This window comes from Setaria italica, chromosome IX (assembly GCF_000263155.2).
Source record: "Setaria italica strain Yugu1 chromosome IX, Setaria_italica_v2.0, whole genome shotgun sequence".
Taxonomy (NCBI): Eukaryota; Viridiplantae; Streptophyta; class Magnoliopsida; order Poales; family Poaceae; genus Setaria; species Setaria italica.
Window position 1 is genome coordinate 43,374,134 of NC_028458.1, and position 68,959 is coordinate 43,443,092.

The 68,959-nt window shown below is 46.0% G+C and overlaps 7 protein-coding genes and 2 long non-coding RNA genes across 13 annotated transcripts; 1 reads left to right on the forward strand and 8 right to left on the reverse strand.

Annotated features, from left to right (window-relative positions):
* Nucleotides 1-9,333: 9,333 nt before the first annotated feature.
* Nucleotides 9,334-10,301, reverse strand: LOC101752985 (RING-H2 finger protein ATL74). The gene has a single exon (XM_004984039.3). It carries the CDS (start codon nt 10,208-10,210, stop codon nt 9,728-9,730), a length of 483 nt encoding a protein of 160 aa, XP_004984096.1. The 5' UTR covers nt 10,211-10,301; the 3' UTR covers nt 9,334-9,727.
* A 12,987-nt stretch (nt 10,302-23,288) lies between these two features.
* LOC101753385 (protein STRUBBELIG-RECEPTOR FAMILY 7-like) lies at nt 23,289-30,659 on the forward strand. 5 transcript variants are annotated; one of them, XR_002675815.1, is made up of 18 exons: nt 23,295-23,357; nt 23,456-23,548; nt 24,665-24,797; nt 24,868-24,939; nt 25,029-25,097; nt 25,188-25,259; nt 25,355-25,423; nt 25,515-25,586; nt 25,692-25,757; nt 25,839-25,904; nt 26,079-26,413; nt 26,510-26,796; nt 27,234-27,505; nt 27,572-27,707; nt 28,077-28,207; nt 28,310-28,466; nt 28,560-28,830; nt 30,641-30,659. XR_002675815.1 is itself a non-coding variant. In XM_022823086.1 (17 exons), the coding sequence occupies exons 2-17, from the start codon at nt 23,464-23,466 to the stop codon at nt 28,650-28,652; spliced, it is 2,115 nt and encodes a 704-aa protein (XP_022678821.1). In that variant the 5' UTR covers nt 23,289-23,357; nt 23,451-23,463; the 3' UTR covers nt 28,653-28,918. The 5 variants fall into 5 exon arrangements, 2 of the variants coding, with proteins under 2 accessions (XP_022678821.1, XP_022678820.1); XR_002675814.1 differs by lacking the exon at nt 30,641-30,659 and adding an exon at nt 28,920-29,046; XR_002675813.1 differs by lacking the exon at nt 30,641-30,659 and adding an exon at nt 28,907-29,026.
* Nucleotides 28,869-30,926, reverse strand: LOC101779085 (protein STRICTOSIDINE SYNTHASE-LIKE 10-like). Its single transcript, XM_012849110.2, has 2 exons — nt 30,746-30,926; nt 28,869-29,764 (listed from the first exon to the last, which is right to left on the reverse strand). Exons 1-2 carry the CDS (start codon nt 30,924-30,926, stop codon nt 28,869-28,871), a joined length of 1,077 nt encoding a protein of 358 aa, XP_012704564.1.
* A 5,179-nt stretch (nt 30,927-36,105) lies between these two features.
* Nucleotides 36,106-39,004, reverse strand: LOC101754074 (glucan endo-1,3-beta-glucosidase 5). Its single transcript, XM_004984040.4, has 2 exons — nt 36,518-39,004; nt 36,106-36,447 (listed from the first exon to the last, which is right to left on the reverse strand). Exon 1 carries the CDS (start codon nt 38,825-38,827, stop codon nt 37,328-37,330), a length of 1,500 nt encoding a protein of 499 aa, XP_004984097.1. The 5' UTR covers nt 38,828-39,004; the 3' UTR covers nt 36,106-36,447; nt 36,518-37,327.
* Nucleotides 39,005-44,105: 5,101 nt separating this feature from the next.
* On the reverse strand, nt 44,106-45,227 carry LOC111258411. Its single transcript, XR_002678987.1, has 3 exons — nt 44,974-45,227; nt 44,525-44,867; nt 44,106-44,440 (listed from the first exon to the last, which is right to left on the reverse strand). It is a non-coding gene; the product is annotated as an uncharacterized LOC111258411 (long non-coding RNA).
* Nucleotides 45,228-45,781: 554 nt separating this feature from the next.
* LOC111255900 lies at nt 45,782-46,877 on the reverse strand. Its single transcript, XR_002676045.1, has 2 exons — nt 46,634-46,877; nt 45,782-46,542 (listed from the first exon to the last, which is right to left on the reverse strand). It is a non-coding gene; the product is annotated as an uncharacterized LOC111255900 (long non-coding RNA).
* A 1,050-nt stretch (nt 46,878-47,927) lies between these two features.
* On the reverse strand, nt 47,928-51,163 carry LOC101754471 (pre-mRNA-processing factor 17). Its single transcript, XM_004984041.2, has 2 exons — nt 49,347-51,163; nt 47,928-48,371 (listed from the first exon to the last, which is right to left on the reverse strand). The coding sequence occupies exons 1-2, from the start codon at nt 51,056-51,058 to the stop codon at nt 48,365-48,367; spliced, it is 1,719 nt and encodes a 572-aa protein (XP_004984098.1). The 5' UTR covers nt 51,059-51,163; the 3' UTR covers nt 47,928-48,364.
* A 4,325-nt stretch (nt 51,164-55,488) lies between these two features.
* LOC101754870 (5-pentadecatrienyl resorcinol O-methyltransferase) lies at nt 55,489-57,146 on the reverse strand. The gene is made up of 2 exons (XM_004984042.3): nt 56,160-57,146; nt 55,489-56,033 (listed from the first exon to the last, which is right to left on the reverse strand). Exons 1-2 carry the CDS (start codon nt 56,994-56,996, stop codon nt 55,731-55,733), a joined length of 1,140 nt encoding a protein of 379 aa, XP_004984099.1. The 5' UTR covers nt 56,997-57,146; the 3' UTR covers nt 55,489-55,730.
* A 1,955-nt stretch (nt 57,147-59,101) lies between these two features.
* Nucleotides 59,102-62,766, reverse strand: LOC101755273 (vacuolar cation/proton exchanger 2). Its single transcript, XM_004984044.4, has 11 exons — nt 62,202-62,766; nt 61,956-62,026; nt 61,824-61,852; nt 61,528-61,724; nt 61,216-61,428; nt 60,687-60,812; nt 60,467-60,583; nt 60,329-60,382; nt 60,073-60,189; nt 59,856-59,949; nt 59,102-59,506 (listed from the first exon to the last, which is right to left on the reverse strand). Exons 1-11 carry the CDS (start codon nt 62,487-62,489, stop codon nt 59,496-59,498), a joined length of 1,317 nt encoding a protein of 438 aa, XP_004984101.1. The 5' UTR covers nt 62,490-62,766; the 3' UTR covers nt 59,102-59,495.
* Between the last annotated feature and the right edge of the window lie 6,193 nt (nt 62,767-68,959).

Consider the following 68,959-nt stretch of genomic DNA (forward strand, 5'->3'; position numbering starts at 1 on the left):
CGGGCATCGCGCCCGTTACTGGAGATGGGTTACTAATGACTCGTCAATGACGCCCGTCACCTTTGACCTAGCTTTGCGCCACGTACCCTAGGCAACATTATCGGTAACAGACTTACAATGACGCCCGCTACATATTAGATCAACGGTAACGGACTTGGAATGTAGCTCGTTACCTATATAGCAATATTGTAATGTACTTCATCAGAGCCCAATACAGACAACATTAATTGGTAACGAGCGATGAATGTAGCCTGTTACCTATATAGTGGTAACGGGCATGAATGTAGCCCATTACTTATATAGAGTTATTGGTATTGGGCTAGGAAGTTGCCTGCTACCGATGTCCTATATGCCCTCTAGGTAACAACAGCCTTGCTCCTTGTCTTGGTCGGGTAGGGGCGGGGTCGGGGGAGAAGGTGTCAGTCGGGGAGGAGTGCCGGTCGGGAAGTGCACCGGTCATGGAGGAGGTGTGGTAGGAGGCGTGGTACCGGGTACCTAGAGGGTCAGGGCTGCATCGGTGGGAGGAAGTGCGGTGAGAGGTGGAGGTTAGGGCTATCTCTTGGAAGACGAATGGATAACTATTTGGACTTTGAGCGTGTTACCAATAATATTACTAATGGACATCGGATGATCCGACGGTCACTTGGGGTAGGTATTGGATCATCCAGTACCCTCGGCCAACGCATATATGTTGGGATACGAGGTAGGCTACACTAGCGCAAATCAAAATTTCTACCGCGTAAAACCAGGAAGAACTGCCGTATAAGGATCACGGGATTACCACTCGACGCACTACTGGTGCGGAAGATGTAGATTTGCATCGATGCAGTGAAGACGATCAACGTAGTTGTACGTAGTCGATCAACGTAGTCGTACGTAGTCGATCACGTCAACGTCCAGCAGCTCCTTAGCAGCTCGTCCACGTGCAGCAAGATCGCCCTCGTGCCGCGGCTCGTCGTGGCTCGTCGGCGGCTCGTCATGGCTCGTCGGCGGCTCGTCCAAGTGCTGCAGGCGCAACACCTCCAAGGTATCTACACGTGCAGGGAGGAAGCGTCGCAAGCCGGACTGCTAGATCCGCGAGTTGCAACAGGCGAGGGCGTGGGAGGCGCGGCAGATGTGTTTCGCCAAAAAGGTGTAAACCCTAGGGCGCCCCCACCCCTCTATTTATAGAGGTTCCTAACGGGCCTCTGGGTCCGAGGCCCATTAGTACTTCTAAACCTAATCCAACTCGGATCAGATCCGAATTGGGCTTCCAGCCCCTTAAGTGTGTGACCCTATGGGTTCGGATACGTATAGACATGGCCCGAGTACTCCTACTCGGCCCAATAGTCGGTAGCGGCCTCTAGCAAGACGTGCCAACTCCTATACGCACACGAAGATCATATCAGACGAACCATCACAACATAATATACATGCTATTCCCTTTGCCTCACGATATTTGGTCTAGCTTCAAGCCGACCGCTCTTTCTCGATCCTGTGATTCGAAATCCCTTTGTAGGTTAACTCTTAACCGTACGTAGCATGGTCATGCATTTTCGGATCCGATCACTCGAGGGGCCCAGAGATATCACTCTCAATCAGAGAGGGGCAAATCCCATCTTGATTGATCATGTCTCATAGCATGCTTCTTGACAAACCCGAAAGCTACCTTTATAACTACCCTGTTACGGCATAGCGTTTGATAGCCCCTAAGTAGGTCAATCCACATCTAGAATACATGCGACAATCTCAGGTCTAAGGACAAAGCGTATATGTTGTTTAAAGAGAGAACTACTTCTCGTGTTGGGTCAGTCCTAGCACATGTCTCCACATGTGTCCACATTATTAGTTCAACATCTCCATGTCCATGACTTGTGAAACATAGTCATCAACTAATACATGTGCTAGTCTAATATTCATGTGTGTCCTCACATGAACTCCGACTAGGGACAACTTTAGAATAACCATACAAGTAAAGAGTTTCACATACAATTCACATAATTGTAAATCAATTCAAGTAGCCTTTAATGGATATTCAATGAACACAATATACAAATCATGGATACAAATGGAATATCATCATCTCTATGATTGCCTCTAGGGCATACCTCCAACAGTCTCCCACTTGCACTAGAGTCAATCTAGAAGGTACCTAATACCCACAGCTCTTACATGCGCATCATGCTTAGCCTGCGGGAGTGGTTTGGATCAGAAATGTTCAGATCCGTGTGTATTTTGCATATCTTGATCTCACCCCGGTTAACGAAGTCTCGAATGAGATGAAATCGCCGCATTACGTGTTTGTTATTCTGGTGGTTCCTTGGCTCCTTTGCTTGCGCAATTGCCCCATTATTCTCACAGTAGAGATTCAATGGGCTGGACGCATTCGGGAACACACCAAGCTCAATGAGGAAATTCCTTATCCAAACACCTTCCTTCGCGGCTTCCGAAGCCGCGATGTATTCGGCTTCTGTCGTAGAATCGGCCACCGTCTCCTGCTTGGAACTCTTCCAACTAACAGCACCACCATTTAGCGTGAACACAAATCCTGATTGTGACTTTGAATCATCTCTGTCGGTTTGGAAACTAGCATCGGTGTAACTTGTTACAACGAGCTCCTCCTCACCTCCATAGACGAGGAACATATCTTTAGTCCTTCTCAAGTACTTAAGAATATTTTTCACCGCTGTCCAATGACTCTTACCTGGATCAGATTGGTGTCTGCTTGTCATACTTAGCGCATATGAAACATCTGGGCGAGTACTTATCATTGCATACATGATAGATCCAATAGCCGAGGCATATGGCACTCTACTCATGCGATCCCGCTCATCAGCAGTCGAAGGACACTGAGTCTTGCTTAGATGTATGCCATGTGACATAGGCACGAACCCTTTCTTTGCCTCTTCCATGCTGAACCGCTTCAACACTTTGTCAATGTAAGTATCTTGGCTTAAACCTATAAGCCTTCTCGATCTATCTCTATAGATCTTAATGCCCAGAATATATGCCGTTTCCCCTAAGTCCTTCATTGAAAAACTATTTTTCAGTGAAGTCTTTACAGACTCAAGCATAGGAATGTTATTTCCAATCAATAATATGTCATCCACATATAAGATTAGAAATACTACAGAGCTCCCACTAACCTTCTTGTAAACACAAGACTCTTCTTCGTTCTTGGTGAAGTCAAACCCTTTGACCACTTCATCAAAATGAATGTTCCAACTCCTAGATGCTTTCTTCAATCCATAAATGGATCTCTGAAGCTTGCATACCTTTCCAGCATTTTTCGGATCGACAAAACCCTCGGGCTGTATCATATACACGTCCTCAGCTAGGTTTCCATTCAAGAAAGCTGTCTTGACATCCATCTGCCATATCTCATAATCGAAATATGCAGCTATAGCTAGAATAATCTGAATGGACTTAAGCATCACTACGGGCGAGAAGGTCTCGTCATAGTCAACTCCTTGAACTTGTCGAAAACCTTTTGTGACAAGTCGTGCTTTATAGATGTGAACATTTCCATCCATGTCCTTTTTCTTCTTATAGATCCACTTGCACTCTATGGCTTTAACACCATCAGGCGGGTCAACCAAGTTTCAAACTTGATTGTCTCCCATGGACTCTATTTCAGATTGCATGGCACTCTGCCATTTTTCGGAGTCTGGGTCCATCATTGCTTCTGCATATGTCGCAGGCTCATCATTGTGCAACAATAATATTTCCCGCATTTCGCGGAGCCTTGCTGACCTTCGTGGTTGTGGCGGTGCTTCTCTTGCCATGGGTATCTCAACTTGTTCTGCTACGTTAGCATCACTCATTGATTCTTGCCCGATCAGCTCATCTTGAACTTCTTCAAGATGCACTGTCTTTCCACTCTTTTCTCCTTTGAGAAACTCTTTCTCTAGGAAAACCCCGTTCCGAGCGACAAACACTTTGCCTTCTGATCGGTTGTAGAAATAATATCCCAAAGTTTCCTTTGGATATCCCACGAAAATTCACTTATCCGACTTGGGTGTGATCTTGTCCGACTGAAGTCGCTTGACAAACACTTCACATCCCCAAATCTTTAGAAAAGACAAACTAGGAACCTTTCCAGTCCATATCTCATATGGTGTCTTAACTATGGACTTAGATGGTACCTTATTAAGTGTGAAAGCTGCTGTTTCTAGAGCGTATCCCCAAAATGACAACGGTAGGTCCGACTGGCTCATCATTGATCGAACCATGTCTAACAAAGTTCGATTACGTCGCTCGGATACACCGTTTCTCTGAGGTGTTCTAGGTGGCGTAAGTTGTGGAACAATTCCGCAACTCTTTAGATGATTGCTAAACTCGTGGCTCAAATACTCGCCTCCACGATCAGATCGTAAGGCCTTAATTTTCTTGCCACGCTGATTTTCAACTTCATTTTGAAATTCCTTGAACTTTTCAAAGGTTTCAGACTTGTGCCTCATCAAGTAGACATAGCCATATCTACTAAAATCATCAGTGAAAGTTATGAAGTATTGGAATCCTCCTCTAGCCATCGTGCTCATTGGTCCGCATACATCACTATGTACGAGTTCCAACAAGTCTACTGCTCTCTCAGGAAATCCTGCGAAAGGGGTCTTGGTCATCTTGCCTAGCAAGCAAGCCTCACATGTCTCGTATGATTCAAAATCAAACGAAGTTAGAAGTCCATCAGAATGGAGCTTCTTCATGCGCTTTTCACTTATATGACCCAAACGACAATGCCACAAGTAGGTAGGACTCAAATCATTAGGCCGAGGCCTTTTAGCACTTACGTTACAGACAGGTGAACCATCAAGATTTAAAACAAATAATCCATTCACAATGGGTGCAAAAGCCATAAACATATCATTCTTAGAGATCACACAACCATTGTGTTCACTCGCAAATGAATAATCATCCTTCATCAAGCATGAAGGAGACAAAATGTTTCGACTTAAACTAGGAACGAAATAACAATTATTCAACTCCATAATAAATCCTGACGGGAGGTGGAGTTGCATCGTCCCGACGGTCAATGCAGCAACTCTTGCATTATTGCCCACGCAGAAATCAACTTCTCCTCTTTCCACGCTTCTACTTCTTATCATTCCCTGCATCGAATTGCAAATATGAGCAACCGATCCGGTATCAAATACCCAAGAATTAATAATTGTATCAGCGAGAAAAAATTGTCTATAACATTAATAACGAGCGTACCTGAGGTAGAAGTACTCTTACTTCCGCCATTCTTCAACGAAGCTAGGTACTGCTTGCAGTTTCTCTTCCAGTGACCAAGTTCATGACAGTAAAAGCACTCTTTGTCTGGAACAGGTCCAGGTCCAGCTTTAACCTTGGGTGTTGGGTTTGGCTTGGACGTTCCAGCCTTGCCCTTCTTCTTCCAAGAATTGCCCTTCTTCTTAGAGCTAGGCTTGTTCTGTATAGCCATCACATGGCTGGTACTAGCGCTTTTCTTAATGTCTACCTCTGCTGTCTTGAGCATACCACACAGTTCATTCAGACCCTTCTCCGTCCCATGCATATGGTAGTTCGAGATGAAGTTCCCATAGCTAGGTGGAAGAGATGAAAGAATGAAGTCAGTGGCCAACTCTTTGCCCATTGGGAAGCCCAGCTTCTCCAATCGCTGAGTGTAACCAACCATCTTGATTACATGTGGTCCTACTGCTGCGCCTTCTGCTAGCTTGCACTCCAGAAAGGCTTTGGACACATTGAACCTTTCAGTCCTAGCCTGTGTCTGGAACATGTCTTTGAGCGCCACGATCATATCGTGTGCCTCATGATTTGTTTCGAACTGCATCTGCAGCTCGGGTTCCATGCAAGCAAGCATAAGGCAGCTTACCTCAAGATTAGGATCAAATGCCTTCTTGTAAGCAGCCTTAACGACAGCTGATGCATCATCAGCAGGTACTGGTGGTAGTGGGGTGTCTAGAACATCTTCCTTTTTATCGGCCCTGAGAACAATTCTCAGGTTATGGATCCAATCCGAGTAGTTTGTTCCATTCAACTTGTCCTTCTCAAGGACCGAACGCAAAGCAAACGATGTGGTGGTGTTGCTAGGTGCCATTTAATCTACAACAAAAGTAATGCAAAATACACTAAGACAAACGTATCCATGATAGAGCAAATCACATTAAGCTATTTTAACAGAATCTACTCCCACTAAAATCAATATCCCTCTATTGAAACTTAGTGATTCAGGATCCACAACTAACAAGTCTACTAGTGAGCTTTAGCATCACCGCTAGCAAACAAGGTAGATCGGTAAGCAACTTTTGCTAATCATATCACATATGACTCCTGTTGTTGGGTGACATCTCTATGTCTCGGCGCCCAACCTTTATGCCCCAAGGTCCTTAACCGTTAAGATAACCTTGTTAAGCAAACCAACCCTTATGCGCGTAAGCGTCCGACACAAACCCGTCTAGTCAAGGAAAACTAGTGGTACCCTAATTTTATAGACCCACCACTAATTGTACAAGACATGGGACGGTGCAAGTTTTAGTTGGGAGGGCATACTAACTTAAACTTTGTGAGGGATCGTTCTACTTCTAACATCACAGCATGCAGAAAGTAAAACATAAACAGAATAGCATTCACACAGTTGTGACACAGTATGGCCCATTTTTTCTTATGGTGATCTCCATCTCCATAGGATCTGTTCACCATGGTGATCTCCATCTCCATGTTCCATGTGCGCCATCCTCCTGGTGATGAGTCCTCCAAGAACTAGAACATGCTATTACGCCTAATAGCTAGTAAGGAAGCTAGTAATGAAGATTACATAGTTGCTTGGATCATCACAGATTGGTACGCAGACCATTAAATACGTTAAGGTGACAACACATATGGCTCCTGCCGTGTTACCGTACGCGTGACACACAGGTCACGAATGAGTTACACACATGCATCACATACACAAAGGGGCCATACTGATCACAAGATATATACATACATCCTGCAAAATAGAGTTAGGCGTTCTAACGTTCCAAACTTCGGATGCCCGAAACTCCATCTTCCAAGCCGAATTTGGGAAATCTAATTTCACCGAAAAAGGCAAAGCAGTTGAATTTCATGTGTAACTTTTTCTGTAGATCAATTTTCATATAAAATTTGCCCTGATCCGAGATCGTACCGAAAAGTTACAGCTGATTTACCGAAGCATACACATACGGCAAAAATCCCGACCCCGGTAGTAGATCCCATCTACTTTTGCACATCTAATGCGCCTGGCGTATGACCCTGGATTTCGATTCAACCAATCATTTTGATCTTCGCTCACTGCAACTGGATTTACGTGTATCACTTAACTCCGATGGCGGAAACCGACCGGTAGGAGTATGTCGTTACACTACCATTGCAGCAAGAGCACGAAACCAGAACATAGATCAAACTGAAAACTCACATATCTCCATATGCACACATCCCGAATCCAAAACTAAACAGCTACAGCTCATGATACCACTGTTGGGATATGAGGTAGGCTACACTAGCGCAAATCAAAATTTCTACCGCATAAAACCAGGAAGAACTGCCGTATAAGGATCACGGGATTACCACTCGACGCACTACTGGTGCGGAAGATGTAGATTTGCGTCGATGCAGTGAAGACGATCAACGTAGTTGTACGTAGTCGATCAACGTAGTCGTACGTAGTCGATCACGTCAACGTCCAGCAGCTCCTTAGCAGCTCGTCCACGTGCAGCAAGATCGCCCTCGTGCCGCGGCTCGTCGTGGCTCGTCGGCGGCTCGTCATGGCTCGTCGGCGGCTCGTCCAAGTGCTGCAGGCGCAACACCTCCAAGGTATCTACACGTGCAGGGAGGAAGCGTCGCAAGCCGGACTGCTAGATCCGCGAGTTGCAACAGGCGAGGGCGTGGGAGGCGCGACAGATGTGTTTCGCCAAAAAGGTGTAAACCCTAGGGCGCCCCCACCCCTCTATTTATAGAGGTTCCTAACGGGCCTCTGGGTCCGAGGCCCATTAGTACTTCTAAACCTAATCCAACTCGGATCAGATCCGAATTGGGCTTCCAGCCCCTTAAGTGTGTGACCCTATGGGTTCGGATACGTATAGACATGGCCCGAGTACTCCTACTCGGCCCAATAGTCGGTAGCGGCCTCTAGCAAGACGTGCCAACTCCTATACGCACACGAAGATCATATCAGACGAACCATCACAACATAATATACATGCTATTCCCTTTGCCTCACGATATTTGGTCTAGCTTCAAGCCGACCGCTCTTTCTCGATCCTGTGATTCGAAATCCCTTTGTAGGTTAACTCTTAACCGTACGTAGCATGGTCATGCATTTTCGGATCCGATCACTCGAGGGGCCCAGAGATATCACTCTCAATCAGAGAGGGGCAAATCCCATCTTGATTGATCATGTCTCATAGCATGCTTCTTGACAAACCCGAAAGCTACCTTTATAACTACCCTGTTACGGCATAGCGTTTGATAGCCCCTAAGTAGGTCAATCCACATCTAGAATACATGCGACAATCTCAGGTCTAAGGACAAAGCGTATATGTTGTTTAAAGAGAGAACTACTTCTCGTGTTGGGTCAGTCCTAGCACATGTCTCCACATGTGTCCACATTATTAGTTCAACATCTCCATGTCCATGACTTGTGAAACATAGTCATCAACTAATACATGTGCTAGTCTAATATTCATGTGTGTCCTCACATGAACTCCGACTAGGGACAACTTTAGAATAACCATACAAGTAAAGAGTTTCACATACAATTCACATAATTGTAAATCAATTCAAGTAGCCTTTAATGGATATTCAATGAACACAATATACAAATCATGGATACAAATGGAATATCATCATCTCTATGATTGCCTCTAGGGCATACCTCCAACAATATAGCCATTGGACCTCTCTGCCCAAAATTCGTCCGATACTTCATCCGATGGTCATCGGATCATCTGGTGATTCATCCGAGGTACCATTGGGTCATCCGATGCTGAAAAGATTTCACTGATTCATCTGCCGCTCAAAAAAGTAGGTCATCGGAACATCCGATGGACCTGTTCATCTACAACCGCTACTATAATCATCGGATGATCCGATGCATTCTGTTAATACCCATCGGATCATCCGGTGCCCTAGGTTTTACTTATGTGCGTTGTACTAATTGCGCTGATGCTTGCTCCAGTGCACCATTGGATCATTTCGTGCTATGTATTTTTCTGAGTTGAACACCACCATTTGGACACATGAATACCGTCACTTGGATACTCTAGAATAATTCTAGATACTACCATGGTTTGGACACTCAAATACAATAATTTGGATCTTGGCATGGTTTGTTTTGTATTCTTGAGACTTATAAAAACCTATAAGGTACACTCTTGAGAAATTATTAGTCCCAATAAATATGGTATCACTCAATCATCAAAATCACAAACTACCACCTGTCGGACCACGTTTCTTACATTGTACCAGCACGCATTAAATGACCTTATAATCATCCTAACGAACTGCGCCTTTCAAAATGAGAAGGATCCTACAAAAGTTTACTTTCACAACCACCAACTAACAATACACATATACTAAAAAAACAAATAGACGTACACTAATCTGTAGGTGTTTTGTTTCTTCATCCCACCTGGCAATTAGCCTAGTATAATAATGTCCTTGGTAGAACAACTTTAATTAAATCCGAATGTGCAAACCACAAACAAATTTGCCGAAATCAATCCAAAAGCCTAGTCAGACTGCTTTGTTACTGCCTGGCGGACGGACTGCGCGTCCACACCACCCTCCCGTCGCCGAAGCCGCACGCAATCCTCGCCGGCCGCGCCCAAGCAGGCGCCGCCGCCGTCGCCAATGCCGCAGCGGGCCTCGCGGCAGCTTGTTGTCCGTCAGCGAGCAGCACGGGGCGGCGGCAGAGCGGGCACTCGGGGCGCAGCGGCAGCCACCTGCCAATGCAGTCCGCGTGGAACGCGTGGCCGCACGCCGGCAGCGCCCGCACCGCCGGCCCGTCGGGGCCGGAGCGCTCCTCCGCCGCTCCAGCCGGCAGCTCGGACAGGCACACCGCGCACTCGCGCGACCGGGCCGGCTGCAAAACCGCGTCCCCCGCCTCCGCCACAGTGGCGCCGCCCCTCCGCGCCTCGTCGTACGACGACGACGGCGACGTGAGGGCCAGAACGGCCGCCGCCGCGCAGGCGGCCACGGTCACGGCGCCCGCGGCGGTGACGACGGCCATTTCCGCCGGCGTCGGCGAATTGGATCCTTTGCTGCTCGCTTATGCTTTGCGTGCGTGCGGCGGCGTCGGTGCACGGACGCGATGCGTGCGCGTGTTGTATATAGCCGCGAGAGAGGAGGCGACGTGGGCGCATCAACGCCAGCTCGCTCGCCAAGGGTGAGGTGAGGGGGAGCACATCACACAACCGAAAGACTCCGACATGAAAGCGACTTCCTATCACGTCGCATCAACTCCAGCTCGCTCGCCAAGGGTGAGGTGAGGTGAGGGGGAGCACATCGCACAACCGAAAGACTCCGACATGAAAGCGACTTCCTATCTTTTTTTCTTCCGAACCACACTACATGTTTCTACTAATATAGAAGAAAAATACAATATGAAAGATCACAGTTAGGAAAAAAAATAAAACTCGGCCGGTTGGATTGGAATATCACCAGGGTCACACCCATTCAACTCACACGCAACACCCGACCTGTTGGATTAGGACATCAACGCGGCGGTACCACTCAACTCAGCACCTACAGATGGCCGATTGGATTGGAACATCAATAAGACCATACCACTCGACTCAAAGAAGCGTCACATTCCAAAGTGAACCACAAACCCCACCGGGGAAGACGACCGAGCACCGAGAACGGCCGCCGCTATGCGTGACCGACTGCCGCGAGGTCACAAAGAAACCACAAGTGTTGCGCCTCATCCAACAATGCCCAGCCGCCCATCGCAGGGGTGAACTCTTAGACGCAGGCAAGGACAAGGAGTGCAAAGGGAGAGGGAGAGAGAGAAGAAGAATCCACTCATCCCCCACACGAACCCGTTAATGCCGAACGACCAAGGGCACCATCATCATGTGGATGAACTGCCAGCAAAGTGGAGAGACCAAAACAGGAACCCAAAAGCGACGCCTTCAGGAAGGAAAAAGGACGCCAAAACGCGCCACTGCTGCCTGCACAAGAGATCCTGGGCAAGATTTTCACCCAGGTGATCTGCCATGGGGAATGGTGACACCTCAACAACGCCCTCAAGAGGGAACGCGGCGTTCGAAAACGTCGCCGTTGTCAGCCTAGCTAGAAGCCAGGCAAGGCTTTCACCAGAAAGTCTCCATCCCCTTGCCGCCGTAGTTCCATCGCCTTCCCAATCCACCAACACAGCCACCGTCATCGCCGCGCATCCATGGTTGTCACCATCCGTCATCGGTCACTAGAGATGACCTGCGAGTGTCCCCGCTCTCTCCAGATGCCACAATACACATCGCAGGCATCACCGCCGCGCACACCGCGGGCAACCATAGCCGCGCACACCGTGGGCGTCCCTACCGCAACGCTGCCGGAGCTGCAACCGCCTCTGGAAACGAAGGTGGCCATGCACGCGTACCACCCGTCGCCATGGCCGAACCACAGGCATCACGGCCTCACCACCAAGGGACAACCTGTACCTCTGCACCACTGCGCCTCTCGCACGCGCCGGTCGCCATCCGCTCCTTCTCGCATCCGCCTCCGGGCCTCCTTGTGCCAAGCCGCTGCTGCGCAGCCTGCCGCCGCTCAGCCACCTCCTCATCCGCGAGTGACAGCTACCGCGCCGCAGCTGCCTTCACGCCCACAGGCAGTTGATGCAGGCCCCCTCTTCTTTGAGCACATGCGCCACCGCTGCACCCCCAGATCTGGCCGCCTCCCACGCAGCTCCCTTCCTCCACACCTGCTTCCTTGCCTCTCCACTCCACCGGCCACCATTGGCCCGGATCTGGCCATCCCCGGCTAGCACCACACTAGATCTGTCGGCCGCCACTTCTAGCCGTTGCAGCCTCCACAGGGAAGATGCCTCTGCTGCCGCTATCCTCGAAGCTCGCCAGGCTTCCAGCCAGCTTCTCCAGCGGTAGCAAAGGTAGGTAAAGGTGTCTGGGAATGTGGCGGTAGCGGATGTGGTGGTCGCCACCCGAGCCGCCCGTCACGGACGACGTGTGGGCCTTCTTCCTGCCACTTCCTATCCTTTGAATCCTTCTTCTTTTTTCCTTTCTTTTTTCGGATGCTTAAAGAAAGGGATATATACGGGATTAAGCTAGCTTTGTGAACCTGATCTGGTTGTTGAAGCCGTTTGTTACATTTCATACATGAAAGATGTCCTTAATTTGGTTGCATATATAGAGAAAATTTCTTATTTGACACTAGAATCTGACTAAATTCCTTATTTGTTATATGACACCGGGTTCTATCTTTTATTCCTTATTTAACATTTTCATCACTTTTGTCACATAAGTCGAACAAAACAACCATCAAATCACCTCCAAATTTTGTGAAACTTTTTTTGATAATAGAACAAATGAAGATGAGTCCATTTTGCTTAAACACATACATTTACCTTTGCCATTTTCAAATTAAAATTCACCGAATCTGACTACTTTTGAAGCATATTTGAATTTTTATGGTGCCAAAATGCTTTGCAAAAATTATGGAAAGCAACTAATATTCCTTACATGAGATGTAGTAACTTATAAAATTATTTTCTACCATAAGTTACATAAAGAATTACAAGGTTTTTTTAAATTTTCCCAAACTTAACGTTCTTCATAATTCTCTATAAGTTTTGCTAGGAAATAATTTAATGAGTTCCAACATCTGATGTGAGTAATATTAGTTATTTTCTATAATTTTTAAAGTATTTTGATGCCATAAAAATTTCAGAGAACTTATAAAGGTAGCCTAAGTTGGTGGATTTTAATTTCAAAACCGTAAAGGTACATGTGTCCTTTTAAGAAATATGGGTTCATATTCATTTGTTGCATAACTGCAAAAGGTTTCATGATTTTTGGAGGTGATTTGTAGATCGTTTCACCTGACTTATCTAACACAACGGAAATGTCAAATAAGCAATGGAAGTTAGAAGTTGGTATCATATGAGGAAGGGAAAACTTTTTAGGGTCAAGAAAGGAATTAACTTAACTTCCAATGTCAAATAAGGAATTTTGTGCTGCTTGTGTCATGTGTGTTTCCTGCACCTGCCCAATCATTCAGATGTTATGGATCATCTGCTATAGGACCAAAGCATGTATTGGCGCATGCTGAATTTCAACGGCTGCAACAGTTTTGCCATTGATCGATGCCGAAAACTGAGTAACTATACCGCCAGGAAATGTAGAGCAAAAGCAGCTAACAGCCCGACGACGCTAACAAGAGGGAACCATGCATGCCGCCCTCCGTTATTAGGGAAAAAAAAAAGGATGACAGAAATTAGACCAAGTCCTCATAGCCAGCAGAGATTTATCGTTGATGTTTTACAGAACTACAACTTGCATTCCATCGTTAAGCACATTTCGCATTGGAGAATCCCTAGCTAGTTGGCCCAGCCGCGTACCTTCATGGTGCATCGACGATCATCCAAAATACAGATGGCAAGGGCCCACCTTCATATATAGCGGCATCCTCTGAAATTTCCTGAGTAACACATCGTGGCGTGGCCAAAGCCCCAAAGGGTTTAATTTTTCGATTCAAGTAGCGAACGCGTGCGTTTTTGGCATATTATCAAAGAATAAAGTGTTCCATGTCCTTAAATTAAATGTGGGCAGGCACGTTACACTATGGTAGAAAAGTTTTGTGCTGGCGGCTAAAAGAGATCCGTGGCGATGGGTTTCATACCCGCCAGCAACTTTCTACCAACACAAATACCTATGTACCCTGGCCAGTTAAAATTGTGCATAGTCACTGAAATCTTATGAACCCATCAATAGTGGTTAAGACCTTAAAATTAATATTATACAAATTTTAGTTTCACCCCTAAACATGATGTTACAAGTATTACCACCTTGTCCACCCGTTGTTTCACCACATAATTTCAAGTGAAAAATGTTGAGAAATGGTATCTTTGAATTGTGAAGAAGAAAAATGTTTTTTTATGGCAGCTTTTTCTTCTTCATTTGAGAGACAAGGCAGCCTCGCTATGTTTCTATGGCAAGGCCTATCGAGAGTTGACCTGATTATTTTGCGGCCCAGCTAGAAAAAAAGTCCGATTTATTTCGGATCGAATATCCTGGCCCTGACCATCCTATGGACGTCGTTGTCGGGCCGAGTTTTTGACTGGACTCGAGCATCTCATTCTTTTTTATAAAAAAATAAATAAAATTAATTGTTTGGCTTTCTTGTTTGATTTTCGTTTTCAACGTCCAGCCCATAGTCAGCGTGAGCGGGCCAAAACCTACCGTATTCGGGTCAGGCTGGACGGCCTGCTCGCTTGTGCTACTGCAGCTTCTGCCCAGCGCAGCTGCTCGGCTACAAAGCCCCAGGCAGCTGCAACCTGATTACTACTTACTAGAGCTAATAGCTTGCACACCAGTAAACAAACAGCTATTTCGTGACCTGGGCTTTCATAATGTCATCAGGGGCGTGCATAAGTATGATGATGGCCCTGAAAGACAGGCGGCGCCTGTTCACTCACAGGCTGCGTGCTGGCCTGCTGGGCTATCTGAGCCATTGCTACTGCAGAGCCCATCTACATGCTGGCGATTCTTTGCCGAATTAAGGTACACACTCCCATGATTTTTTTTCCCATGGCTATTATACAAGTACGAAAATATACTAAGGGGTGTTTGGATCCTGAAGCTAAAGTTTAGTCCGTGTATCGGATATTCGGATACTAATTAGGAGGACTAAACATGAGCTAATTACAAAACTAATTACAGAACCCCTAGGCTAAATCGCGAGACGAATCTATTAAGCCTAATTAATCCATGATTAGCGAATGTTTACTGTAGCACCATATTGTCAAATCATGGACTAATTAGGCTTAATAGATTCGTCTCGCGATTTAGCCTAGGGGTTGTGAAATTGGTTTTGTAATTAGTCTATATTTAATACTCCTAATGAGTGTTCAAACATTTGATGTGACATGGGCTAAAATTTAGCCCGGGAATCCAAACACCCCATTATGCTTGCCACCACCACGGCACCACGCAAGTACACTACACCTTACACAGTTACCGGCTCATAGCCATCAGGATTGGAACCATGCATAGATCTGTGTGGCACCCTCAAACAATGGACACCATTGCATGTTTGAGCCGGACTGCCCGACGGATTTGATGGGAAAGTGGAGTCCTACTCACCCTGCCATGGGGCTGCCATTGGCATGCCTTGTCTGCTATCGATCAAGTCACTTTGGTGGCTGAACAACCGAGCCTCAGCTGCTGCGTGTCCTAGAGGTCACAGTGGCACCCAACAGGGTTGAGAGTGTCGGTGTCACTTGGTGGCATAGCTTCTGCTCGTTGTTCACCCATCGGGCGGGATCGAGTCCTCCTCTGCATCTCTGCCTGGAGAGGCCAGGAGCAAACCGGTCGCCTGATCGAAGACTACAAGTATCAATGTATCATCCATGACCCCATGTCACCATGTGCAACTTGGTAGAGTTCCGTTGTCAAAGCCACACGCGCACAGAGAGAAGTCGTGGCATTATTTACTGCACTTCAGGTTACCTGCCTGCCTGTGAAAATAGGAGTGAGCAGTGAGGCTTATCTGAGCTCAATCTTACTATTATAAATTGGAGGAGGTGAAGCCACATGGGATTCTAAGTTGACACCTTAGAAAAAAGAGAAATATTAGAAATTTTTTTAAAAAAGCAAAACATCTGGTCATCAGTGAACAACCATTGGATCTATAATGTTTTCTAAACAATTACCCACCTATGCCATTATGAAAATAGCCTAAAGTAACCCCCTAAATCTATATCCAAACTACCCACCTCGCCATTACATAAAATAGACCAAAGTAACCCCGTAATATTCATCTAAATTACCCACTTATGCCATTATACAAATACTTTAAAATAACAAAATAAATTTGCAACTAAATTGCCAACCACTAATACTTAAAAATAACTAAAGTAACCTTTTCAATTTGCATCTATATTACCCACATATACCATTATTAAAAATAACATGAGCTAACAAAATCTAAATCACCTTCATTAAAAATATAGCTAAATATACACCAATATATAATTTTAAATTGTCTATTTCTTGCACTATTGATATATGATATAATAATTAAGATATATGTGCATGATGCGTGTCACCATTTATAAAGATATAGAGGAAGTGACAAGAAAATAGTTTTGTATGTTAAAATATAGCTCAAACTTAGGGTTCATCAAACAAATTTAAGCGTATACATGTGATGCAAAGTGAAAAGTCAAATATTATAATGTGGATTAAAATATTATAGAGTTATTACTAACTGAAATCTATCACAATTGGATGAAGATAATAAGTATATATTTATATAGTATAGTGTTCGAATATTTAATAAATAAGAGGTAGCTCAAGGTAATAATTTTGTAGCAATGTGGACTCATTTATTCCATTGGAGGCTCCACATTATTTCTCACAAGACACTAGAAAAAATATAAATCCTAAAAATTCTCAAAAAATCAGAAACATCAAGCATCAATAATGTAAACTCTAATAATCATATATAGTCATTGATCTTTTATATTTTCTAAAAAGCTATCATTATGAAAATATTCCAAAGTAAACCACTAAACATATATCTAAATTGCCCATTATAAAAAATAATCTAGAAAAACTCATATCATTATAAAGTATAATTAAAATGACATTCTAAATTTGTATCTAAGTTACCCACGTACGTTATTATTGAAAATAACCTAAAGCAAATACCTAAATCTTAATATGATAATATTCATGTTCATCATATTTCTAGTTCAAAAATAAACTAATATATAATTCTAAATTATCTATTTATGTTATTGTTTATACACAAATACTAAGTTAAAGTATATACGCATGATGGGTGTAGTGTCACCATGTAGACCATTTATACATGTGTGTAAGGAAGTGATGAAAAATATTGATTTTTATGCTAAACACAATGTATGGAGGTGCGATACAAAATAGCAAAAGTACGAATGTGGATGAAAAAGTGTATAGAGTGATTACTAATTAAAAATAAATCACACTAGACAAAGATAAGTACACATATATGAGTATTAAGTTAAGAGTTTTGCTCCAATGGTCCCTTCCGTGAAAATTGCACAATTCTTAAAGCAAGCAAGTAATTAAATTTAATTAATTTCGTCTTGGGTCTTGCTTGGGCCCAGCCCTACCTGTGCCCAAACCGAGCCCGGTCTGCGCCCACTTATCGTGGGTCTTGTCCGCTGGCGCTTCGCATGAGCCTGGCTTCTGGGAGGGCTGCGGCGGCGCCACCGAGAGAGAGTTCCGGGCGGCCGTCGCCGAGGACGACTTCGATCCACAGAAGTGACGAGAGGGATCAGGCGGTGGCCAATGCGAGCCGGAACGGCAACAGCGCTCTCGCGGACGTGGAAGGCGGCGGTGGAGCGTGGGGGCTGAGGCCACGAGACTCCGCGCTACACCGCTGGGGAAGCCAATCCATGTCTGTTGTGAACAAGTCGTCTTCTTGTTTGTCAAGGGTTCATCAACGTCCAGGTCTTCACTTAGCCGCCTACCAGGTGTTCGGCGGTTTGGATGAACCAACACACCGATGTGCAGCATCTGCGATCGCGGGTGCCAGTGCCACACTGTGAATTCAACAAGATCATCAATCATGGCTAGCTCAACTATTGCAATTGCAAAGGAAACGTTGATGAAATGTATAGAACTCTTCCATGGGATGAGAGTCGCACGAGAGGAACACGTGCTCTAGTGCCAATTTCTGGTTTACCATGAGGCTTTATGATGTTTTTTTTATCCATTCGAACATTTCTTTTTTTTTTTGAAAGACATCCATTCCAACATTTCCATGCCCTGCAATCTCTTTTCAATGCAGAAATATTGTTCCTCCCAAATATTGTAAGAGGTGTCCGGAAGAGAAATAGAACTATCCTGGAACACTCGAAATGGACATGATTGCAAGTTCACAAGGAATTATTGTTTCATATGTGTTCTGCTTCCAGACTCCGAGCTGATGCTTTACCTACTCCACTATAAGGCCCTATGCATGGGCATCTTCAAAGCCCACATGGCTGTCAAACTGCAATCCTGATGTTCATACCGTCATACGCATACAAGCTGAAGGAGTGCATCCGCAGGAACGCAGAGGCAACGTTTGTAACTCAAAGAATCAACGAAAGAAAAAGAAACTAGTACTTGCAGACCAGCGTTTAACTAGTTTGGCACAAGGTGGACATCTGACCAAGTTCTAAACCTTAGGCAACTTGTTTAGCAAAGGCATAACCAATAAGGTTTATACATATGGCTAATCAGTAGCCTTAAAAATTGACCGGCTGAAGAGACTAAATACAACTCAAACATTATGCAAATGGCCATTAAAACCCAGGAACCTGAAACTCTGTAGAATGTGAATGTCAACTATGTCAACTGAACCAACTACTCCTTGTTCGGGTTCGAAAAAAAAAACTACTTCTGGTTCAGTCAAATCGTAAAACGCCTGGTGGGAGGCAGGGTGCCAACGAACACTTTTAACGACGAGAATTTTGCCGTAGCCAAAAGATGCGAACGGAGGTGGGTGGCTTTGGCGCGGATGGACAGGAGTGGCGCTAGTTGACAATGGACGTATTCACCGTTGCTGCGGCGAGCCAGGGAGGCTGCTATGCGCCTATGGTGACGAAACGGATCGGGTCGGAATCGAAGCGGTGGTGCACACCTCTTGACCCCCCGCATGGATGTCGATGCGCCGCCGCCGCCGTCGCTTCGTTCGATATCGCGCGCAGAATGAGCCGGCGACAATGCGAGGGCTTGGGGTCTCACATGGGGACGAGGCGGGCTTGAACCTGGAGTGGGCAGGGCCGGGCCCAGTTGAGACTGGGACTAAATTAATTAAATTTAATTGTTTGATTGCTTTAAGAATCGTGCAAATTTCTTGGAAGGGTTCACCGGAGCAAAACTCTTAAGTTAAAGTATTAAAACAACGAGAGAGCAGGAGAGAGCAGTAGGTAAACAATTTTGATTATAAGCTAAGAGTCTAATTTCTAAATAATTTTTATATACAATAACTTTTTAAAATGTTAATTCGTGCTCCGGGTTGATAGTGTAACCAAAATAACTCAGCTTTTCTTTTTTCCCCGGCTTCAACAAAGTAGCAGTGCCAGATCAGACATGTCTTAAATATCTTATTTTCAAGGAAATCACTATTTGCCTCTTGACCATGTTATGAGTGGCAGTGGGAACTTCACGTAAAACAGGACTTTACAACAAATCTTTGCTAGTCGTAAACACAGGTTATCCTCATGCGATTCGAGAAAGGTCGGCCTGAGTTGGTGCCATGGCATCTGTCTTGTGGATACCAAAGTCGAAGACACATCCTACCTTAGCTTAGGACAACCCTAGATAGCATCCAAAACTTGCATGGTACTCCAAAAGCCATGTGCACCCTCTTTTCAACGAAGAGCAACGTCATATTATATTGTGAACGGTACCACTTCACCTAAAGAAACAGTACCACTTCACCTAAAGAAACAAACATGGATACTGCGCCATATCACGGTAAAAGGCAGACAAGTCATGTTATTTCGTTCAAGCACTGCCACGCACTGCTGATCTTAATCTGGATGGTGCTGATTTCTCATTGCAAATGATTTATTGACCTCGATCAGGGCGATGTACAAATACAGAATTTGCTCCATCAGCAAAAAGGCAAGGGCATTAAGAAACAGAATAATTCCTCATGTAAGCAATTAATCAAGTATGTTCAGAAGGTAATGAGTAAGCCCTGGCGGCATGCGCATAAATTCAAAACCCTAACAAACCTGAAAATCTCATAACCACCGGCAGCAGTACCCTGATCCTCATGGTTCAATGTAGGGCTGGGCTGGGCTGGGCTCGGCTCGGTTTGGCTCGTTAGGAGGCTGGCTCGTTAACAAAACGAGGCTGGCTCGGCTCAGCTTGAGCCAGCTCATTAGGCTCGCGAGCCAAATATAAATATGAGATTATCATATTAACATATATAAAATAAAATAAAATATAGCAATTATAAAGTTCTAAACCTCTAAAATTCATCATCTATGGAACATGCACAACACAAGCCACACTTATTGAGCAGTTGAGCCATGTTGGCTGCTCGGCCTCATTAACGGCTCGAGCCAGCTCGTTAACGAAACGAGCAAAAACTGCTGCTTGGCTGTAAAAAAATCGATCCACCCGAGCTACGTTTGAGCCGAGCCAGCTCGCGAGTTGTGAGCTTGGCGTCCAGCCCCAGTTCAATGGCAGTTTGTTGGAATGTAGCTACCATGCATCCCTTTTGTCAGAGGGTACAATCTGTATAGATTAAGATGCCACACCAAATGACTGAACTAACCAAAGAACATCAAAGAGAATTGTCATCTTGCATTGAACCATATGCTGGTTGCTTGCACCGGCAGTTCTGCATGCCCAAGTTAAAGGCAAGTTATTGGACAGCGCCATCGTACAAATACGTCTGGATACAATAATGATAATATCGAATGCTCGATTTCAAGATTCCACAAAGTTGACAGGCAAAGATGTTGATCAAATGCAGGGCTAGAATTTATCCCCTCAATGTATAACTTGTTCCGTTAGCTTCTCGTTACGTTTCCTCGACTTTGTCGATCCTTAGAAATCATGTGAAAAATTCTTAATCGACAGTTACCTTGAACCATGGTTAAACAAACCAGGCAGCAGTATTTAGATAAGAGAGGTAAGACCAAGGTTAAATTGTTTACCAGTCTAACCGATGACCCTTAATTTTCTTTTTTTTTTCCAACCTTGCTATATATAAGCTGAACGGAAAATGACTAACAATAGTGGAAATAATGACAAACATACGGATCAGAGGGTAACATGTCCATGGGACGATGTTCAAGTTCAACAGTCATTAGAATGATTCTCACATAATTCAGAATTAGGTCCACTCAAAATGACAATGTCAAATGAAAAAGGTGGTTCAGTGACGGGGGCATTATTGGAAGTAGGTACCTGTTTGATTCGAGCTACATGAACGGAGGGAGTGAGGATATAGCTAGCGCGTAGCGGCACTCATTCGTAGTGTAATCTTGTATATCTTTACTGGAAAAGATAATGTTTACTTGAGAAAAAAAATATTACAAAGGTTAAAGAAGATACAAGTGTTTTTCTTCAAGAACAGGTGAATCCCGAATTTCACTACTACACCAAAAGCAACGAAATTAATTAAAGATTGTCCATACTGTGCCCATGTTTAAACATTTCACCAAAAAAAAGCACTAACGAGTTGGCTGATATGCTGAAGTTTGGACTTCATTTATCATTGTGGTAGCTTATAGCCGCAAGAGAGGTGATGCTATCAATCGTGTTGGTCACCACCGACGGCGGAACATGAAACATGCAAGAGCACGTACGGCGGTTGGATCCGAAAGAAAAGAAACTCGATCGCCCTCCTCGATCAGTTTTAGACCACATGGCCTACTCGTTGGTAAAAATAAAATGTACTCTGTGCAGCGAAATTCCGACCCGACTCACTGTACTCACGAGCCGGCACCTCATTAGATCCAAGTTTACCGGAACCCACAACAATAAAGCATCGGGCCTAACTCAACCTTAAAAAAACATGATGAGTGAGAGCTGCCCCAACCTATATATTGTACTTCCTCACCATCAATTTCTGATGTGCGGCTAAACCTAACACCAACCAGCGTAATAGAAACGCGCTAAAATGCAAAATTATAATCAATCTTTTTGGAGCATCTCTAAAATATGTGCAAAGTACTTCTTGTACTAGTAACTCTCTACTATCATTTATATGTTTTGCTGTCTTAATTTGTTTGATAGCGAACCGACTAATAACCACCCAAACGATTAGTCTACGGATAAGTGGATTGTACGTATAACAGCGTAATGTGGCAAAAAAACAGAGAGCTAGAGAGATCTGTATATGTGTAGGTTTTTTCTCCTGTAATTTGCATATTTCTAACCTGGATGCGACATCAGTTGATTTCGGAGCTGAGAACAAGATCGAGTTGGTTAATAACGCTGTCGGTGGATCACGGAAGAGGCAAAAAGTCAACAGAAAAGAAAAGGAGGACAGTGTGCTATGTGCTGATGTCGATCCATTGGCTTTAGTTGTCACTAGCTACTGTAATGTCTAATAATGGATGTTTCTACCTAAAAAGTTGTTATCTTTTAATTTGTTTGCCGAAGAGCTAGCGGTTGATTTCTTCCTTACCTGACCAGGCACGCATGAAGGCATGAAAATCAAAGAATAATTGATGAAGAAATTAGGCTGTGGTGCTGTGAAAATTATATGTGGACATTTAAAGTTAGCACCTCTACACCCGTGGTGTGTGACCTTGGCAGCATGCAAAATGCCACAGCCGAAAAACCAGACGCTTTACACAGTTTTCACTGTGACCTTGGCATGCCAAATAATGGAACTTATTACCAAACGCGCTGCAGTAAATATTTGCTAACACGGACCGAACTGGAGCTGAACAATTTTGGGTGCCTGAGATGCTTTGCTTGGACCGAGACAATATCAGCCTGGCGGGCCCTACTTGCCGTACCACCGTAGGGCGTAGGCTATCAACCAACGCTCCAACGTTCACCAAAGCAACACCACTACGTTGTTGTGTAGTGTGCCCTTACGCCCATGCCGTGACATGCTGCCCCCGTACTGCCCGGATCCTGCTGGTGCTGGTGCTGGTCTAGCAGTCACGCACAACACAACACAAGCTTTCCTTTTTTTCTTTTATCACAAACATCTCGTATCCGGTACAGATCGTCTCCAGCGTCAGTCATTTTGTTGGCACACTACTGAAGCTGAACGACAGGCAGCAAAATGAGGCAAGGGAGTGCACAGGCTCGACATGATCCATCCCCAACAACGGCTAGCATCGAGAGAGCGGATGGACCCTTTCTAAATAAGAGCAAGAATTGAGGGACTATATAGTCTTTTCTCCGAAAAATTAAAGCGTCAAGTGCTGGTCTAAGTAGTAGAGAAAAGTACTTTTTTTAAACGAAAGTAGAGAAAAGTACTAGATGAAATAAAACGTAATCATGGTTAGGCTTGTGAATAACTGATGTTTAAGGCCTCTTCTGCCTTCCTGTTTCTGGCTCGTTGACAAGACGTATATAAATGCCAAGAGAGAAAGCGAGCAAAGCACAGAGTGGAGAGGACAGAGGACACAGAGAGCCAGAAGCCAGAGAGGAGAGAGGCGCCGCATAGAAGGCGAACAAAAGGTAGATATCTTTTTTTTTTTAACTTCACCTTCTTCCTTGGATACCCCAAGAAGAATGTCTCCACGGTGAAGGCAAAAAACTGAGTGACTGCAGAGCAGCTTCAGGCATGGCTTTGGGCGCTGCGGGAGTGGCGGCGCTGCTCTTCGCCACCGTTTTCACGGGCGTCACCGGCGACACCAACTCCGACGATGGTTAGGGATTCTTGCTCCCTTTATGCTCTCATCTAGTCGTCTTCCTTGAACTGAATCATATCTTCGCTTTAGCATACCAAGAACACTGCGTCTGCGTTTGCCCCCATGATTTTGTTCGGGCTTCTCTCTATGTTTCTTGGGCCATCAATGGGTGGGGGAGAAACACTGTTCGTGATGCTTCTTCCTCTTCAGCGTGGCCATCAGATTGCTAGAATACCAATGCGAAAGTCTGCATCCTAGTATCCTACCATTTCGTTTGATTACAAGTGGTTTCGAGGCAGTAGCAGTTTAGCGCATAGGAATCAATGGAGCATACAAACATTGCTGTTTCTATCCCATTATGCTACTGTTTTTTTATTCTCTGAGAATCTCCCCTTTTTGTGGTACTCTGGACTGGGGAAAGCACGGTAACTTTTAGTTATCACAGTATCTGAAATCACGGTGCGTTCTTTAGCCAACCATTTTCACCCAGTGGCCCATGGAGATGCCAAATTGCTGACCTGTTCCGTTCTTATGTTCTTGGCCATTCCTTTCCTTTGACTTCTCCACTTTAGAATGCCAAAATTCCAAATGTTTAAGTTTAATTATGCTGGAATGATTGAGAATTTGGGCATGGAGTCGATAGAGTGCCACAGGTTTGGCAGAGTATTTCTCCATTTGAGTCATCGCCGTTCTGGTAGTGTTGTTTGTACTATCCGGATAATCGGGATGAAAAAGAAGTGCAAATGGTCCTTCTTTTTTGGGTTTGCTGTTCTTCCTTTTATTCCTATATTTTATAATTGACACTGGGATGCGGACGTTTGTGGTTATTTAAATCGACTTATTTTTATTGGATCGCTGAAAAGTTAGGTCCTTGGTACTGCAAGTAGGACTGCCACTTTTGACTTCAGAGTAGTCTGAGATGATGGAAAATATACAACTAAAATAAAGTAGTATTCTTTTCCTTTTCTATTTTTGGAAGACAAACACTAGTATTTCCTTTCATATTCAATGCCAAGAAGAATTCACTGTCGATACCTGACAATTTGTTGACGATTACACATTCATCATGATTCATGACAGTTTCACTCAATTATTGTTATTGCGCTATCTAAGTTGAGGTTTTTGCCTACTCAGTGACTGCCCTCAGCACGTTCTACACGGCCTTGAACTCGCCGTCGCAGCTGACAAACTGGGTGCCCCAGAACGGTGACCCTTGTGGCCAGTCTTGGCTCGGGGTTACTTGTTCTGGTTCAAGAGTGATAACAATGTGAGGTGACACTGAAGTTGACATGATTCTGACATAAACTCTGTTCTTCTGACATGCTAATTTTCTTCAGAAAAGTACCTGGCATGGGGCTAAATGGGACCCTGGGATACAACATGAATCTCCTCACTGAACTATCTGAGCTGTTAGTGGAATCATCTCCCACATACTTTCAGTGTTTCGATGCTACGTGTCGACCTTTTAGCGTCGTTCTGATAAGTTATCTTGTTACAGTGATGCGAGCAACAATAATCTTGGAGGAAGTGATATCCCTTATAATCTCCCACCAAATCTTGAGAGACTGTAAGTTATGGTTTGACTTTCACGGCTCAAGGACCTGCTCTTGTCTTTGTCGATTATTTTGCTAGTCTGACAGAAACACTTGACCTGCAGAAATCTAGAGAAAAACAACTTCATTGGGACTTTACCTTACTCCATTTCCAAAATGGCTACACTTAATTATTTGTAAGTAGGTTAAATTTATGTCATTTTCATAGTTTGTGTATCTTTCTGCGACATTGATTAAATCTCAACATGTTATATCACTCTATTTGGTTCAGAAATCTTGGTCATAATCAGCTGTCAGACATCAATGTTGTCTTCAACCAACTGACCAACTTAACAACATTGTGAGCACTTTCTTAAATTATATCTATATAGAAATTTAATTGGTGAGCTACCATGTGGACATTTTGACAGATAATAGTAAACTTATTTTAGGGACTTCTCATATAACTCGTTTTCTGGCACTCTTCCTGAAAGCTTCAGCAACATGACAAGTTTAAGCACACTGTAAGGACATTCTCCTTATCCTTCATTAATCATTATAATATATACTGTCAAAAATCCAAATAAGTACTGAAATCCGAGAATTGCAATGACATGTCCTATCCTCAGTTATTTGCAGAACAATCAATTTACTGGCACGATAGACGTTCTCACTGATCTCCCTCTGACGGACCTGTAAGTTGCCACACTTGCCACACGTTGTGTGTTACACCATTCATCTTTTACTAGTCATCCAGTTATCAATTTCACTTGCAGAAATGTTGCAAATAACCAATTCAGTGGTTCAATTCCTGATAAGATGAAGAGCATAAGCAATCTCCAGTAAGTATTTTCACTACCCTTATCAGCCCATCACAGTTCCAAATCACAGGATGGGTATTGTAATTCAGGCTTTACGTTGTAGGACAAGTGGCGATTATTGGGTTCCTGTTGGGTTACAATTCTATCCTACCCCAACTTGCTTGGGACTGAAAGGCTTTGTTGTTGTTGTTGTAGGACAAGTGGCAACTCCTTTAGCAACAGTCCTGCACCAGCTGCAACAGCACCTCCACCAGACACTCGACCTTCGCGACCATCTCCTTCTGGAAGTCCAAGTCAGAGTAACCATAACAGTAGTCCATCACGAGGAAGGGATACCGGTAATGGTGGCAGTGGTGGCAAAAGCTCCAAAGTAACCGGTGCTGCAGTTGCAGGGATTGTGATATCACTGGTGGCTGTAGGTGCATTAGTTGGCTTCTTTCTGATCAAGAGGAAATCTATGAGGCATCAACAGGGAGGTGATCCTGAAAAGAATGAGCATCTCAGCCCTCTTGCATCCGGGAAAATTAAACGTAAGTCTATCGTGACATCTACTAGTAAGAAAATTTATTCAGCACATCATCCAGGTGTTGCCTGTTTGTCTTGCCTGAACAATGGTTGCTGTTCAGAACTGAGGCCCATCCGCTCTATCTTGCTCTCACCAACTGGAAAAGAACTGAAGAAGAATGTATCAATGAACTTGAAACCACCGTCGAAAATCGAGCTGCACAAGTCCTTCAACGAAAATGATCCCACTAACAAGCCTGTTGCGAAGAAAGTAAACCTCTCTTCCATCAGGGCAACTGCATACACGGTGGCAGACCTGCAGGTAGCAACGGAGAGCTTCAGTGCTGACAATCTGGTCGGCGAAGGCTCTTTTGGCCGTGTTTACAGAGCACAGTTGTCTGATCAGAAGGTATGTTCAGTAACCTTCATATGACAATTTCTTTTCCAGAGGTGAAATAACACATTCAACCTTCATTATCACAGAATTTGTATTCTGTTCATTCTAATGCTTACTACCTTATAGTTTTATAGTATCAGTGATTATGCTCTTACGTAGACTGATTATATTAAGCTCATGTATGTAGCATATCCATATTCAAACTGGAAGTACACTATGCAAAGCTGTAAGCAAGAAAAAACAGGCTAACATAGTACGGAAACTTCACAGGATTGATTATTATAGTAGGATTTAGGGTTTTCAACTGCATATCTCATCATAGTTTTAGTTTAACGTTAATAGGTTTTTTCCTTTATTTTTGTTTCATATTATATCTTTGTGTAGTTAAGTTTGCCTCACATTTTTGTTAAACCATTGTAGCCTCAGTTTCTGGTTTCTACTTATTCCAGGTTCTGGCTGTGAAGAAAATCAATTTCTCTGCCATCCCAGACCACCCATCTGATTTCTTCGTTAAGCTGGTTGTCAACATTGCAAAGCTAAATCATCCAAACCTCTCAGAGCTAGATGGCTACTGCTCAGAGCATGGACAGTGCTTGCTGGCATATGAATTTTACAAGAATGGATCTCTTCATGACCTTCTTCACCTGTCAGATGGCAACAGCAGATCGTTGTCTTGGAATAGCCGTGTCAAGATTGCGCTAGGATCAGCGAGGGCATTAGAGTAAGTCAGGCAGACTCATCAAATGATTTTATAATTTTTTTGAACTCAATTTGTGCTGCTTTTCAGGTATCTACATGAAACTTGTTCACCATCTATCATCCACAAGAATTTCAAATCATCTAACATACTGTTGGACGATGAGCTTAACCCCCACATTTCAGATTTTGGGTTTGCAGACCTAATTCCCAATCAGGAACTCCAGGTATCAGTCTGTTACTCTTTGTTCATGTGTAGTTTTACAGATGGGGCATCTCAGAATGTATGAAGTATGAACACAATAAGATAAATGTACCCTGATCCTTATTGAGTACTTCACAGTTGCAATTTAATGTTATTGTTTGTTAGGAGTCAGTTGGAGTCAAGTATGGGAGATAACTCAGTATTAAAAGCAGTCTGTCGGACCTTATTCTGATAGACTGCATCTTGCACTTAGCTATCTTACAAAACAGAAGATTTTGGGTTCCGTTTGTGAAGTTTTCTTTTTGACATCCTAATGCATTTTGAAGTTAGTAGTGCACTTATGAATGGGCAAACTTTATCTAAAGATTCCCTTACAAATTCACAACTTCAGGAATCAGATGACAACTCGGGATACAGAGCTCCTGAGGTGACCATGTCCGGTCAGTACTCTCAAAAGAGCGATGTTTACAGCTTTGGAGTAGTCATGCTTGAGCTCCTGACTGGTCGTAAAGCATTTGACAGGTGAGCAAGGAGATTATTGCGTTGCGACTTATCCTGATAAAAGATGAGGCGGTGAGTTTGAACTTTAAACTGAATGATAAAGGTTCCCTGAAACTATTCCAGCTCTCAACCAAGGTCCCAGCAATCATTAGTCCGGTGGGCTACTCTGCAGCTGCACGACATCGACTTGCTAGATCAGATGGTTGATCCAGCACTGGAGGGGCTGTACCCTGCGAAATCACTCTCTCGGTTTGCAGACGCAATCGCTCTCTGTGTCCAGGTAAATTGTCTCAGTTTGGTTGCTATTTTCCCCCCTCCAACCTTTTGCACAGTGTTGCTGATTGATCAATTTCCTATCCGGCTATCCCAACAGCCTGAGCCAGAATTCAGGCCACCAATGTCGGAGGTCGTCCAGTCTCTGGTCCGTCTTGTGCAACGATCAAGCATGGGGGCGGGGCTAGCTTAGTAGCGAGAGGAATTCTTGCCGGTTCGATGACTCTGGTGACCACACATTCTAGGGGAAAATAATGATGTATATTTCCTACAGTCTGATGAGGAACCATAGAAGACTCGGAAGTCAAATACATTGCAGCTTGGCAATGCTGTGACGGTGTGCCCTGTGCTGACTGAGAAACCAGTGTCAGGTGAAATATGACTTTTACCTATGACATTTCATGAGTCATTACTTGTTTTGTATATAAATTATCAAAGCAATGGCAGACCTTTTCTGCAGTGCTGCTGCATCTGAATCAGGGGTGAAAAGAAAGTCAGTGCTGCTGCAATGGCCGACGAGGTGCTCGGGGGCCGTCGCGTTGATCTTCTCCCTGTTCAGCGCGAACCAGTAGCCTCCCTTGGTGTCTCGCCTGACATTGTCCGCATAGCCCGGGAGGTTGGCGAGGAGCTCGTAGCGACCGGCCTTGGGGCCCCTAATCCAATACCTGAACGCCTGGCACGGCCCCGTGTGCGCCACCACGACGTGTGTCCGGTCGGCGCTGACGGCGACGCCGTTGGGGTAGTGCAGGCTGGCCTTGAGCACGGCGACACGCCCGACTCGTGCGTCGTACTTGAGCAGCCGCCCCGCCGCATCACGGTGGATCATGATCTGCGTGTTGCGCGCACGGGGGTAGATGGTGCTCGAGTCGGTGAAGTAGACATCGCCGGTAGCCTGGTCGACGTCGACGCCGTTGGTGAAGTTGAAGGGCACGCCGCCGGCCTCCGCTGCGACCACCTCGGCCTCGCCGCAGTCCGGCCCGACCTTCATCAGCCCTAGGTACGCGTCAGCGATGTACAGATCGCCGGTCTTGGCGTAGAACTGCAGGCCGAGCGGGCGCCCGCAGATGCTCTCGGTGTCTTCCGGCCGCCGCACAGGCGCCGTGCAGAGGGGGTTCTTCTTGTAGTTGGCGTTGTACGCGAACGTCGTCCAGCCGTTAGCGCTCCCGTCCCACCGGAGGACGCGGCCGTCGGAGACGCCGGCGTAGGGCCCCCGACCCCTGCGGTCGAAGGCGAGGCTCTCGGCGCCGGTGACACCGTGGGGCAGTGGGATTTGCTCGAGGGCAAGTGTAACACCATAGTTTGAATTTTAGTAGGATTTTAAAATTTTTAATAAAACTTATTAGAATCAATTAGGAAGTGTGTAACTATTTGAAATAGATATAATTTTCTAAATTAAATAAAAGAATCATAGGTTATAAAATTTTGTTTGTTGCATTCATGCCGATTGCATGGTGTTTCTGGTTGCTATATAGTTTTAAAAGTGTTTTAATGAACACGTTTAGGTCTCGATTCAACCTCTTTCTCTAATATCCTAAACTATAATCAGACCTTCATGGAAACCCTATTCGATCATAGCTAGCAACCCTTATCTTTCCTTTCTCATGCCGGGCTCATGTCATTCTCAAGTCTCACCTCATATCATGCCTCTCTCGAACCCCTGCTGCAAATCAATCACAAGCGCCGAGTCTCTTCTATCTTCTATGTCCATGCTTTTCTCTCGTGTACAAACACTGAATAATCCCCTCATTTATCCATCATGAATGTCAGGTTCTTTTTAGTACCTAAGAGCAACTCTAAAAGTTTCCTAAAAAGTTATTCCCCAATACATAAACTATGTATTGGGAGCTCTTCCAAAAAGTTTTTCCCCCAAAAACATATCAACCCACAGCAAATTGTTAATAACTAGCCCCTAATATTTCAAAACAGGTCACATCATCATAATTGGGCCCAGCTCAGCGCCTCTTGCTCTCTCATCTCATTCTTTCTTCTCCTTCCTCCATCCTCCAGCTCTAGCCAATAGCCATTACTCCCTGGTCCTGCAATGCCGATGGTTGCTAAGAAAAAAAGTTCCCTTCTTTTCCCAATCCAGTTTCAGGATGCAGAGGGAGCTACTCTGTTTCAATTTCACTGTAGCATATCGACTCACGAGCTGCCATTGCTGTCGAACTCAATCAATCGCAGGGCATCCTCGGCTGCGTCCCCAACGGCGCCGCCCGAACCTACATCGTGCTCGTCGAGCCTCCGCCGGCGGCGCACCTGCAGCACGCGGACGACGAGGCCGCGCACCGCCTCTGGCACGAGTCGTTCCTGCAGGGCTCCGGCGGCGGCGGCGCTCGTGGCGCATCCGCCACTCGTACACGAGCGTGCTGCCCGGGTTGGCGGCGAGGCTGACGGACGCCGAGCTCGCTGCCGTGTCGAGGAAGCCGGGGTTCGTGCGTGCGTTCCTGGAGCGGAGGTTCCAGCTCATGACCACAGGCACACCAGCGTTCCTCGGGCTGGAGCCCGACCAAGGCGTCTGGAACGCGAGAAGCTACGGCGAGGGCGCCATCATCGGGTTCCTGAACACTGGGATCGACAAGAAGCACCCTTCATTCCGCGACGAGGACATGCTGCCGCTGCCCGCCAAATGGAAGCGCGGCTGCCAGCCTCCCATGCGGTGCAACAACAAGCTCATTGGCGCCCCGTCGTTCGGCGGGGACAACACCACCACCGACGACGTCGGGCACGGGACGCACCCCACTGGAGGTAAGGTTTTTTCCCTTTTAGGATAATTTTAAAGGAGCTTTTGGAGTTGCACGATTTCATCCTTATTTCTCCAATTGCTCTCCTTTTTCCCACAAAACCCACCTCAACTTGGGCCCAGTAGCCCAATCATCTCTCCCTCCCTCCCCATGCGCCAAACTCCTCCACGCCGCCTCCCTCCTCTGCCGAGCTTCTCTGCTAGCCCTTGCAGTCTACATTTAATCTTGTCTAGGTTCATGATGTGCCTTATTATTTTTCTGCGTAATTAATTCACTATACCTTGTTCCTCGCATTCCCTACATGTTAACCCTTGTCATATATCTTTAATTATTAATATTTAGACATTTGTAAATTCATATTGATTCAGTAGATTAAATTTATGTATATGAAAAATGACGTAGCTTTGTTTATTTAGATTAAGTCTATGCTATTACACCATAGCATGAGTTTAAATTATAGAATCGATAGGATGATTTGTAAATGGCTCATGTTAATAATTAAATTATTTCCTAGCCTCTTGGACTTTAGTATGTGTACACTATAACTCTAATATATTATTTTAATACTAGATTCATGCTTGCTAACAACAAGCGTGAATCCCTAGCTATTACAATGGTATATTGGATTGTACGTACATACACTAGAACTCATTCATCTTTTTCCTAGCTTTTATACAATTCTTGAATTCCTTAATGACATCATGCCTACACCTTGATGATGTCGTAATCCATTTGTCCTTGATCAAAATAATCCCATCATATACCCCTTTTGCCAAAATGCCTTTGCACCTTCGCATACTCATATCTTCTCAACCAAAACTTCCGTTTTAGTTGTTTCTTACACTCTATCGTTCTAGCAACTAGTCCTAGTTAATGGTACGTCTTTCCAAATCTATTTTTATTACTGTTGGTGTATTGCTCTTAGTTGTATACCTGTGTTCGTTTCAGTTGAATTGTTGCGCTAAGGAAACGTCTCTGAGCAGTGCATCATTGGGAAACGGGCAAGTGTCCTTGAACATCTTGCTATTTTGTACCTTTACTTTTATAAACCATATCACATTTTACCTTTATGCTTGCTTGCATTAGTTGTCAAATTGATGGGAATCCTATATAGGCTGTTTACTAGAATTTCATGATCACTCCTTGTTTGCCCTTAGAGGTTACAGTTTTATGCTTAGCTTTGCTCAACATGGGTTGGTTGGTTATAATTAATCTTGATTAATGGAACTATGCAACATGTGGGTTTTGGTAATCTTTTTAGCAACCTGGAACCCTAGGAGGCTCAGTCAAGTGGGAAAGCTGTTTGGTTTTTGAGGAATGTGATGTTGGTTTTGTCTGAGTCGAGATTAAGGATTGATCTATGGAGCGACCACCCAGGACTTATAGTACAACCACGATAATCGGATGGGCAACGGTCTTGACCAATTGAGTAGGGTAAATCGGGAAATCCAGTGGCCTACGTTAAGCTGTTGGTTGCGGTGAGGGTGGCTCGGTTCCCCTAACAATCTGCTGGCACGACGATGGGTACCTGAACCCTGAGTGGGTTAATGCGCCGCTGGTGAACTTATGTAAAGACCACGTAGTGCACTGCGTAGCACACGCATCTCGAAAATGTGTGTGGGGTTTAGTGGCCCCTAGAGAATGGTGACACGACTCGTGGGTGAAGATGTACAACCTCTGCAGAATGTTAAAAACTGTTATAACAGCCGTGCTCACAGTCAAGAGTGTCCTGGACCCTTACATGGTTAGTCTGTTTTGGTGGATCACAGAAGCGGTATTCTGTGGTTTGGGTTTAGTTGTAAGTGGTTAACCTTAAGGTCATTGCGGTTTGGGAAGCCTTATCTCTATCTAATATTAAAGTACGATTGTTTCTTCCATCGTGATTGTTTTGCAAAAAAGTCCCTCAACTTTTTTGTAATCAACCCGCAGTCCTTGGAATAGTTCTTGACAATTTTGCAAAAAAGTCCCTTTCTGCGGCCGTGTGCCATCCACTCGTGCCCCTCCTCCTCCAGTCCCTTCCTGCGGCTGTGTGCCATCCACCTGTGCCCCTCCTCCTCCAGTTCCTTTCCCTGACCTCGCCGTCCGCCGCCGCTGGCCCCCTCGCCATCCACCGGCCACCACCTCCGCATGTGTGGTGCGTGCTGCCATGGGAGGTTGCGCGTGGGGGAGAAGAGAGGTTGCCGCCAACACCCTCACCATCCTTCGGCCGCCCGTGCCACCGCTCGCCGCAGCATCCGCGCGCGGTGCCGGCCGCCGACAAATTGCAAAATCTAACCCACGAAGGAGCAAAAGAAAAGAACAGAAAAATAAGATGTTGTCGGCCCGTCGCCATGGTCGTCGAGGCCACACGCACAATGGAGAGCATGAAAAGGATGGACGACAAGCTCAGGCGCGGTGCCATGGTGGTGGATTTGGCGGTCGTGCTGCGGAGGCAGGCAACCAACGAGGACGCGACGCGCTCAATGGTCAATGTGTTCATCGCGTCCGTGCACCGCTTCCAGCCCACCAACAGCTCGCGTTGTCCTGCTACCGCAGGGGTTGCCTGATGCACCGCTACAGCCCGCTTGAAAACCACCGGTGCTGCTATCTACAAGAAAATCCAGGAAAGAAAAGGAAAAATAATAGGCATCGCACTCACTCTGGATCTTGAAGCTGGACAAGCAGTCGCGATGCATGGAGTTGGCGGGTCATGGCGGCGGCGGTGCTGCGTACGAGCGGGTCGGATTGGGTTCGGTCGGGGGTGGCCATGGCTGGCTTTGGCGGCCGTGGGATGGCGGCGGTTGGCAGCTTGGATGCACTCGAGTGAGAGGATGATGGAGGTGGGTGACAGCGTTAGAGAGTGAGAGGATAAGGCTAAGCTGACACGAGAGCTGGTTTCTGCATCCTCACGCTGACAACATGGCCGCCACGCTGTTCTCGTACCGCAGTCGATGCACGTGTGTGACGCAGAACTTCGTGTGCCCTTCCCTCCTCCATGCGTTGCTGGTTGGACTGCCAGCACTGCTGAGCCGGTACGCATCACAAGGCTGGTGGGGCTGATGCAGACAGATTGTGCACGGTGCGGCCGCACGACAGTAGCAATTAAGTTGTCAAAATGTCACCCGAGTTGTTTGTCATGTTTATTAGGTTAGGGTTGTGCGATGTTTTTTTTCTCCCGTTGCAACGCACGGTCATACCTGCTAGTAATATTAATATCTCTATGTGCTTAATTAAAATCTGACCAACTAAAATATGAGCATGCAGTCCACCAAATAAAACCTTCCTTGTACTAAGCCTGCATGTTATACATATAATTCCCTCCACTTGCAGAGTACACGCCTCCAGGTGTACTCACCGTTTTCCCTTTTAACCCCTTCCTCCCCACTGCTGCTCAGAAAGAAGTAAGAAGGAGCTACGCTTGGATTCAATGAAGACAAGGACTTCAATCATGAAGACCTGGAGTTCTAGGTTGGCGTGCCCCCGGTCAACTGCCTATGGAAGATGGTGCCTACTCTGCTACGACTAGTCTACGATCGTGTAATCTTTTTGTTTAGACGCTCTAGTCATTTGTATTATTATTAACACTTTGTAATGATATTGTTGTGATATTACACTAATGATGTCACTTTATGCATGAAAACTTGATCCTGGACCTGCATAAATGCAGCGTTCGGTTTGTTCTTAAAATCGGATGTGACAGCAAGGGTGGCGCCGCCGGGCTTCGGGACGTGGATGCTCCAACCCTTCGGGGTTGGCGGCCTCGATCTGCTTGGCAGCGCACGACGGTGACAGGAGAAGACCGAAGATGAGAAGAAGGGACATGGCTTCGCTGCGCAACATCTCGACGCAAATTTTTCTGAATGCATGATGTGGTTTGATATCCAGGCTAATGCTGGCCCCATGTATATTGGGCGTGACGATGCAGTTGTATGAAATGCGGTCACAGTTGCGTGGCCACCGGTGGTTTTTGTTGTTTGTCATGTAAGAGTCCAGTGCTGATGTTCCTTCAAAGAAAAAAGAGTCCACCGCTGATAGGTTGTGCTGCGATGGCATGAATAAGAGTTAGGTTACGGTACTCTGACCTACGAGATAATATAAGATCAAATAAATATAGGTTCTTAAATTTTTAGAAGATATCCGAGAGGCCACCTTGAACCAGACCGGCGAGGCATGCGTGGATGCATTGGACGGTTGAAGAAGATGGAACATCCGGTTGAAAGGAGAAGGCTTACATGGAAGCCCAAGTCCCCCGTACTTGATGTAAAATGCACTGCCAAGCTATTAATTGTATATGTTACTACAGAAAATGTTCTGAAAGACCCTAAATTTCTCAATATTTCAGTAGCGCAATTATTATTTCACAATTGCACAACACATGTTTTTTTATATCATTTTTACAATCATAACAATTCAAATATAACACTAAATGAACTGTTTTCCGTTGCAACGTACTGGCATATTTGGTAGCTAATATAAAAGGTCAATTACCAAATGTAAGTTACCACATATCTGAGTGTCAGTTTGATGCTGGATCTGCAATATAAATAGGTACATTTAACTACCTTTCAGCATGTCCTTCTCGACGTTGCCAGAAGCAGAAATGAATCACAATATATCGGACTATGATGGAAGATAGATGATGTTGTAATCATGGATTCATGGTCGAGACAGACACATACATCAGAATGCATACAATGTTTTTTAGTAGTGACAGTGGCACTCATTTAAAGTGAAGAAGAAACCTTTATATCATGAAAAACTCCACAAGTGTACTTTGAGAAGTGAGTGGAGCAAGGGGATAACAAAATGAACAGAAAACAAGTGAGTTAATATTGCAGACCCAACATACCATACCATGTTCAGGTTAAGTATACCATTCAGACACTTTCAGTTACTGTTAGTCCAGTGCAATAAAAGATTCTGCAGTGAATTGGACTTGATTGGTTATTTACACATTACACATTTACACCCAGTAATTAGAGTTTAGAACTGCTCCAAGCACACAACTACAAGTAAATCTTGACTTGCTCATCAAAAACTAGATCACTTTCAGAGTTTGACTCCTATCCAAAATAGGAGCATCTATCACATTATACTGATCTTGGTTACACTTTCTTTAGTCTAGCATCTACCCTTAGAGCCATACAGATCTGAAAATTCACATTGTTGCTTAGGGTGTGCATTTTCTTACTGCTCAGGTCGTGTGGTACCTTGCCTTTGCTATGGACAATGCTTGCTAACCAGAGCCTGCTACTACACCATGGATTCCTTTACAACAGCATCGATTAAATCACAACAGATTAGAAACGCACCCAAGAAGTGTAGCTTAGGCGGTCACCTGGTTTGGCGTGTCCCTTAGGAATGGTGGCACGGGTTAGTGCGTAGGGGGAAGGGGCAGCTTCAGGAGTGGAGACGCTTGAGGAGGCGGCGAAGCGTGACGAGGTGCTGCCGGCGGAGCGTGATGGCAGGGGCGAGGAAGGCGTCGACAACAGGAGCGCAGCGGGGATCTGCTGCAGCGTGGCGGCACGGTCTCCTGCATGGCCGGCGGGAGAAGTTGGGATGGTGCCGACGGAGGAACGTGGCCGCCGATGAACTGGGGGGCGTCTCCATGAGCGCCGCCGCTGCTTGGAAGGAAGATGCCGAGGGGGAGTGGGTCGAACCACTCGATCCTAAGGTTCGAGTGATTCTGATCCATCGATCCAAACTGGGTTCACGGTTTAGAAAAGGAGCCCATTAGAATCAGTTTTATGGGTCGGTTCAGCGAACCGATGGGCTGAACCGCACCCCCATCTTTAAATGTAACTATGAAGTCTGAAACTCTGAACCATATCCATAAATCCAAGAAGAGCATCAACAGAGAGGGACATAGCCACACATTCCAACCAAATTGCATATCAATTTCTCTGTCATGTATATATGTACATCAGAAAGAATCCTCCAATGAGTATGATACAGTACAATAATCCCTTTCCAAGTAACAGAAGCTACCCTTAGCCGATAATCCCCAATGGTAAATGGATACTTATTACCACCAAGAATATCCTTAACGAATTGATCTGTTAGTTAGTATAAGAAAAATTAAAGAATAATGGCCATTTCTAGCTAGCTTCTAGTCGTTGAGGAGCTCCATCCGTTGCATTGCAGTCTCTCACCACGCGACCACGAGGCTGACGAAGCCGAGCACTAGCGGCACGGCGCTCCACCAGGAGGAACCCACCCTGCCGGCGGCCGACTTGCCGGTGAGCTCGTGTCGGCCGGTGTCGATCATGATCTCGAACCTGCATGTCCCCTGGGACGGGTCGGTGGTGACGATGGTGGAGAGGTTGTTGAAGTTGCAGGCGGCCTTCTGCTGGTTGGCCGCCTGGAAGAACTGGTTGAAGGCGTAGGAGACGTTGGCGCGCGCGTCGAGGTTGCCGCAGGATGAGCCGCCGCCGAGGCTGGTGCAGTCTGAGTACTGGCAGGCGTACTGGACGGCGCCGGCGATGGACGGGTCGGTCGGGCTGGCGTCCGGGCGGAGCACGCACCACTGCTTGGAGAGGTACCGGACGCCCTTGGCCGGCACGAGCGGGCGGCCGCCGGCGAGGTTGAGCCGGTACTTGGGCGTGCCGTCGTAGTTGAAGACGCCCCAGTGGCGCTCGAAGTTGCCGGGGTCGACACTCTTGTTGTCCTCGTCGAGCAGCGCGAAGACGTAGACGTCGGGCATCTGGGGGCGGCGCGGGGTGCCCTTGCCGGCGATGATGCGGTCGAAGAGTCCCTGGTTGAAGCGCTGCGCGGCGGCGACGTTGGCGTTCTTGTCGCCGTCGGTGGGCCATCCGATCTCCCCCACGACGACGGGGATGGAACCCAGGCCGTGCTTCTCGAGTGCGGCGATGAGGGTGTCGTAGTTGGCGTCGAAGACGTTGGTGTAGAGCACGTTGCCGTCCTGCACGCTGGCCTGGGACGGCGGCGCGCCGGGGGAGGGGAAGAAGGCGTAGTCGACGGGGAAGTTGGGGTCGGCGTCCATGGAGAGGAAGGGGTAGATATTGATGGCGAGGATGCCGCCGTTGTCGAGGAGGAAGCGGACGAGGCTGACCATGAGGCCGGAGATGTCGGGGCGGAAGTCGCCGGAGGAGGGCCTGCCGTCGAGGGACTCGTAGACGTCGGCGTTGAGCGGGACGGTGACGCGGACCTGGCGGGCGAGGCCGGCCTTGACGAGCGCCGCCTGCACGTTCTGGACGGCGGGCAGCGTGGCGGCCTCGAACTTGCCCTTGTAGGACTTGAGGAAGGGCTCGTTGCCGACGGCGATGTAGCGGATGTCGACGCCGTACCTGGAGACGTAGGCGGAGACGTTCTGGAGCACCCACTGCTCAGCGGCGTTGACGCTGGCGGCGACGCCGGCGAGGAGGTCGTTGGGGAGGCCCAGCATGACCTGGATGCCCGAGTGGCCCAGCGCCCGGAGCGCGGGCTGGTCGGCCTCGAAGAGCTTCACCTTGTCGAAGCCGTTGTCGCGGAGGAGGCGCACGGTGATGTCCCCCGGCAGCGGGTGCAGCGCGCGGGTGCCCCAGTTGGCCGCCAGCGCCTGCACGGGCCGCGCCCGGAACAACACCGGGTACGCCGCCGCCACCCACAGCACCACCGCCAGCGCACGCAGCGCCGCGCACGACCCCATCTTCGCCGACGACGAGTACCTTCTGTTGATGCCGCTGGCTGCTGGGGGGTGTTGCACCTGCGCCGGTGGTTTATGTTTTTGTGCGCTGCAGCCTGCAGGTGTGAACTGACGATGGCCGTGAAGATATAGGGTCGTTCGTTCCCCTGGGCGGCAGGAGATGAGATGGGATGGAAGGGTGGGAAAGGGCGGCAAGAAGCAAGATGGTGTTTGCGCGGGGAAGGGAAAGCATATACAAATGGCGTTGTGTTGGGGGACTGAAGTTGATGGGTCTGGAGGGCAAGCAAAAGAAGGGATCAGATACCTGAATGGACAAGCGTATAGTAGGGATCAGGTGTGTCGTGTGTAAGCTACGTGTGCGCGATCCATCCGTTCCGTGATTTTTTTATTTTAACCCTTTTTAATCTAAAATTTTAAAAAATAGCCTAGGTCAAACTAAAATTCCAAGAAGTATCCCTTTTGGTCACACCACGCTGCTTGGCGCGACTAAAAACTGAGGCGCGCCAAAGCATGTGACGCAACCGGCGCTCCACGCTGGCGCGGTGCGTGGAGTGGCCGAGCTGACCGCTGAGCGTGGCGCGACTCAGACTCAGCCCATTACACAGCGGGCCCGCCGCCCCCGCCTCACTTCCTCCCTTCCCCTCCCAGCCCTAACCCGAGCTCTCTCCCTCCCATGGCGCCGCCCCCACTCCTCCCCCTCTAGATCCACTCCATCCCTCACCCGATTTGAGGGGGAAACGAAGGGAAATTGCTTCGGGAAGATAACTCCTCCACTCTAACCAATTAGTTTTTTTCGATTCCGTCGTTTTAGTTGGATTTGAGGTGGTTAGGTTTTGTGTATGATTTGAGTTGCATAGGTGGATTGAGTACGAATCGACTATGATTAGGTGTGTTGTATCGTTCAAGTGGTCGATGATAACCCCTTCCTATCGTGTAGTTTCTCTTGCATAGTAGGATTTCGAAGTGTTAATTATGGGTAAATTATTTTTTACAAATTCTTTAATAGTGCTTCCAAGATATAGTTTTTGTATATATTTGGTAGCATAGAAGTCGTAAGGAAATAGGTGAAGGTCTATGTAACCAATTTAATTTGGTGGTTGTGTGTAGATGGATCGTTTAATTCGTTTTTTTCCTCAGGTGGCATGGTTGATGATAATGGAGAGTTTGCAAGAATGAGGTAACAAGTAGTAAGATTTGATAGTCCTCTAACATTTGATGATATAATAGGTCGAGTTAATTCTTTGTTCAAAGTTGGAAATGAGGAAGAGGATTTAAGGATTCGTGCAAGATTTGATGTCGGTGACAAAAGATCTCACTATGTGTTGATGCCTCTGGTATGTGATGATGATTGTTTATTTTACAAAGAGTTGGTGAAAGGTTCTCAAGTTGCTTGTGCCGAGTTAATTGTTAATGTTTGTCCTTGGTATATGCCTCCACATAGCAATGAGCATATCGAACACTTAACTCGGGAAGATGTGTTACCGGCCAATGAGGTTGATGAGGAAGAGGATGATGAAGAGGGTGGTGATGATGATTGTTCTCATGGTTCAGATGGTAATAGTGATGAAGGTGACTTTGATACATGTAGAGTAAACAATGATTTTGATGTTGCCGACTTGGAGGATGATGAGGACGGGGATGATATATCCGTGGGCTCTGAAAAAGAACAAAGTGGTGGTGAAGATGATATTGGAAATGGTGATGAAAAACAAGTCCCATTTGTTGATGAAGCAAGACCATCAGTTAATGAAAGGGTGACAGAACAAACTCTCGTGGTGCAATCAATTCCAACTCCAATGACGCAACCAACACCTGTGTGCAATCCATTCCAACTCCAATGACCCAACCAACACCTGTGGTGCGAAATAGTCCTATACTTGAACCAAGTCCGGTGGGCCAAGCAACTCCTTTATTTAATGAGAGGGTGGATGAGGCATTAAGAGGATTGGTACATACTCTTTCTGGAATTCGGTTGCTGCAATTCACTCCGACTGAGCTGAGGCAATTGGAAACTGTACATGTACATGTCCCTGAAGTTTCCATATTCCATTCGATACCAAGGAAGGCTTATTGTGATTCAGGGTTACGCCTTACTGAAGTTGAACCCGATAGTGGTGAGCTGTTTATAGAGAAGGGAATGAGATTCGATAGTTTGGAGAAGTCGAATTTTCTTAAGGGATTACTCGGTGCGGCACCATAGGCCATATGATGTGGTTCATTCATCGGCCAAAATGAGATACATGGTTCATTGCCAACATGATTGTGACTAGAAGGTGTGGGCGCATCTACTACCTGATGATAGACAGAAATGGAGGATCACTAGAGTTATTCAACCTCATACATGTGGGACGTTCGAGGTCGCACAAGAGCATTCTCAGTGCACGGCTCGTTACATTGCAAGACGGATTGCTACACTTGTTCATGTTGATCCTGATGTTTATATAGCCGTGGTCATTGAAACCATCAAAGGATTCACAAATTGCGTGGTAAAGTATGGAGAGGCCTTGAGGGTTAAGCAGCATGCTATAGCCATGTTGTGGGGTGATTGGAAGGACGCTTATGGTAGGGTGCCAAGAATATTATAAGCGATCGCACACTACAAACCGAGTACAAAGTGGTGCACTCACACAACAGGTAAGGAGGAGCTACACAATGGTGTCATGAAGCCTGTTTTAGAGCGGGTGTATTGGTGCTTCCCCCAATGTGTAGAGGCATTCAAGCATTGCAAACCATTGATAAGCGTTGATGGCATATTTCTAACCGGAAAGTATAGGAGTGTTTTGTTGTTCGCCACTGGTATGGATGGTGAGGACCGATTGATCCCCCTTGCATTTTCCTTGGTTGAGGGTGAGAATAACAACAGCTGGTCATGGTTCTTGCATTTGGTCCGTCGGGATGTTGTTGGGCATGATAGGAAGGTATGCATAATATCAGACCGCCACCAAGGAATCCTAAACACGGTTGAGGATCATATGGAAGGCTACCAACCTATTTTGAGTAGGTGGTGCATGCGTCACTTTGTTGCAAATATATGGCATAGGCACAAGAACAAGAAAGTAATGAAGTAGATAAAATTGGTTTGTGTAGCCAAGGTGGAGAGGACGTTTGACAATAGGCTACGAAAATTGAAAGGAATGATGAATGAAGAAGCAATAGAGTGGTTGGAGGAGCGAATGGAGAACAAGAATAAGTGGACCAATGCATTTGATGAGGGTGGAGCTATATATGGTGTGCAAAATACAAATATATCTAAAGTGCTGAACAAGATCCTCAAAGGCATCCGTGCTATACCAGTATCTGCCATTATGGAGTTCACTGTCTACGAGGTCAATTCATATGTTTGGAGTCTCAATCATGTGGTAAAGTCTTTAGTTTGAGTACAAATGGATTTTCTTTTTTTAGGAGGGGAGGACTTGTGATTGGGAGACCTTTCTAGGTAGGGAACAACTCCGCCTACGTTTGGGGCGCTGTTATGAATGTTTGAAAACCAAAGAAACACTGAAGAGGAAAAATGAAATAAGGTAGGAGCACTACGTGCCTATTCCATCGTATAATGAGTTGTTTGGTCAAATTTGCAAAGATAAGATTCATGAAGAGAAAGGACGATCAAGTGTTCTAATTGGAGAGACGGTTTGAGAGGACTCATTCAATATTGGAGAAGGAATAGAATCAAATATCCACGACCACTTAATGCAGATGAGAGGATGAGGAAGAGAATGAAGGAGGAGGAGGGGAGGAAGGAGAGGAAGGATGACAAGCAGATGAGGAGGGATAGGTAGCTTCGTGATTGGAATGAGTTTGAGGATCTTTCCTAAATGGTCAATGGAAGAGTATTTCCAACTATTGACGGCGAACAAAAGGGGGATCGATTTGAAGGAGGCTAGAATAGTTACAAAGTTGGCACAGTTGCAAGCAATGAAGGCACCTATTGGTGAGTTGCCTAAAGATGGCGGGTCTAAAGATTTGACGACAAAGTGGCTACCAATAGTAGGGAGGAAATGCAAGATATGGCAAGGGAGGCACAAATGGAGGCAATAAAGGCACTTGTGTGTGACTTACCTAAGGATGTTGCCTATGACACCAAGGGCAAGGCCAAGGCGCAGGATATGGAGGCCAAGGGCTAGGCAAAGGTGCAGGATGTGGAGGCCAAGGGAAAGGACAAGGCGCAGGATGTGGAGGCCAAGGGCAAGGACATCGCAACAGACTTGGACCAGGATGTGGAGGATGTTTGGGCTATTGATGAGCTGTTGTTCGATGTCGATTCAGAGTAGTAATGGAATGAACCTTCATCCGTTAGTATTTGATTTATGTAATGGACTTGTATCATGAACTATTTTAATTATGTAATGGACTAATGTCGCGGACTATTTTAATTATGTAATGTAGTATTGTTGTGGACTATTTGAATTATGTAATGTAGTATTGTTGTGGACTATTTGAACCATGCATTACATATGAGGTGTTACAAATACAGTCATGATACTAAGTGGTTGAACTACGTGATGTTTGCATCTCGAGTGAAATGTGAAGACTCTGTGGTGTACAAGTGTAGGAGTGAAGAGATTTGCCTAGGAGAATTGAAAAGGTTAGTCGCGCCAGGCCAAGTGGCACGACTCCTTGTGGAGAAAATAACAACTGGGAATATTGGTGGGAGTTCCATTTGGTGCGACTATGATTAGAGTCGCGCTAGGACACACGGTGCGGCTCCTATGTGAGCCGTGCCATGTGAGACTCCCACTAGTATACCCGGTATTTATTTTCGACTCAACGTGTCACGCCAAGGGCCTTGGCGTGGCTAACTGAAGAGTCGCGCCAAGCCACCCAGCGCGACACCTTGTGAAAAAAAATGACTACCGGGAATACTGGTGGAAGTTTCCTTTGGCGTGGTTCACAGAGGTGTCGCGCCGCGTGGCCTGGCGCGACTCGTGTCATAGTCGCGCCAGCGTGCCTGGCATGACTCCTTTGTTAGTTGCGCCATAGGAACCTCCTACCAGTATTCCTGGTAGTCATTTTCCTCACAAATGACATTTTACCAGAGTCTTGACATTTCACACAAGATACATAGTACAAATACATTAGATTCATGAAATAGTTCATTTAATGGACACACACATCACTTAACATTGCACACATCGACACAAAGTCCATTACAAAGGACAATCACGTTAACATCGGATAACCATGAAATAGTCCAAACACATTTAGTCCATAAAATAGTTCGATCATGAAATAGTCCAAACACATTTAGTTCATCAAGTCCATGACATTTAGTTCTACTACATAAATAAGCCCAAACGATGAGTTTAGCCACTAGAACGTGATCAATGTGGAGTGTACGGCTTCTTTGTTACATGATGACGGCTCGGGTTGGTGGGGAGGACATTGATGCTACCAACATATGTGCGATCCCGTCCCCGTGCCTGCCCCTTAGGTGGTGCGCTACCTTGTGTCGGGGTCGGAGCGCCTTGTAGTTGAGAGGGGCCGACCTCCTCTTGGCCTACGTTGGGTCATCGTCCTCTAAGTTCGCAGTGTCATCAGAATCATCGGCGCTCTCTAGTTTAGGGGCACCTTGAGGGGAACCAATAACGAGAGCCGCTCCATGACTACGTCTTCCTCCTAAAATGGCAACCATGGAAAATTTAAATGTTGGCAAGATAAATGTGTCAACGTAATCCAAAACTACTATGTATGCCCTCACACCTCTAGATGTTGTCCGACTTGTGCTCCTTGCCATGCTTGAGGACGCACGATGCCTCGATGCTAAAGGTCCAACCTTGTCAATGGCAGGTGTCGGTGCCGGTGTTGGTGTTGCCAAGCAATTCATCTTGAAGGCCATTTTCCTACATCCTCGTCTTAGCCTCTGCACACACAAAAAAAATAAAACATTTGCTCAAGACACAACCACCTTCACATAGACACACAAGTGACAAGGCAAAAAATGAACTTGCAAGAAATCCCTCAACACACTAGCCTCCTCCGGAGATCCTATTGGAACACTCAAAGCTTGTCCGGCCTCATTAGCAAACTTTCCAAGTTGTTGGCCCTGTAGAGTTGCGAACAAATTTGAATTATATCATTATTAAAATAAAGATCTGTTGCATATGAACTTACAATGTAATCCTCGAAAGGACCACGCTTCAGCTGCCTACCACTTCTTGTGACTTTATCGTACTCCAGGAAAATATCTTCCGGATCCGAAGGTAGGTCTTCAATGTTGGCAGCGTCCATTGCAACCTTGAGCTTCAGGTGTGTGTTTTGTTTCAGCCAGTCCAAATATTGATTGAACAAGCCATCATGGTGCACAGCGCCGCCATAATCCCTATTGTTTGCTCGTAAATTCCATGCGTTGATTGCATGAATGTGCTTCTCCTCCCAATTCTTGGCACCCCTTTACTTGCGACGATCGATTCTACATTTATTTAGTAAACCAAGAATGTTAGATGGTTACAAATTAATCAATTTCAAGGGTATTTACCGGGAAAAATATATGTACCGGTGCAGGTCTTGGCCTGTGTTGTTATACTCTGGAGGGCAAGTTTGAAGTTTTCCAAATTGCCGCATCACCCTATTTGGAAGATGGTACTCGACAATATAGAAGCAAATTAAGGGGCAAATAGAACACCAGTATTCTTCGTCCATCTTGCACATGGGACTAAGCTCCATCTCTTCAACCCCATTCCTACTATACAACTGCCAAGTTACCTAGATATGCAATTTGAACTCTCTAAGCAAATGTGCTTTCCTATAAACACTCTATGGCATAGATGGTAGTAGTGAAAAAGATATTGCACTTACATGGCTATTTCTAAGGCAGTCAATAGTGCCGTTGTAGTCTATGTAGCACCGTCCTAGGTTGCCGTGGATGATAGAAATGTTGTTCCATAGATACCCGACAGTAGCCAAGGATTCATTGCCATCATATGGCAAATCATGCAACACATTACCAAAAATCGAAGGTTGCTAAAATAACAAATACTTGGAAACAAGTTATATTGGGTTGCATAGTACGTACATACCATATGTGTGGCGTTCTAGCCAATCTATTGGAAGGCACTCCCACATCCACAATTGGAGAAGGTAGGCACATCCACCAAGATTAGCATTAGCCCCAGCCCTCCTGCAGGCATCACACATCTGACGATACAACCATGCAAGAGTTGCAGTCCCCTAGCTATAAGTTCGAATGTTCTCCCACTCTTGCCCAATGATTGGTAGCCACATCTAAGAAATGGTGTTCCCACTAGAATCGGGGAATAGGAACCCAGACACCATATGCCGCAACCATGCACAGGCGTACCTAGCAACAACTCCCTCCTGAGTAGTAGCAGGTGGGCGATGCAAAAGTGCTGGACCAGCTAAGCTGAACTCACTCCTATAGTTTTCCTATCCTTCACATCCTGAGGAGGATCTTCAGACCGGACTCCAAGCAACAAATGCATGTGTCCCTCCATCCAACCAGATTTATGTTCCCAGTCACCACTCGCCCGTCCACACGAAGCCCAAAAAGCATGGATACGTCCTCAAGTGTGATTGTCATCTCATCGGAGGGAAGGTGGAAACCGGTCGACTAGCACTGTTAGGGCAGCATTATCCGCCTTCGGTAGCCCCGCCTTCACCAATGTTGCAAGCAGGAGGAAACCCGCCCGTCGAAGGTACGGGGTGTACCTATCATCCCACTCTAGAGGAGTGTGAGTGCGGGGTCGTAAAGGGTTCAAAACCTGCAAACGAAAATTTATTGTCAACACATCATTAATATCAATCCTCCATGACAAGATTAACTACAACTTCGTAAACTTGGAGCTCACATACCTCTACACGCTCTTCAAGCTTCCTCCCACGGTGGTGCTCATCGTAGAACATCTCAAGGAGTGGATACCGCGGATGGTGCACCATCGTTCTAAATCAAATATCAAAATAAATTTTAGAAACAAAACTTCGACCATATGGCACAATTCATAACTTCTACATTTCCATTAACATCAACCACCATTCCAACCCAAAACCTAACCTAACCCTAGCCACTTCAAATCCTACAAAAATCGCCAAATCTAGAAAAACTACTTGGTTAAAGTGGAGGAGGTACCTTCAAGGAGCAATTTCCCTCTGATTTCCCCTTGAATCCGGTGGGGGATGGGGAGGATCTAGAGGTGGAGTGGGAGGGGCAGCGCCATGGGAGGGAGAGAGGGAGCTCGGGTCGGGCAGAGGGGAAGGGAAAAACTAGGGAGGGAGAAACAAAGGGCCAGCGGGCCCAGCTATTATGTGTGGAGTCGCTTGGCACGACTCAGTCGTGCCTGATGCCAGAGCATGTGGCGCGACTTAACGACAACTCAGCTGCCAGCACAGCCACCCCGCACGCGCCACATGCTCTGGCGCGACTCAATTATTAGTCGCGCTAGGTATTGTTGCGCGACTAAAAGACCTACTTCTTGAAATTTTAGTTAGCCTAGGCTGTTTTTAAATTTTAGATTAAAAAGGGTTAAAATAAAAAAATTCCGGTTCCGTCCGCGTGTGTGGTTTTTGACCTTGGAAGCTAGGAAAGCGAGGGAATCCCTTTTTGTTTGTCTTTGGATAGGAGATGAGATGACCCATCCGGCCATCCGAGAGGAGGGACCACCACCACCAGACCGGGGAGATCGCGTGGTGCCATTGCCGCTCGGACACGAATGCGCCGTACAACGGTGCAGGAGCAGCTTCTGTTTTGTCTCGTTTCTGGCCGGCCCAGGTGTGATGTGTAGCATGGCCCATCTCTTGACTTTGTTTCTGGACACCAAGGCTATCTATCTCAATCAGGAGTTGGTTTTCTTCTCTTCTCTCCCCGCCTCCTTACGCCATCTCTGATGCCAGTCAGCAGTAAGGCATGGCGACCACAAAATTGCGTCTGCCAATCGCTACAGTTCGGAATTGCAAGTAAATCGATTTTAGACACCCTACTGGATTCTCACTAGATTAATACCAGCCCATTTTGCAGGCATCAGAAGAGAAGGCTAACCAACCCACCCAGCCCAGACCACTTCAAACCCTTACATGCAGACATGTGCAATTGATGAATGCATCTCTCCACGTTGCAAATGAAAGTCTGATGAATTCACTTCAAAGTTCAACCTAAGGAACAGAACATTTAATTTCCAATCTACCATGATTATTGAGATATCCAAAACCTAATATGAACACAGCACACGAACTGCGCAACCCAAGGGGGAAACACCTCCCAAGTGTATCAATACTCATTTAAAGTATACAAGCCTGCTCCTCAGGTACTACAAAAAGGTAGATTCGACAAGATGAAGGGGAAATGGAAACAAGAAGTTACTAGCAGCCAAGGTACAGTTCAAAATTGAGTTGCTGCCACACGTATGGTACATTACATCCTTGCAAGGGCACAATTAACTAGACTGCAGCTGAAAAACATGACATTTCCTTCTCTTTTTTCTTCCCACATGTCAACTTACAGTATATCATGAAGTTCAGCCCTTGAGGATTGCATTGGTATGAAATCCTTCCCAGCATCTCAATTCTCAAGCACATTTTGTGTCCAGAGGCTCAATCCCTTCAATTAGTACAAGAAGATTTGTCAGTACCTTCAATGTATAAAGAGAAGAAGACAACAGGAAATACAAAACCTATACTGACATCAAATAAAACAGTGCGTTCAAAAATGCTTAAAGCTTTTCATGACACCACATTCATGAGTGAGCTTAAGTCATTTTAACACCCTCTTTCACCGCATGACAATTCAGAATTGAAACTTTTAATGGCGAATCGAAAAAATGTACTGATTTTAAGGGAATAAAAACATTAGAAATACAGGCTGCACAGGCCGAGGGAAGTCTCTACAATACAATAGCTATGACAAACCAAGTAATCTAGAAGCAAGCAACTAAACAGCATTAGCTCAACTTCATTTATCCCATCATTGGGCACAGGATGGGACGCTATGCCATGGTAATTTTGTAACCATCATCACCATGCACCATCAACAAAATAAATGTTCAGAGAAACTTGTGTCTTAGCACTTAATTAGCAAACAGGTGGAAGACAACAAAACTATCAGCAACAACGGAAACAAAAGAAATTTCTACAGTCAATGGAATACCAGTGAGTGATAACCACCACCATTCCACGTACAAAAAATCACCACCAGACTGGTACATAATTTACAACCAAACCATAGTCTGTATCTTACTTCTCTGTATGCTGTGCCCTAAAACCACTACTTTACTAGAAGAGTTAAAACAGTGAAAATCCAATCCAGAAATTGAAAGTGTACTGCTAAAATAAGTTACCATAGGTTATCCAGAACAAAATATGGATACACTCTAGTTGATAATAAAGCATACAAACAATTCAAGGAAGACTTTTGCAAGCCTGTAGTCTTTAGGTTAGCAATATTAACTTCTCAAAGTGCATTGCAAGACTGGCTTTCAATAAGTACTACATAGAACAATCCTACCATACCACTGCAAAGCAATTAAAAGATGTTATCCTAAATAAAAGTGAATGCACGTTTGTGTTGTCAACTTACCAGTATTTAATTACACCATCCCATCCACATGTTGCAACCTTGCTAGTTTCCAACGGATGCCACTCACATCCAATGCAGACCCCATTGTGGCACTTCAATGTCTTAAACCTCCTGCAGCTTTTCCAATCCCAGAACCAGCAGCTACCTTCACCGTCACCTGACATCACAAATCTCCCATCAGGTGAGAAGTTCACCTGACAAGCATAACCTGCTACAATGTGGCCAGCAAATCGCTTCTTCTTATTGAGTTGGAACCTCTCCTTGGTGCTGTATATCAGTATTTGATTGTCCAAGCTCTGTGCTGCCAGCCAGTTAGAGTTTGGGTGCAGCGCAATCGATGGCATTGAGTGCATGTGTGGCTCACTGATATACTTAATCACCACAGGGATGCCAAACTCCCAAACACGAAGAGACTTGTCATCACTCGATGTCACAAACCTCCTGTTATTATCGACAAATGTTATGGTGTTCACAGCCCCTAAATGCTGATCGTACTCTTGTGTTATCTGCCCTGATTTCATATCCCATTGCACAATCTTCTTGTCGCTCATTCCGGCAAGAAGAATATGCTGCTTATCCTCATCAGGATTCAGCTTCACAACATATGGGACCTTCCCGGTTGAGAAGGTCGAGATCACCTGCCCTGTCTCAGTATCCCAGTACTGTATGTTCCTGTCATACCCAGCACTCAAGAATTTGGTCCCATCATTGGAGAACGAAATATCCCTCACTGCCTTTGAGTGACCCATATATGTGCGCATACATGTCCGCGACCCGAGCACATCCCAGATCTTAATCTTACAATCCATACTCGCAGACAGTAAGAGATGCCCATACTTGGGGAAAAATCTGATGGCTGAAACCCCTTTGGTGTGGCCGACCCACTCATGCACACACCTCTTAGGGATGTAGCAGTGGTCGTTGCTGGCCTTGGCATCCTTGGGTGGTGTGATCCAGGACCTCCCCTGGTAGTCTCTCTCCTCCTTCCCGTGGAAGGTGCTCTTGACCACCACCTCTGCCCTCTCACCCTTCCCTTCACCGCGAGCCTCCTTCTCTGCCTTCTTGGCCGCGTGCGCCTCGGCATACTGCTTCTGCTCTTCAGTAAGCTCCGCGGGCGGCGCTTCCTTCTTGCCAGCCCAGGGGCTCTGCTTGTTGTGGAGGATCCACTCCTCGGAGGCCGGATTTCTGGCATCCGGGGGCAGTGGCTCCTCCTGGTTGTCCGCCTTGGCCAGGAGGCGGCGGCGCTTGTGCTCGGAGGGGGCGAGGTTGTAGACGGTGTCGGGCTCGGGCGCCTGCGACTGCGCGTCGCCGACGATGTGGAGGCCGGAGGGGTCGGATGCGTAGCCGAACCTGTGGAAGGTGTTGTACTGCTCGTCGAAGAGGAAAGGCAGTACCGCGGCGTCCTCGACGTGGCCCAGCTTGTGGTTGCGGTTGCCGGAGGCGGAGGAGATGGGGGCGTGGGGGTGCTGAGGTCCAACGATTGGCGCCCAGAGCTGGTCGGCGGTGGGGTTGAAGGCGACGAGGTGGAGAGAGGGGTCGAGCGGGCGGGAGGCCGAGGCGGCGGCGGAGAGCGCGAGCGCGGTGTCGTCGACGGCGGGGGCGGCGGACTTGGAGGGGAGGCGGAGCGGGGAGGAGTCCGGCGAGGAAGCGGCCGCCGACTCCTCTGGCGAGGAGGCGTCGTCCGGCGAGTACGAGGACTGGAGGAGATCCATGGTGGGGGATCTAGGGTTAGGGTTTCTGCGGGAGCTGGGAGTTTTGTATTTGGATTGTTGATGGCGAGGCCGCCGTCACTCCTCGCGAACACGAGAGACGGAGAGAGGAGAGGGAGTTGGGCCGCTCCGAACTGGGCCGGTTTATGAGAGTTGGACATCGCCGACCAGAAATTCGAATGGCAATCCAACACGGATTTCGAATTTCTTGGATTATTTCCTGGGAAAAATTGTAAAATGCAATTAAAATGTATACTCCCTCCAATCACATCAATAGATTTTTCCTTACTCAAACCTGATAATCTTTGACTATCATTATCTAATATAGAAGTAGTTTGTCAACATAAAGCCGATGCTACTAGATCAAAATTAATTTTTACAGTATTATTTTTATTCAAAATAATATGTTTTTTTCAGTTGTCCAAGTTGCAGTTTTTGGGCTATGTTCATGTTCTAAACTTCTTATATTTTTTTTATAAAAAGAGTACTTTGATTTTTAAAATTCTTTCTGAAGATGTTTTCTTGTAAAGGGCAGTTATTTACTCAAGCCTAGTGCAATTCTGACCCGAGGGTTGTTATACGTCTGTAAGCAACTAGAATTCTTATAGTCACTAAAGGTACCATAAGCAAGTAAGGCCAGAATGGATGCATGTATATAGGTCCAAATTATCATAACCTCCACAAAAAGATAAGTCGGTATTTATATCAATTTCAATTCATGTTAGAGAGAGCATTAGTTTAATAGTGTAATAACCAAATACAAAAATTAAACAAAGCGGCAACGATCATCATCTTTCAATATGACAATAACTTAAACCATCACAATTAATCACATATCATTATGTTCAGGTGATGCATATTTTATTAAGCATGGCATGATGAAACACACAAACTGAAAATAAAGAGAAAATAAAATAGAAAAGTAAAATAGAAAATACTACACACACCCAACACACATGCTGAAATAAATAAATAAAAAGAAAAGAAAACTCAAACCACACATGTGCACTTTTATTCGTCCCCTCTGGTCTCTAATCCAGGTCATCTTGCAGCAGGTCATAGTGTGGCTCTCCCTGCGACGCGTCTCCTTGCTGTTGGTACTCGTGATACCCCTGCTCATAGTGCTCATGCGCTCCACCTTGGTACTGATCACGAGGCACAATTCCCAGCATGCCAAACTGATAGGCAATGGTTACGTTGCTGTCGTGAATTCTGTCAGCGGCTTGTCTCACAATACCTGCATCTTCTAAATTTCTTTGTATATATGCACATATGATGCGCGCACTTCTCTGTGGCTATGGCAAGTGGCCGTACTGAGTAGACAATGGAGCATGTGGTGGGGATCCCTAAAAAGGAGGTGGCATATAACCATGAAAAGCATATGGTGCCGGTGGAGGTGGATGCGCCGGTTGCTGAAATTCCGATCGTACTGGATATGCCAGCTGTTGGAGATGTGGTGCATATGGGCATTGTGCCCATGCCTCTGCTGGCGCCTCTGGTCACTATTCTTGCTGCCATCCTTCATGGACTCCCTCGTAGCTTGGTGCATTCTGAAACTCCGTCTGCCAGTAGCTTGAGCTAGGTGGTGGCACTGGTATTTCTGAAGCGCCTATGATGATGAGCCTTCTTCTATTCTGTCCTCTTTTGTCTTTCTTTGCGGGAAATAAAATTCCTTTTTCCTACCAGTTAGTCTTGCCCACATGGTAAATCCCCAGTCTTCTGTCAGGCACTTGAAATTAGTGACTCCAACTGTATATCTTTTCTCTCCATTTCCAACAATTAAGTGTGCATTTTTTATTGTCCTGGTGTCAGCGCTTTCTCCTTTTATGAACCACTCAGGGACCCTGTCAATATCTGGCTTCAAAAAGGATGCAATCATGGTTAGGTAGCAACCCGACCCCAACAGTTCCGGTCCCTGACGTGGCTTCAGCAAGCTATCTGTTTATCATCAATAAGGAGGGGTCAGTCACTTTTTTCCCACTACTACACAATAAAGCCAGTTCATCTCGGAGTCAGTAATTTTGATCTCCTTCATTCTTCCCGAGACGCGGTGACTCATCCAAAAATCAAATACTTGTAGTATAGGATTGCAAATATTTTTCCTTTGCTTGTTTTCTTCCTTTGCAATTTTCTTCCAAAATTTCTTTTAAGTCTTCTTCTTCCACTTCTCCATATATTGGGGCTTTAGGATTGATACCCAGCAGTGTTGTGATTGCTCCATACGTAATAATCTTTACTTCATCCTTTATTCTAAAGGATAGGTATGGAATTTCTCCATTTGTCTCCTTGTTCCATTGCATGACCTTTTTCATGGTCATGAACATCTCCAATCCACTGCCACATCCTTGTGTACACTGATGGAGCCATTAATAGCAAATCGCATCCATCCAATATTTCCCAGAAGCTTGTAGATATCATTATGAAATCCAATATCCTAAAGAAAGTCATCATCAAAGTCATGGTTGGCGATGATTCTTCCTTCAATATTCTTCAGCCGCTCTTCCTCTTCCTTGCCTTTTATCATGAAGCCGTATTCCGACTTATTTTCAATGAAGCCTCCACGAGAGCGAGTCGCTCTCCTTGAAGTGTCTGGTATGGCTTCAGGAATTCCACGCGGTTCATTGAACCGCATGGAGGAGCTTCATATGGTCATCCCACCAAGCAACATATGATCGTTGCGTGGTGGTGTAGCATCGACGTCCATGCCTCAGGTGACTCGAAGACCAAGTGCTGCCGCGAAGCGCTTGATGTAGATGATGTTCGACCGACGAGTGAGACTTCTTGGTCTTCCCAAAAATTCTTCCCAAGCTCTTCATGGCTGGACACCCACCAAACTAGTCGGATAACGACTCGAGGGTTGTGTGCCACGTGCCCATCAGCAAAAAGTTTTTTCTCTGGATTTTAAGCAAAAAGAGATGCAAATTACAGATTGACCCTCAGCCTAATTCTTCGATTCAACCTAAGACTCGGGGGCTACTCCATATGAAGCGTCGTACTTCCATATAAAAATTCAAGATTGAAGGCTTCAAGACCGAGTTGAATGAGGCTTGAGTACATTCTAGCCATATGGCAGTGCTCGAGTACGTTTGAAGACTCAATCCGATGAAATGCTCGAAGAACACCAAAACTAGTCGGTGAAGCTTACAAAAGTACTCGGGACTGTTGCATTTGACTAAAAAGTACTTGGGGCTTATCGTACATACATCAATGGGCCCACCAGAAGGTTTGGACAGTCCTGAATATAGGGCTAGACACCAGACGTATCTGACATGGAGGTTATAGCGCAGGACGGCGTAGTCTAAGTGGCAAGACATGAACTAGTCGAGGATTAGGAAAAACACTCGTAGTAATCAGAGTATGACTCGTCTAGTCGAATTCGACTAGTATTCTTGTAAATCAACCTATACCTATAACCCTGCCCCCGGCAATGTAAGGTGAGGCAGAGACCCCCTCCAAAGCAATTCAATCCAACCAACACATAGGACGTAGTGCATTATGCAATCTAGCGGCCCGAACCTATCTAAATTGTGTGTTTGTGTTCACCTTCGAATTCCTGATCTCGGCGAGCCCCACAAACCAAGCCGGGTCTAAACACCGACAGGTGGGCCATGCCAGTTGGCTAGCAGGCTGGCCTGGTGGGTTGGTTAGATTAGTTAGTTAGGTTTTGTTGCCCTTTGTATTTAGTTTGAATTTTGAATTGGATTCAAAATTCAAACACACTCAACTTTGAAAGCCAAATAAAATCCAATAAGAACCAACTCAAACTAGCGCACAAGCTTGAAATCAAATTTGGAGATTTATTTATTAGGGAATTTCTAGATAAGAGTGGAATTTGTCTTCCATTTTCAAATGAGCACACAATTCAAACAAAAAATTTTAAATTTTTGAAATTTCACTCAATTTAATATTTCTTATTTCTTTTAGGAATATTACACTGGGTGTAATAGTTATGGCCTTATATGTCACTGAAACTCTTGTAAGGTTCTCTCTCACTCTCAATCTTCACTCACGCTCGGTTAATAACTACACCGTCGTCCCCGTCTGTACAAGTCTGCTCTAGTCAATCCTAGTCATGGCTGTCCTCTCCTTATGTCGACTGCTTCCGACGCTGCATTGTGCGCCACCGTAGTCGCTGTGCTTCCTTCGTTTCCGGTGACGATGAGAATGCCTGCTTTGCCGCCACCATTTTTCAGCGTGGTGGTTGTCCGATTTCGAGTGAGAAGCAGTGTACATTTCTAAGGCAGATTCATTTTTCACCGATCCTCCATCTGAGGAAGAAGAAGAGGAAAAGGAAGAGGAGGAGGAAGAGGAAGGGGAAGCAAGATGACGTTGCTGCCAGAAAGCCTGATGACATGGATTTGAACATAAATGACGACGACATGGTAGATTAGCAAACACAGTGTAATAAAAACTAGACTCAAGTATGTGCCCTTCATGTATACTTTGAGCAAAGCACTATACATGTGCAAACTTTTTTCCAGGTCTAAGTAGGCAAGCACCAAAGTAATAAAACAGGTTTTACTCCTTTTGTAGGGTCAGATGCCCGAATATGAATCCCCCACATATGTATAGGGCCACTTATTGGACACTATGCATCTTAACAATAATTCAGAACCAGTATATATATAATTTTGTGATGTCTTATTCTTTGGATGGTGTTCTGTTCACCAAGCTTTCAAGGATAGAGCTCGATAACAGATCGAACACCGAGAACAGGTATAATTTTGTAGTCCTTGAATCCAGCCTCGAAGAAAATCTTCTTCCACTCTTGCTCATCTCGTTCAACTCCATTGATGTTCATGATTAAGAGGTCATACAAAACTTGTGTCTCTGCATGCTTGATATCATCTGACGGCCCAGATCCGACCACCATATCTATTATTATTATCTTTCCTCCAGCATCTCGTGGAGATATAGCTTGTTTGCAGTTCTTCAATATCTTGACACACTCGTCATCGCGCCAATCATGCAAAATCCACTGAAAAAAACAAGCAATCATGCATCAATTTTCAATCCATACATAAATTAAACATACAATAGCTTAGGGCATTTGCTGGTTGCTGTCAGTAATGTGCATTCGAAACATTTGGGTATTGGGATGTACCTTGAGGAACACAGCGTTCGCCGGTGGAATACTCTCAAACATGTCACCAGCAACGTAGTGCACGTCAGTACCAGAGGGAGCTTTTGCGACGACCTGTGGGAGATCCAGCACGGTGCACTTCAAATCCGGGAACGCCGCTGCTATGGTCGCAGCGGCCCCGCCAAGGCCGCCGGCGACATCGACGAGGGAGGTTAGCCCACGGAAGACCTCGGCGCACTCCCTGAGGACGATCGGCATCAGGAAGGCGGTGTCCGCGGCCATGGCGTCGTTGAACCGGAACGCGGCGGCGTCATGTTCCGCTCTCTCCCAGACCGTCTGGCCGCCGTACGCCATGGCGAACGGGGACAGACCCGGCTGCTGCTGGTCGCCCTGCTGCCGGAACCACTTGCGCATGCCCATGCTAACCGGAGAATCTCGGACCGGCCCGAGCAAGAGCTGCACGGTCAGGAAATGAGGCAGTTGGCCCGTCGCCGTCGAGCTCTTGTCCCTGACGAGGAGGCGGGAGGCCGCCGTCAGCTTGTAGACCGCGGCGTCGTGCCTGCTTTCTGCCGCCGCCGCCGCCGCCGCCTCGTCCGGGTGCTGGACGATGAAGATGCCCGAAACGGTGAGCACGCGCATGACGCGGCGCATGTCGCGGAGCCTGCACGGGCTGATCCCGGCCTCGGCGAGTATCTGGGGCAGGGTGGCGGCGCCGCCGAGGCGGTGGACGGCGTCGGCGATGCGGAGGTCCAAGGCGATGGCGAGCGCGGCGGACTTGAAGAAGCCGAGGGACTGGTGCCAGAGCTGGAGCTCGGCCTGGAGCAGCTCCTGGCTGCTGTACTCGGCGAGCAATGCCATTACTGCCCCGATCGACCAATCAGTCGATCTTGATGGCTAATTCTTCCTTGTTCAGGGGTTGCTGAGCTTTGGGTGGAGCCATACACGCATCGGGTACTTATAGTTGCATGGCAGCTTGGTTAAGTATTCTACCCCCAACGAACATGAGCATTATTCTACAAGCTCTCATTGGCTGTATATGCAAGCATGTGCAGCCCTGGAAATCAAGACGATATCCCAGCCGGTGCCCAGTTGACTTTGAAAGGAGGAACGAGTCATGAGAGATTTTTTGAAAATAGAATGATAGGCTGCTTCTGCATATGTACTTATATACCAATGAAAACTAATTGTATATATAGGGAATTTTGAAGCACTTAGTCAACTACTAGCTGCAGTAGCTTGAATGGTCGCATTACATACGCACACGGCAGCTACTTAGTTTAGGCTGCTAGGTGACCGCGAGCGGAAGCTTACGTTGCCTTGGTCAGAATTCGAGCTGGATAGAGAGGAGAGGCTGCGCGGCTGCGCCATGGTATCAATCAATCTTATCCTTGACCGTGATGGCTGAAGAAGTCTTCCATGTCTGCGCCTCCAAATTACTAAACAAGAGCACCAGGAATTCAGGATCTCATGACTGCTCATCACTTTTGTTTTTTTATAACTATCTGCTCAACGATCACTTTTGGAGTTTTTGGACAGCTACCATGCTAGTTGAAACCACGCACCTTCATGTTGCCGTCACAAGACTACCGTTTCAATATGTCCAAGTTAACAGTGGACTGATCAGTTGCAATCTGCAAGCGAACCATCTTCACTGACAATAGCTATCATGAATGCACATGTATATCAAGCATAAGTACTTGCAAACCAATCATTGAGTCTTTCACCGTTGCACGGTTTTGTTTTTAAAAGTATGTTTGCAACTAGTCACTTCTGAAGGTATTTGCAATTGCAAAAATAGTTTCTAACGTCTATTACCGAAAAAATTGTCCTTTTGCATCTTAGTTTTTAATTATGTTGAGTTTGACAATGAAATTTTATGGATGCATATATCATGCTCATCCCCATCTATAGTAAAATTTATAAAATATTCTTAAACCGTTTAAGTGGAGTGAAAATTAAATCCACATTCTTGTGTCGTTTACACCACCTATATACTTCACCCAAGAATGCAATCAAATATGCTCACCCACCTACTGCTAGATGTGCCTCTTCAATAATATTCAACTTATTTGTGGACCACCTTAGCATGAAGCAATGTACGAGAACCATGGACATGGGTTTCAGATGTTAATACCAGAGGAGCCATGCGGAAGGGGACTCGTTCGACTGACGTGTGGACCGCACTGTGAGTGTGACATGGCCCACGCGTCAGTGAGGGCGAGTTCCTTTGCTTTCCTGCGGAAGCATTTGGGCAGATCAGGTTGGCTCTGGCTGCAGAATAGATGGTAAACTTATACGTAAATTCGAGAATGTAACTCTAAATTGACTAAAAATAAAGCAAGTGGCAAATCAACAATAAACTAGCAACTGAACAAACCATTGAACTCTTCGAGGCATACTAATGGTTCAACATTTTGGATACACAAGCAGCTTTGCAGGAGAAATGTGGGCTCATCCATGGGCTAGGCCGCTTTCCCCCATCTTTCCATCCTGCCTCTGTCCATACCGTGCGCATAAAGTATAAACCCATCCAGCGAATTCTCCAAGCAGCCATCTTCTAAGAATAGCAGCTAACTACCCATGTCGCCCCTTGCAAGGGATGCAGGGCTAGAAGGGACGGGGGATTATCTTGGTAAGAACGGTGGAGACTGGAGACTCAGGTTATATAACTGCACACTCATCGGATTCAAATCCTTTGAGGCCAAGATTTATCCATAGGCCACAGCCAAGTATTTTGGGTAATTTTTTTTTTCATAGACGTATATGCCTCTCATTCTCATGTTTGTGTGTCCGTCATCTGTAATTGAAAGGAAAGGATTTGTGTCCGTTCTTTTTAACAAAAAGAAATATATTTCTCTTCTTGACGTTTTTTCTTGAGAAGATTGCTGGCTTCGGCCAGGCAGTGCAATGTGACACGCACTGGACCGGCCCAACAACTGTATCATGGAACAACAACTCCTGCATCTGTACACTTAGCAAGCTTCTCGATCAGATCAACCACCTTCCAAATACCCCCCACAGGTTTAAGTATCCTGGTAACAATGGTAATATTACAACATAAAAGACTCTGACACATGTAGCTTGAACAAATGGAATGGTAAATTTTGTAACTACCACATAAAGTTACAGTTCCTCAAAGGGCGATGCTGTTGCTATCCTAAAAAAGCTGCATCAGCTCCTTGCAATCTTGACCCCCCAAGTTAAACCCTTGGCGCGGCATGCTGCCCACAAGTTCTCTCTCAAATTCAGACTCTGGCAGGTGCTCCTCTACTGCAAGCAATGCTTTTTGCTAATTCTGCAGTTAAGTCGTAGCCTTTCCATTCAGTTCACAGTTATGTTGTATGCAGACTTGTCACTTTAATTCTCATCTGCATCAGGCCAATCAAGCGGATCGTTAAGAGAGGCAGATGAATGCAAAACAAATAATCTAGAGATAAGACACCTTGAAAATAAGCATTTTGTTTACATATAGCAAAACTTATACAGAAGAATGGCAATTTATAAAGATTATGTCTATCAACAGCAACCTCATTGAACATGTCAGCTACAAATGGGATAGTTAACCTCCGCAGTTATGTTCCCTTATGGCAAGGAAATAAAGCAATAATCTGACTATTTTTTTTATTCCAAATGGTTAAGTTCTTGTGATTAGCAACCCATAAAATCTTGATCCAATTTGCTCCCCTGCATCTAACTAAATAAAGTAAGAATACTTACTTGCATCAGGATCAACATGGACGAAGAAGCTTGCAGCAACTATGAGGTAGCATAAGATGAGCATAAGTCCTTTAAAATAATTTGACGTGCCCTCCTGGAAAACATATATAATGAAATGAAAACGATTAGAACTAATACGGACTGCAAAACAGCCTGCAGTAGTAATTTCATATACAATGGAAAACACAAAGGACGTTGGTTTGCTCTGTAAGCAGACCTGTAGCATGAATGCCACCACCAGTACTGTTATAAATAGAGTTGCTGTCTCAAATAGTTGAAAATTCAAGTCCATTTCTTGCCCCATTATCCAGCCAATTACTACACAGAATGGAATCTGCAAATCATGAAAAAAGAATACCAGAGGCAGTTATTAAACTAAGATGATATCTACTGACTGAAACAAGATTTGGCTAATGACAGAATTTATATAACCACAGCAGGGTAGTTGTATCTGGTTCACTATGTATTCTTACCACAAACATGGAGATCTGTGTTGATGACCCTATTGCAACTCCTAACGTAATGTCCTGTCGTCATGGGGAAAATGAGACTAAAGAAGAAGAAAACATTGTCACAATTGCAAAAGGTGAAAACAAAGCAGCAACACTTACCAATTTGTTTTTCATGGCAAACATAATGGCACTAGCATGTTCAGCAGCGTTCCCCACTATAGGAAGCAGAATAACACTAATAAAGGCTACTGGCAAGTTTAATGAATCAGACGCGCCCTGTTAGGATATGTTAAAGAAGCCAAGAGGAGTAAGCAATGGAGGGAAACAAAGGACAAAATGGAGTACAGATGAATGTAACTGCCAGGAAGCTCTTGAGTACCTGAATGGCATCTACCAGGTACCCTGAGAGTACTGAAATCCAAATAGTCAATATAAAAAGCCAGCAGATGGCCTCCCATTGTGTTATCTCCTTTTCATCCTCCTCATCCTCAATGGCTTCTTCTTCCTGATGTGGCAAGTAGGAGTTCATATTTTGAGGTGTGCACATGACAAAAGTGTAATGAAATATATGAAATGATTATCTTTATGTTTGATTCTCTCTCTTTCAAGGAGGTAGTTATACATGCCCTAGGTACAGCTTAAACTAAAAGGTTGCCGATGATTGCATTATGCAAACAGATATCTAGCTCTTCTTTCTTGTTAACTGCATCACATTTATCTTGTGCCCTGCTTTACAGCTTACCTACATGACCTGAGCCAGACTTGTAACTAAGGTCCACATAAATATAATCATTTGGTTACAGAGAGAAGTGATCCCAGGTCATTTAGTGCAGTTAATGAATTTATATCATGTACTGCTTGTCTTTCAGTTTGTAATGTTAGCAGAAATTCAGTGTTAAGCTGCTTACATCACCAATTGGGCTGTACATACTGCGGTGGCTCTTTAGTTGAAAAAATAGATAGCTTGCATAGGCCACAAGCATGATGCAGCTACTAAACCTTGAAAGTGCTACTTCAGATTTTCCGTACTGAGCTTCTGAATGTGTGAAGTGAAGCACTGCTGGGAACATTAGGCCTAAGACAGCCATCAATAGTAGTCCAGAGTTTACAACGGCTGATGCCTGCAATGATAAAGACAAGTCAATAGACAATAGAAACATATTAGTGTAACTCTATAACAGAAAAATGTTAGGAAAACCAGATTTTGCTCAGAAAATTACCTTATTGAAGACCTGATCCCTGTCAGAATGGACAAGACCACCAGCAAAGAAAGCACAGCCAAGAACAAGGAGCATATTTGACAATATTGAGCCTAGCAGTGACTGCTGGACGACACGAATCATGCCATTTTTCAGCGCATATATTGATATAATCATTTCCGTTGCATTTCCAAATGTAGCATTCAGGAGCCCCCCAACTGCAATAAGAGAAAAAAAGTTATATCTTTACTAAGCAGATGCTAAAGCGAGAACGATTTGAGTTGGAAAGCTAGCACACTAAGAACCAAAGAACATACCTGTTGGGCCAGTGTAGCAAGCAAGTTGCCTGCAGCAGACAGAGTAACATCGATTAGGACATACGGAATCTTAATTAGCATAAGTAAGTGAGAAGTAAAGTCACCATGTCCATGTTGGTTACTGACACTTACTCAGTTGCATATCCCAATCTCTCGGCCAATGGTGTTATACCAATTAAGCTGAAAAGGAAAACCCATCCTTGCTGCGGAGCATTTGATGGAGGCAAACAGGAAAAAAAAAAGAGGGGAAGGCATCAGTTTATCAGTATTACAACTACAAGTTGTTAAGTGCGAAGGAAAAACAGAAAGTTGGCAGTAAAGACTCAAACGCGCGGCACTAGGGAATAGAACAGTGCAAGATGAGTGCGGGGCTCTTACGTGTTTCCCGCTGAGGTAGTGGAGCATGATGGCGAGCGGGCCGAAGGGGAGGAGCACGTTGATCTTGGCCTGGAAGATGACGACGCGCACGCTGGTGAGCGCCCTCCCCCACTTGCTCTCGCGCGAGAGCGACTCGGCCACCGCGGCGAGGGAGCCGATGTGCTCGAAGTCCAGGGAGTGCATCTTCCGGGGCGGCGGCGCCGGCGAGCCCGCCGGCGACGCCAGCTCCAGCTCGTCCATCTCCGCGCCCGCCGGGAACCCCAGCGCCGGCTTCTCAGCCCCCATCATCTGCGAGCCGCGGCCCGAATCAAAGGACCGCGCCGGCGGATCCGCGCAATGCAGAGGCGGCCGGGCTCCCTCCCTCTCCCAAGTGGCGAAGGAGCGCCCAGCACTGGGGCACGGCGGATCGATCAGGCTCGCGAGACCAGATGCTGGGAGAAGAAGGAGGAGGAAGAAGAGCGCGATTGGGTTGGGATTCGGACGCGCGCGCCCGAATCGGTGATCGAATCTTCCGCTCACGGAGAAATGCGCTGGGCGAGTGGGCGATGAAGAAGAAGAAGAAGAAGAAGGAACGCGCGACGCGACGGTCATGGGCTCATGGCACGAGCACGAGCACGAAGCTGCCTGGGTGCTTCGGGGTGGGGCCCGTCCGTACGCCAGGTGGGCGGGCCCGGATCTCGGCGGGGCCCACGTATCGGGGCAGAAAGCTGGCCCAGCTCGCGGTTTCTTTTCTCGTACCCGGAAGCGTACCCGCGCGGGCCCAGGTATCCTGATGACGTGGCGTGGGGATCCCCGTTGTAACGCGAGGGGTTAGCGGGACCGGCCGGTGAGAAGAGGTGTTTATAGTTTTGTATATACTACTAGCTGTGTGTGGGGAGTGACGATGATTAGGTTAGCAGATCTGATGATGCCCTGATCAGTTTGTTGGCGTTCCACTAAACTAAAAACTGCCCACCCCGCCCCCACCAAATGGAAAAAAGCCAGTTGCCACTACCAGATACTGTCGTGCTGAGTTACTGACCCTGAAACTGGTGGCTGAAAGTATCTTTCTGCAATGCTACATCAGTAGTACTGGAACTGCTATCCAACATCTAAACTGAATACTACCATTTCCGAGTAAAGCTGACGATAAAAGTAGATTTGCCTTAAAAGATACCGTCGCAATAATGTCGAAAGATGCATGCATTGGTTTTACATGAACTTTAGATGTCTAATAAAAATAAAATGGTCCATGCATTGTTTAAGGGAGGATTGATCATGCATGAGCAAAGGGCCTCATCACATGGGGTTGTCACACTCCTGCACATGATTGGGAAAAGCGGAGGAAGGGAGCTAAAGAGGTTAGCTGAAATCTCTCTCCGAGGGCTAGTTAGGCAGCAGGAGCAAATTAACCCCAGGGAGAAAGCTCCTACGGGGAATTTCCGTGGACATGTGAATCCCGCTGGGGAAGATACCCTGCGGGGGAAATTGCCCTCTACTATTTGGAAATTGCCCTGCTGGGCTTCCTTTGGCTTCTTCGCCGGCGCCGTGTCGGTGGCAGCCGTCTTGATCTTCCTGCAGTTGATGAAGAGTTGCTTCTCCTGGCCGTAAGTGGAGTGCAAGAAGACGATGGTGTCGCCGGCTCCGAGGCCCTTCTCTCGGACGAAGCGGCTCCAGCTCTTGGTGAGGACGTAGCTCTGGCTGCTGTTCCAGTAGGAGTGCCGAAACCGCCACACCTTTCCCTCACTGTCCTCAAAGTTGAGGAGCACGCCCTCGCTGGTGGCGGCCTCCGGCGCGCGCTTGAGCGGAAGTGCTTCTCGGCGTGTTGCTTGGGGATGACGAGGCGGTTGAGCTTGTCGACGTCGCTGGGGTGATGGCTTTGTCGAAGAGCTGCGCACGCGCCCAGGCCGGCGTATGCTGGGCGCGGGCGCCCATGCCCCGACCGAGGTGGCGCTGTCGGAGCCACACCCGAGCGCGTGGAGCGCATGGTGCTGTCGGAGCTGGGAGCCATGGCAGCGGCTTTCTGCAGGAGCGGGAGCGGGCGTCGCTCTCTCGCTCGCACGAGCGACACGCGTAACGGGGAGCGCTTCCTGATCGCTCTAGGTTGGGCTCTTTTCCGCGTGGAGATTGGGCTCACATGGGCCGAATAACCCCACCTAGCAACCTGCCAAACTCGCTGATGAATTGCCCTACGAAACGAATTCATGCGGCCTTTCTCCGCGCGGAAAAGGCTAGGAATCTCACGGGTATATGGGCTGCCAAACTAGCCCTGATGGTGGTGACTGACAGATATAATGATAGCAAGTAACAGGCGAGGATAGATCCATCCAAGCAAAATCGTCTCGAAAGAGAGAAAAAAAAGGAAAAAAAAAGGAGAAAGGAGTTTAGAACTTGAGATCCAGGCATCCAGGGCCTGTGCTCACGTCGTATGTCGCGCTGCTGCGTTTGACCGTACAAACAACACGCAAGTGGGCAACTACCTACTGACAATGCATATGGCCTGTCTTCAACTATCTGTATTCTGTCTGTAACAGACAATTTATATGTACTACTACTCCAGAGATGGAGCTGAGGATGGAGCAAGTGGTACGAGCTCCATCCATCCATATGGCGGCGCTCCAGGGTGCCGTCCTGCATGCCGTACCACGATGCTGTTTTTCCAAGATACAATAAGTACCAAGGTACCATAGTGGAGTCGTAGAATCTGAAGATCTCGGCTCCGTGAGCATGTATATACCACAACAAAATGCAATTCCCATGGTTACCGTCCTCCTGTCTTCTCAAAAATTGCTAGAATTTTTCTGCCTCAAACTTATGATGTTTCCACGGTGTGAGTCTCTGCCTCCCCTATAGATTCAAATCCAAAATCTCTGAGTAAAGCCCAACACTGGAACCTGCTCAACTCAGCCAACATCATGCTGCTTCCTAAGAAGGACGGGTCTGAAGCAATTACCGATTACAGACCTATCGGCATAATGCACAACGTCGCCAAGATTATGGGCAAAATCCTAGCATTAGCACCACACCTAGACGCCATTGTCTCGCGCAGCCAAAGCGCCTTCATTAAAGGTCAGAGCATCCAAGATAAATTCCAGTATATCTGCGGTGCCATCAACCACTTCCACATAACCAAAACACCCATGTTGTTTCTGAAGCTTACGTTGCCAAGGCCTTTGATAATGTCCGATGGGAGTACCTACTGGAAGTAATGGAACGTCTTGAATTCGGGCAGAGATGGCGCAACCATCTCCATGATCTGGTCACCACATCGTCATGCATAATCCTCAATGGTGAGGCAGGGCAACCGATCAAACATTGCCGGGACCTTCATCAGGGTGATCCTCTATCACCCATGCTTTTCGTCCTTGCCATGGATCCTATTTAGCAGATACTCGAGAAAGCTACAGAGCAAGCAATCCTTCAACCAATTGGAGCAGTCCTAATCAAATTCCAAACAAGCCTTTATGCTGATGACCCACACTTTTTCTTAGACCCTCTTCCCAAGACATGATCAACTTGCAATAACTGCTCAAATGCTTTGGGGGAAGCTACAGGTCTATTTACCAACATGCAAAAATGCAAAAGTCTGAGATGTTCCCTATCCAATGTGAGGACAGTGACCTCACAGAAATCCATTCCTCTTTCCCTGGGCAAGTTAGCCACTTCCCGTGCTGCGTGCTGCTATCTGGGACTTCCACTGCAGATTAGCCGTACACAAAGGGTAGATGAGCAGATCCTAATTGACAAGATTGGTGCCAGGTTACCCGATTGGAAGGGTCGGTTACTGAATAATAAAGCGGGACGCTTAACACTGGCCACCTCAGGTCTCTCCTCAATCCCTCCTCAATCCCAACATACTACATGACTGTGTTTCCGCTTTCTAAATGGGCCATCGAGCACATAGACACAACGAAGCTTCCTATGACACGGGGATGAAACCGCAAAAGCAATCCCAAATGGCTAGGGGACTTGGCATCTCAGAACTCAACAACTTCGGCCATGCCCTTAGACTACGCTTGTTGTGGTTCCAATGGACTGATCGGAACAGACCATGCTCGGTGTTCCCAGCTACCGGCACCCAACATGAACAAGATTTATTCAAAGTCTGCACACACATCACCGTGGGTAATGGTTAGAGCACAAAAATCTGGAAGGGTCAATGGCTACATGGTCAAGCTCCAAAGGACATTGCTCCACTCTATTTCAAGCAAGCCTGGAGAAAGAACATGACAGTGGAAGATATCATTCCTGAGAAAAAATGGATGAGGGGTCTCAAGAGAATCTCCACACCGGACGAGCTTAGGCAGTCCGTCAATCTATGGCACCATTTGCAATCGATACAACTCACCTCCATACCTACTTAGATCCAATGACGCTTCACATCTGATGGTAAGTACTCCTCCCGATCGGCGTACCAGGCGCAGTTTTTTGGCTCTCACCCTGATTATCAATGGGACCGAGTATGGAAACTGAAGGTCGAAAACAAATTCAAATTCTTTCTTTGGCTTCTCCTTCAACGCAAGATACTCACAATAGATAGAATCATCAAGAGGGGAGGCCAGGCAAACCCGATTTGTCAGCTGTGTAGGACACGGAATGAATCCATGACACACATGGTGACCAAATGTTCATATTCACAGGCGGTTTGGAACCACATTGCTCAAACAATGGGGCAACAGAATCTCAATCCAACAACCACATGGATGAATCTACACACATGTCAGTTGAAAGAATTCGCATCATCACCTATACGACATGGAACATATGGAAAGAAAGATGCCGGCATGTCTATGATAACAAAGTCATCCCACCAGTACACCTTGCGACACTTATTCAGCACAAACATTGAGGCGCTGAGAATGGCGCACGACGAGAACGAGTAGTCCTCTAGTATTTGTTGTTTTGGCCGGGTTTTAGACTCTCAATCGGTCCTATTTTTCTCTTTGTAGTTTCTGAATGCCTGGCATATCGCCTAGGCCTCTGTGCATACTTACAATTGCTTCTTCTACTTTAATGAAAGGCAGAGCACACTGCCTAAAAAAAATGATAAGGTAGACGCATACATACCGGAGCTTGAGTATGGACGTCCCCGGCCATCCGCACTGGCTCCATTCGTGCGTGGGCTCAGCTCAGAGCCGCGGCGACGAGTCCAGGCGCGTCGGCTCCAGATGCATTGACTTCACGGAAAAAAGCGCCGCGCGCGGCCCTCTTGGTTGAGTTGCCGAATAAGGCCTCTGTCGCCATAAGGTTACAGAGATGTTGCCTTGAGGCTGCACAGCCCACGACATGCTCGATGGAATGCCGAATGCCTGACCTGGTGCTTCCATGTCGTATTGCCCTGTTAAAGGAGTACAAGTAATGGTAGGATTTAAGAAATTAATCCTTGTTTAGGAGAGAACAATCTTTGCCTCTATTTTTTACCAATACGTGGAGAATCATGTAACTAGCAAAAAAAAGCTGAAGGTCCTTAAATTAAATCATGGCATGTCAGTGGACCACTCAGGAAATCCTTCATGGCAGATCGGTTCCTCTTCCTCAGTTCCCTTTCGGATGGAGTTTCAGTTGATGTCTTTGCGGTCAACTCCTAATCTTTTTTTTTTGTCAATTTTCAGATGTAGATAATCTGAATGTAGCTAAGATTCTTGGGATGATCATAAGGCCTAACCATGTGAACTAATTTGCATGGCAAGTAGTAATTCATGTGAACAGTTTGTCGGGAAAATTCTACTATTTACAGCTTCTAATCAAGAGGTTCTAATTACTGCTATGTGATAGATATGTCATTAGCAATTCACCTGAACAGTTTGCCAGGAAAATTCTACTATTTACAGCTTCTAATCAAGAGGTTCTAACTGTAGTTATGTGATGGATATGTCATCTATGTATCATGTTTACCATTTTTGTAAGGATCCATGAACCAAAAGGTTGAGAGGAAAACTCACTCATATATGTATCACATTTACCATTTTTGTAAGGATCCATGAACCAAAAGGTTGAGAGGAAAACTCACTCATACAGGATTCAGAAGCCATTTGCTGCACTTCAGGAAGGGCCATGACAACGAATGATGCTGTTCTATTCCGATGCATTCCTTTTGCTGCTGTGGGTGATGCAATTGAGAATGGACATTGCCAATTTTTGGATGGGCACTCAATGCAATTGCACAGGATTGATTGTGTTTCCCAATGACGTTCCAGGTTCCAATTGGAAGTAGTGTCAATGGAGGGAGCATTCCACACTGTAAATGCGCCTAAAGAGGCTTGTTGATAGGATTGTAATTTGATCATCGTTTTATTTCTTTGTTTCTAACCAGTTGTATGCAAGCTGTAGCACTAAGGAAAAAAATTTATTTTTGGTGCATACCTGTAAGCTGTATAATGTATACATATCCCTCTAATTTTCACTAGTTGGGTGATTATGGACTTGTCGCAGTTGCCATCTCTTCAATTAGTACAATAGCCCTTTTGTGCTCCATTTGCTAAAAGGCAACTCACGATGTTGTAATGTCTTTTGTATCCTTCAATTTAGTTGCTGTAGATATATGTGCATTGCAGGCTAGCAGATCAGTACCGGGCCTGTCGTGCTGCCATCTCGAGCTAGGACCGCCACGCGGGAGTCCCTCACGGCAGCCCAGCCTGATTGATGTTTTGCGTAAGATTCGATGAAGTTGTTATGACTACTAATAACTATAGAATACTTAATCAGGAAATATGTTTCAAAAGTGCTTCACAATTATTTATATGCTTACTAATAAAAAACTAAGTCAAAATGAAGATGCA

Coding starts and splice junctions, on each gene's coding strand:
- LOC101752985 (XM_004984039.3), bottom strand. CDS start 10,210: ATGGCCGTCGTCACCGCCGCGGGCGCCGTGACCGTGGCCGCCTGCGCG.
- LOC101754471 (XM_004984041.2), bottom strand. CDS start 51,058: ATGGATCTCCTCCAGTCCTCGTACTCGCCGGACGACGCCTCCTCGCCA.
- LOC101754870 (XM_004984042.3), bottom strand. CDS start 56,996: ATGGCATTGCTCGCCGAGTACAGCAGCCAGGAGCTGCTCCAGGCCGAG. Junction 56,034..56,159: donor CGAACGCTGTGTTCCTCAAG/GTACATCCCAAT, acceptor TGTTTTTTTCAG/TGGATTTTGCATGATTGGCG.
- LOC101755273 (XM_004984044.4), bottom strand. CDS start 62,489: ATGATGGGGGCTGAGAAGCCGGCGCTGGGGTTCCCGGCGGGCGCGGAG. Junction 60,383..60,466: donor TTGCCATGAAAAACAAATTG/GTAAGTGTTGCT, acceptor CCATGACGACAG/GACATTACGTTAGGAGTTGC. Junction 60,190..60,328: donor CACAGATCTCCATGTTTGTG/GTAAGAATACAT, acceptor CATGATTTGCAG/ATTCCATTCTGTGTAGTAAT.
- LOC101754074 (XM_004984040.4), bottom strand. CDS start 38,827: ATGGGGTCGTGCGCGGCGCTGCGTGCGCTGGCGGTGGTGCTGTGGGTG.
- LOC101753385 (XM_022823086.1), top strand. CDS start 23,464: ATGGCTTTGGGCGCTGCGGGAGTGGCGGCGCTGCTCTTCGCCACCGTT. Junction 23,549..24,664: donor CGACACCAACTCCGACGATG/GTTAGGGATTCT, acceptor TTGCCTACTCAG/TGACTGCCCTCAGCACGTTC. Junction 24,798..24,867: donor GGTTCAAGAGTGATAACAAT/GTGAGGTGACAC, acceptor AATTTTCTTCAG/AAAAGTACCTGGCATGGGGC.
- LOC101779085 (XM_012849110.2), bottom strand. CDS start 30,926: ATGAGCTGGAACCTCCGCTCCAGGAACGCACGCACGAACCCCGGCTTC. Junction 29,765..30,745: donor AACGACTCGTGCCAGAGGCG/GTGCGCGGCCTC, acceptor AATCCTACTAAA/ATTCAAACTATGGTGTTACA.